This window comes from Oncorhynchus gorbuscha, unplaced genomic scaffold (genome assembly GCF_021184085.1).
Source record: "Oncorhynchus gorbuscha isolate QuinsamMale2020 ecotype Even-year unplaced genomic scaffold, OgorEven_v1.0 Un_scaffold_2499, whole genome shotgun sequence".
NCBI classification, from domain to species: domain Eukaryota; kingdom Metazoa; phylum Chordata; class Actinopteri; order Salmoniformes; family Salmonidae; genus Oncorhynchus; species Oncorhynchus gorbuscha.
In genome coordinates this window covers 2466-74554 of record NW_025746994.1, presented here as the reverse complement: position 1 = coordinate 74554, position 72089 = coordinate 2466, and the positions used below count along the sequence as shown (strand labels likewise).

At 42.5% G+C, this 72089-nt stretch overlaps 1 protein-coding gene across 1 annotated transcript; it reads right to left on the bottom strand.

Annotated features, from left to right (window-relative positions):
* Nucleotides 1-39936: 39936 nt before the first annotated feature.
* LOC124025872 (FYVE, RhoGEF and PH domain-containing protein 3-like) lies at nucleotides 39937-67800 on the bottom strand (the record flags this gene model as incomplete). Its single annotated transcript, XM_046339187.1, has 4 exons — nucleotides 39937-39995; nucleotides 47768-47906; nucleotides 67425-67580; nucleotides 67651-67800. Coding segments are annotated over 4 exons (504 nt in total), but the record flags the coding sequence as incomplete, so codon positions are not given.
* Between the last annotated feature and the right edge of the window lie 4289 nt (nucleotides 67801-72089).

Below are 72089 nucleotides of genomic sequence, written 5' to 3'. Positions count from 1 at the left end.
TCTTCTATAACATTAGACTACTGTTCTGGTCCTCTCTTCTATAACATTAAACTACTGTTCTGGTCCTCTCTTCTATAACATCAGACTACTGTTCTGGTCCTCTCTTCTATAACATTAGACTACTGTTCTGGTCCTCTCTTCTATAACAGACTACTGTTCTGGTCCTCTCTTCTATAACAGACTACTGTTCTGGTCCTCTCTTCTATAACATTAGACTACTGTTCTGGTCCTCTCTTCTATAACATCAGACTACTGTTCTGGTCCTCTCTTCTATAACATTAGACTACTGTTCTGGTCCTCTCTTCTATAACATTAAACTACTGTTCTGGTCCTCTCTTCTATAACATTAGACTACTGTTCTGGTCCTCTCTTCTATAACATTAAACTACTGTTCTGGTCCTCTCTTCTATAACATTAGACTACTGTTCTGGTCCTCTCTTCTATAACATTAGACTACTGTTCTGGTCCTCTCTTCTATAACAGACTACTGTTCTGGTCCTCTCTTCTATAACATACTACTGTTCTGGTCCTCTCTTCTATAACATTAGACTACTGTTCTGGTCCTCTCTTCTATAACATTAGACTACTGTTCTGGTCCTCTCTTCTATAACATTAGACTACTGTTCTGGTCCTCTCTTCTATAACATTAGACTACTGTTCTGGTCCTCTCTTCTATAACATTAGACTACTGTTCTGGTCCTCTCTTCTATAACATTAGACTACTGTTCTGGTCCTCTCTCCTATAACATTAGACTACTGTTCTGGTCCTCTCTTCTATAAGAGATTAGACTACTGTTCTGGTCCTCTCTTCTATAACATTAGACTACTGTTCTGGTCCTCTCTTCTCTACCAGACTACTGTTCTGGTCCTCTCTTCTATAACATTAGACTACTGTTCTGGTCCTCTCTTCTATAACATTAAACTACTGTTCTGGTCCTCTCTTCTATAACATCAGACTACTGTTCTGGTCCTCTCTTCTATAACATTAGACTACTGTTCTGGTCCTCTCTTCTATAACAGACTACTGTTCTGGTCCTCTCTTCTATAACAGACTACTGTTCTGGTCCTCTCTTCTATAACATTAGACTACTGTTCTGGTCCTCTCTTCTATAACATTAGACTACTGTTCTGGTCCTCTCTTCTATAACATTAGACTACTGTTCTGGTCCTCTCTTCTATAACATTAGACTACTGTTCCGGTCCTCTCTTCTATAACATTAGACTACTGTTCTGGTCCTCTCTTCTATAACATTAGACTACTGTTCTGGTCCTCTCTCCTATAACATTAGACTACTGTTCTGGTCCTCTCTTCTATAAGAGATTAGACTACTGTTCTGGTCCTCTCTTCTATAACATTAGACTACTGTTCTGGTCCTCTCTTCTATAACAGACTACTGTTCTGGTCCTCTCTTCTATAACATTAGACTACTGTTCTGGTCCTCTCTTCTATAACAGACTACTGTTCTGGTCCTCTCTTCTATAACAGACTACTGTTCTGGTCCTCTCTTCTATAACAGACTACTGTTCTGGTCCTCTCTTCTATAACAGACTACTGTTCTGGTCCTCTCTTCTGTAACATTAGACTACTGTTCTGGTCCTCTCTTCTATAACATTAGACTACTGTTCTGGTCCTCTCTTCTATAACATTAGACTACTGTTCTGGTCCTCTCTTCTATAACATTAGACTACTGTTCTGGTCCTCTCTTCTATAACATTAGACTACTGTTCTGGTCCTCTCTCCTATAACATTAGACTACTGTTCTGGTCCTCTCTTCTATAAGAGATTAGACTACTGTTCTGGTCCTCTCTTCTATAACATTAGACTACTGTTCTGGTCCTCTCTTCTATAACAGACTACTGTTCTGGTCCTCTCTTCTATAACATTAGACTACTGTTCTGGTCCTCTCTTCTATAACATTAGACTACTGTTCTGGTCCTCTCTTCTATAACAGACTACTGTTCTGGTCCTCTCTTCTATAACATTAGACTACTGTTCTGGTCCTCTCTTCTATAACATTAGACTACTGTTCTGGTCCTCTCTTCTATAACATTAGACTACTGTTCTGGTCCTCTCTTCTATAACATTAGACTACTGTTCTGGTACTCTCTTCTATAACATTAGACTACTGTTCTGGTCCTCTCTTCTATAACAGACTACTGTTCTGGTCCTCTCTTCTATAACATAGACTACTGTTCTGGTCCTCTCTTCTATAACATTAGACTACTGTTCTGGTCCTCTCTTCTATAACATCAGACTACTGTTCTGATCCTCTCTTCTATAACATCAGACTACTGTTCTGGTCCTCTCTTCTATAACATTAGACTACTGTTCTGGTCCTCTCTTCTATAACAGACTACTGTTCTGGTCCTCTCTTCTATAACAGACTACTGTTCTGGTCCTCTCTTCTATAACATTAGACTACTGTTCTGGTCCTCTCTTCTATAACATTAGACTACTGTTCTGGTCCTCTCTTCTATAACATTAGACTACTGTTCTGGTCCTCTCTTCTATAACATTAGACTACTGTTCTGGTCCTCTCTTCTATAACATTAGACTACTGTTCTGGTCCTCTCTCCTATAACATTAGACTACTGTTCTGGTCCTCTCTTCTATAAGAGATTAGACTACTGTTCTGGTCCTCTCTTCTATAACATTAGACTACTGTTCTGGTCCTCTCTTCTATAACAGACTACTGTTCTGGTCCTCTCTTCTATAACATTAGACTACTGTTCTGGTCCTCTCTTCTATAACATTAGACTACTGTTCTGGTCCTCTCTTCTATAACATTAGACTACTGTTCTGGTCCTCTCTTCTATAACATTAGACTACTGTTCTGGTCCTCTCTTCTATAACATTAGACTACTGTTCTGGTCCTCTCTTCTATAACATTAGACTACTGTTCTGGTCCTCTCTTCTATAACATTAGACTACTGTTCTGGTCCTCTCTTCTATAACATTAAACTACTGTTCTGGTCCTCTCTTCTATAACATAGACTACTGTTCTGGTCCTCTCTTCTATAACATTAGACTAGTGTTCTGTTCCTCTCTTCTATAACAGACTACTGTTCTAGTCCTCTCTTCTATAACAGACTACTGTTCTGGTCCTCTCTTCTATAACATTAGACTACTGTTCTGGTCCTCTCTTCTATAACATTAGACTACTGTTCTGGTCCTCTCTTCTATAACATTAGACTACTGTTCTGGTCCTCTCTTCTATAACAGACTACTGTTCTGGTCCTCTCTTCTATAACAGACTACTGTTCTGGTCCTCTCTTCTATAACATTAGACTACTGTTCTGGTCCTCTCTTCTATAACATTAGACTACTGTTCTGGTCCTCTCTTCTATAACATTAGACTACTGTTCTGGTCCTCTCTTCTATAACATTAGACTACTGTTCTGGTCCTCTCTTCTATAACATTAGACTACTGTTCTGGTCCTCTCTCCTATAACATTAGACTACTGTTCTGGTCCTCTCTTCTATAAGAGATTAGACTACTGTTCTGGTCCTCTCTTCTATAACATTAGACTACTGTTCTGGTCCTCTCTTCTATAACAGACTACTGTTCTGGTCCTCTCTTCTATAACATTAGACTACTGTTCTGGTCCTCTCTTCTATAACAGACTACTGTTCTGGTCCTCTCTTCTATAACAGACTACTGTTCTGGTCCTCTCTTCTATAACAGACTACTGTTCTGGTCCTCTCTTCTATAACAGACTACTGTTCTGGTCCTCTTCTATAACATTAGACTACTGTTCTGGTCCTCTCTTCTATAACATTAGACTACTGTTCTGGTCCTCTCTTCTATAACATTAGACTACTGTTCTGGTCCTCTCTTCTATAACATTAGACTACTGTTCTGGTCCTCTCTTCTATAACATTAGACTACTGTTCTGGTCCTCTCTCCTATAACATTAGACTACTGTTCTGGTCCTCTCTTCTATAACATTAGACTACTGTTCTGGTCCTCTCTTCTATAACATTAGACTACTGTTCTGGTCCTCTCTCCTATAACATTAGACTACTGTTCTGGTCCTCTCTTCTATAAGAGATTAGACTACTGTTCTGGTCCTCTCTTCTATAACATTAGACTACTGTTCTGGTCCTCTCTTCTATAACAGACTACTGTTCTGGTCCTCTCTTCTATAACATTAGACTACTGTTCTGGTCCTCTCTTCTATAACAGACTACTGTTCTGGTCCTCTCTTCTATAACAGACTACTGTTCTGGTCCTCTCTTCTATAACAGACTACTGTTCTGGTCCTCTCTTCTATAACAGACTACTGTTCTGGTCCTCTCTTCTGTAACATTAGACTACTGTTCTGGTCCTCTCTTCTATAACATTAGACTACTGTTCTGGTCCTCTCTTCTATAACATTAGACTACTGTTCTGGTCCTCTCTTCTATAACATTAGACTACTGTTCTGGTCCTCTCTTCTATAACATTAGACTACTGTTCTGGTCCTCTCTCCTATAACATTAGACTACTGTTCTGGTCCTCTCTTCTATAAGAGATTAGACTACTGTTCTGGTCCTCTCTTCTATAACATTAGACTACTGTTCTGGTCCTCTCTTCTATAACATTAGACTACTGTTCTGGTCCTCTCTTCTATAACAGACTACTGTTCTGGTCCTCTCTTCTATAACATTAGACTACTGTTCTGGTCCTCTCTTCTATAACATTAGACTACTGTTCTGGTCCTCTCTTCTATAACAGACTACTGTTCTGGTCCTCTCTTCTATAACATTAGACTACTGTTCTGGTCCTCTCTTCTATAACATTAGACTACTGTTCTGGTCCTCTCTTCTATAACATTAGACTACTGTTCTGGTCCTCTCTTCTATAACAGACTACTGTTCTGGTCCGCTCTTCTATAACATTAGACTACTGTTCTGGTCCTCTCTTCTATAACAGACTACTGTTCTGGTCCTCTCTTCTATAACAGACTACTGTTCTGGTCCTCTCTTCTATAACAGACTACTGTTCTGGTCCTCTCTTCTATAACAGACTACTGTTCTGGTCCTCTCTTCTGTAACATTAGACTACTGTTCTGGTCCTCTCTTCTATAACATTAGACTACTGTTCTGGTCCTCTCTTCTATAACATTAGACTACTGTTCTGGTCCTCTCTTCTATAACATTAGACTACTGTTCTGGTCCTCTCTTCTATAACATTAGACTACTGTTCTGGTCCTCTCTCCTATAACATTAGACTACTGTTCTGGTCCTCTCTTCTATAAGAGATTAGACTACTGTTCTGGTCCTCTCTTCTATAACATTAGACTACTGTTCTGGTCCTCTCTTCTATAACATTAGACTACTGTTCTGGTCCTCTCTTCTATAACAGACTACTGTTCTGGTCCTCTCTTCTATAACATTAGACTACTGTTCTGGTCCTCTCTTCTATAACATTAGACTACTGTTCTGGTCTCTCTTCTATAACAGACTACTGTTCTGGTCCTCTCTTCTATAACATTAGACTACTGTTCTGGTCCTCTCTTCTATAACATTAGACTACTGTTCTGGTCCTCTCTTCTATAACATTAGACTACTGTTCTGGTCCTCTCTTCTATAACATTAGACTACTGTTCTGGTCCTCTCTTCTATAACAGACTACTGTTCTGGTCCTCTCTTCTATAACAGACTACTGTTCTGGTCCTCTCTTCTATAACATTAGACTACTGTTCTGGTCCTCTCTTCTATAACATTAGACTACTGTTCTGGTCCTCTCTTCTATAACATTAGACTACTGTTCTGGTCCTCTCTTCTATAACATTAGACTACTGTTCTGGTCCTCTCTTCTATAACATTAGACTACTGTTCTGGTCCTCTCTCCTATAACATTAGACTACTGTTCTGGTCCTCTCTTCTATAAGAGATTAGACTACTGTTCTGGTCCTCTCTTCTATAACATTAGACTACTGTTCTGGTCCTCTCTTCTATAACAGACTACTGTTCTGGTCCTCTCTTCTATAACATTAGACTACTGTTCTGGTCCTCTCTTCTATAACATTAGACTACTGTTCTGGTCCTCTCTTCTATAACATTAGACTACTGTTCTGGTCCTCTCTTCTATAACATTAGACTACTGTTCTGGTCCTCTCTTCTATAACATTAGACTACTGTTCTGGTCCTCTCTTCTATAACAGACTACTGTTCTGGTCCTCTCTTCTATAACATAGACTACTGTTCTGGTCCTCTCTTCTATAACATTAGACTACTGTTCTGGTCCTCTTCTATAACAGACTACTGTTCTGGTCCTCTCTTCTATAACATTAGACTACTGTTCTGGTCCTCTCTTCTATAACATTAGACTACTGTTCTGGTCCTCTCTTCTATAACATTAGACTACTGTTCTGGTCCTCTCTCCTATAACATTAGACTACTGTTCTGGTCCTCTCTTCTATAAGAGATTAGACTACTGTTCTGGTCCTCTCTTCTATAACATTAGACTACTGTTCTGGTCCTCTCTTCTATAACAGACTACTGTTCTGGTCCTCTCTTCTATAACATTAGACTACTGTTCTGGTCCTCTCTTCTATAACATTAGACTACTGTTCTGGTCCTCTCTTCTATAACATTAGACTACTGTTCTGGTCCTCTCTTCTATAACATTAGACTACTGTTCTGGTCCTCTCTTCTCTACCAGACTACTGTTCTGGTCCTCTCTTCTATAACATTAGACTACTGTTCTGGTCCTCTCTTCTATAACAGACTACTGTTCTGGTACTCTCTTCTATAACAGACTACTGTTCTGGTCCTCTCTTCTATAACATTAGACTACTGTTCTGGTCCTCTCTTCTATAACATCAGACTACTGTTCTGGTCCTCTGTTCTATAACATTAGACTACTGTTCTGGTCCTCTCTTCTATAACATTAAACTACTGTTCTGGTCCTCTCTTCTATAACATTAGACTACTGTTCTGGTCCTCTCTTCTATAACATTAAACTACTGTTCTGGTCCTCTCTTCTATAACATTAGACTACTGTTCTGGTCCTCTCTTCTATAACATTAGACTACTGTTCTGGTCCTCTCTTCTATAACAGACTACTGTTCTGGTCCTCTCTTCTATAACAGACTACTGTTCTGGTCCTCTCTTCTATAACATTAGACTACTGTTCTGGTCCTCTCTTCTATAACATTAGACTACTGTTCTGGTCCTCTCTCCTATAACATTAGACTACTGTTCTGGTCCTCTCTTCTATAAGAGATTAGACTACTGTTCTGGTCCTCTCTTCTATAACATTAGACTACTGTTCTGGTCCTCTCTCCTATAACATTAGACTACTGTTCTGGTCCTCTCTTCTATAAGAGATTAGACTACTGTTCTGGTCCTCTCTTCTATAACATTAGACTACTGTTCTGGTCCTCTCTTCTATAACAGACTACTGTTCTGGTCCTCTCTTCTATAACATTAGACTACTGTTCTGGTCCTCTCTTCTATAACATTAGACTACTGTTCTGGTCCTCTTCTATAACAGACTACTGTTCTGGTCCTCTCTTCTATAACATTAGACTACTGTTCTGGTCCTCTCTTCTATAACATTAGACTACTGTTCTGGTCCTCTCTTCTATAACATTAGACTACTGTTCTGGTCCTCTCTTCTATAACATTAGACTACTGTTCTGGTCCTCTCTTCTATAACATTAGACTACTGTTCTGGTCCTCTCTTCTATAACAGACTACTGTTCTGGTCCTCTCTTCTATAACATAGACTACTGTTCTGGTCCTCTCTTCTATAACATTAGACTACTGTTCTGGTCCTCTTCTATAACAGACTACTGTTCTGGTCCTCTCTTCTATAACATTAGACTACTGTTCTGGTCCTCTCTTCTATAACATTAGACTACTGTTCTGGTCCTCTCTTCTATAACATTAGACTACTGTTCTGGTCCTCTCTCCTATAACATTAGACTACTGTTCTGGTCCTCTCTTCTATAAGAGATTAGACTACTGTTCTGGTCCTCTCTTCTATAACATTAGACTACTGTTCTGGTCCTCTCTTCTATAACAGACTACTGTTCTGGTCCTCTCTTCTATAACATTAGACTACTGTTCTGGTCCTCTCTTCTATAACATTAGACTACTGTTCTGGTCCTCTCTTCTATAACATTAGACTACTGTTCTGGTCCTCTCTTCTATAACATTAGACTACTGTTCTGGTCCTCTCTTCTCTACCAGACTACTGTTCTGGTCCTCTCTTCTATAACATTAGACTACTGTTCTGGTCCTCTCTTCTATAACAGACTACTGTTCTGGTACTCTCTTCTATAACAGACTACTGTTCTGGTCCTCTCTTCTATAACATTAGACTACTGTTCTGGTCCTCTCTTCTATAACATCAGACTACTGTTCTGGTCCTCTGTTCTATAACATTAGACTACTGTTCTGGTCCTCTCTTCTATAACATTAAACTACTGTTCTGGTCCTCTCTTCTATAACATTAGACTACTGTTCTGGTCCTCTCTTCTATAACATTAAACTACTGTTCTGGTCCTCTCTTCTATAACATTAGACTACTGTTCTGGTCCTCTCTTCTATAACATTAGACTACTGTTCTGGTCCTCTCTTCTATAACAGACTACTGTTCTGGTCCTCTCTTCTATAACAGACTACTGTTCTGGTCCTCTCTTCTATAACATTAGACTACTGTTCTGGTCCTCTCTTCTATAACATTAGACTACTGTTCTGGTCCTCTCTCCTATAACATTAGACTACTGTTCTGGTCCTCTCTTCTATAAGAGATTAGACTACTGTTCTGGTCCTCTCTTCTATAACATTAGACTACTGTTCTGGTCCTCTCTTCTCTACCAGACTACTGTTCTGGTCCTCTCTTCTATAACATTAGACTACTGTTCTGGTCCTCTCTTCTATAACATTAAACTACTGTTCTGGTCCTCTCTTCTATAACATCAGACTACTGTTCTGGTCCTCTCTTCTATAACATTAGACTACTGTTCTGGTCCTCTCTTCTATAACATTAAACTACTGTTCTGGTCCTCTCTTCTATAACATAGACTACTGTTCTGGTCCTCTCTTCTATAACATTAGACTAGTGTTCTGTTCCTCTCTTCTATAACAGACTACTGTTCTAGTCCTCTCTTCTATAACAGACTACTGTTCTGGTCCTCTCTTCTATAACATTAGACTACTGTTCTGGTCCTCTCTTCTATAACATTAGACTACTGTTCTGGTCCTCTCTTCTATAACATTAGACTACTGTTCTGGTCCTCTCTTCTATAACAGACTACTGTTCTGGTCCTCTCTTCTATAACAGACTACTGTTCTGGTCCTCTCTTCTATAACATTAGACTACTGTTCTGGTCCTCTCTTCTATAACATTAGACTACTGTTCTGGTCCTCTCTTCTATAACATTAGACTACTGTTCTGGTCCTCTCTTCTATAACATTAGACTACTGTTCTGGTCCTCTCTCCTATAACATTAGACTACTGTTCTGGTCCTCTCTTCTATAAGAGATTAGACTACTGTTCTGGTCCTCTCTTCTATAACATTAGACTACTGTTCTGGTCCTCTCTTCTATAACAGACTACTGTTCTGGTCCTCTCTTCTATAACATTAGACTACTGTTCTGGTCCTCTCTTCTATAACAGACTACTGTTCTGGTCCTCTCTTCTATAACAGACTACTGTTCTGGTCCTCTCTTCTATAACAGACTACTGTTCTGGTCCTCTCTTCTATAACAGACTACTGTTCTGGTCCTCTCTTCTGTAACATTAGACTACTGTTCTGGTCCTCTCTTCTATAACATTAGACTACTGTTCTGGTCCTCTCTTCTATAACATTAGACTACTGTTCTGGTCCTCTCTTCTATAACATTAGACTACTGTTCTGGTCCTCTCTTCTATAACATTAGACTACTGTTCTGGTCCTCTCTCCTATAACATTAGACTACTGTTCTGGTCCTCTCTTCTATAACATTAGACTACTGTTCTGGTCCTCTCTTCTATAACATTAGACTACTGTTCTGGTCCTCTCTCCTATAACATTAGACTACTGTTCTGGTCCTCTCTTCTATAAGAGATTAGACTACTGTTCTGGTCCTCTCTTCTATAACATTAGACTACTGTTCTGGTCCTCTCTTCTATAACAGACTACTGTTCTGGTCCTCTCTTCTATAACATTAGACTACTGTTCTGGTCCTCTCTTCTATAACAGACTACTGTTCTGGTCCTCTCTTCTATAACAGACTACTGTTCTGGTCCTCTCTTCTATAACAGACTACTGTTCTGGTCCTCTCTTCTATAACAGACTACTGTTCTGGTCCTCTCTTCTGTAACATTAGACTACTGTTCTGGTCCTCTCTTCTATAACATTAGACTACTGTTCTGGTCCTCTCTTCTATAACATTAGACTACTGTTCTGGTCCTCTCTTCTATAACATTAGACTACTGTTCTGGTCCTCTCTTCTATAACATTAGACTACTGTTCTGGTCCTCTCTCCTATAACATTAGACTACTGTTCTGGTCCTCTCTTCTATAAGAGATTAGACTACTGTTCTGGTCCTCTCTTCTATAACATTAGACTACTGTTCTGGTCCTCTCTTCTATAACATTAGACTACTGTTCTGGTCCTCTCTTCTATAACAGACTACTGTTCTGGTCCTCTCTTCTATAACATTAGACTACTGTTCTGGTCCTCTCTTCTATAACATTAGACTACTGTTCTGGTCCTCTCTTCTATAACAGACTACTGTTCTGGTCCTCTCTTCTATAACATTAGACTACTGTTCTGGTCCTCTCTTCTATAACATTAGACTACTGTTCTGGTCCTCTCTTCTATACCATTAGACTACTGTTCTGGTCCTCTTCTATAACATTAGACTACTGTTCTGGTCCTCTCTTCTATAACAGACTACTGTTCTGGTCCTCTCTTCTATAACAGACTACTGTTCTGGTCCTCTCTTCTATAACATTAGACTACTGTTCTGGTCCTCTCTTCTATAACATTAGACTACTGTTCTGGTCCTCTCTTCTATAACATTAGACTACTGTTCTGGTCCTCTCTTCTATAACATTAGACTACTGTTCTGGTCCTCTCTTCTATAACATTAGACTACTGTTCTGGTCCTCTCTCCTATAACATTAGACTACTGTTCTGGTCCTCTCTTCTATAAGAGATTAGACTACTGTTCTGGTCCTCTCTTCTATAACATTAGACTACTGTTCTGGTCCTCTCTTCTATAACAGACTACTGTTCTGGTCCTCTCTTCTATAACATTAGACTACTGTTCTGGTCCTCTCTTCTATAACATTAGACTACTGTTCTGGTCCTCTCTTCTATAACATTAGACTACTGTTCTGGTCCTCTCTTCTATAACATTAGACTACTGTTCTGGTCCTCTCTTCTATAACATTAGACTACTGTTCTGGTCCTCTCTTCTATAACAGACTACTGTTCTGGTCCTCTTCTATAACATAGACTACTGTTCTGGTCTCTCTTCTATAACATTAGACTACTGTTCTGGTCCTCTTCTATAACAGACTACTGTTCTGGTCCTCTCTTCTATAACATTAGACTACTGTTCTGGTCCTCTCTTCTATAACATTAGACTACTGTTCTGGTCCTCTCTTCTATAACATTAGACTACTGTTCTGGTCCTCTCTCCTATAACATTAGACTACTGTTCTGGTCCTCTCTTCTATAAGAGATTAGACTACTGTTCTGGTCCTCTCTTCTATAACATTAGACTACTGTTCTGGTCCTCTCTTCTATAACAGACTACTGTTCTGGTCCTCTCTTCTATAACATTAGACTACTGTTCTGGTCCTCTCTTCTATAACATTAGACTACTGTTCTGGTCCTCTCTTCTATAACATTAGACTACTGTTCTGGTCCTCTCTTCTATAACATTAGACTACTGTTCTGGTCCTCTCTTCTCTACCAGACTACTGTTCTGGTCCTCTCTTCTATAACATTAGACTACTGTTCTGGTCCTCTCTTCTATAACAGACTACTGTTCTGGTACTCTCTTCTATAACAGACTACTGTTCTGGTCCTCTCTTCTATAACATTAGACTACTGTTCTGGTCCTCTCTTCTATAACATCAGACTACTGTTCTGGTCCTCTGTTCTATAACATTAGACTACTGTTCTGGTCTCTCTTCTATAACATTAAACTACTGTTCTGGTCCTCTCTTCTATAACATTAGACTACTGTTCTGGTCCTCTCTTCTATAACATTAAACTACTGTTCTGGTCCTCTCTTCTATAACATTAGACTACTGTTCTGGTCCTCTCTTCTATAACATTAGACTACTGTTCTGGTCCTCTCTTCTATAACAGACTACTGTTCTGGTCCTCTCTTCTATAACAGACTACTGTTCTGGTCTCTCTTCTATAACATTAGACTACTGTTCTGGTCCTCTCTTCTATAACATTAGACTACTGTTCTGGTCCTCTCTCCTATAACATTAGACTACTGTTCTGGTCCTCTCTTCTATAAGAGATTAGACTACTGTTCTGGTCCTCTCTTCTATAACATTAGACTACTGTTCTGGTCCTCTCTCCTATAACATTAGACTACTGTTCTGGTCCTCTCTTCTATAAGAGATTAGACTACTGTTCTGGTCCTCTCTTCTATAACATTAGACTACTGTTCTGGTCCTCTCTTCTATAACAGACTACTGTTCTGGTCCTCTCTTCTATAACATTAGACTACTGTTCTGGTCCTCTCTTCTATAACATTAGACTACTGTTCTGGTCCTCTCTTCTATAACATTAGACTACTGTTCTGGTCCTCTCTTCTATAACATTAGACTACTGTTCTGGTCCTCTCTTCTATAACATTAGACTACTGTTCTGGTCCTCTCTTCTATAACAGACTACTGTTCTGGTCCTCTCTTCTATAACATAGACTACTGTTCTGGTCCTCTCTTCTATAACATTAGACTACTGTTCTGGTCCTCTTCTATAACAGACTACTGTTCTGGTCCTCTCTTCTATAACATTAGACTACTGTTCTGGTCCTCTCTTCTATAACATTAGACTACTGTTCTGGTCCTCTCTTCTATAACATTAGACTACTGTTCTGGTCCTCTCTCCTATAACATTAGACTACTGTTCTGGTCCTCTCTTCTATAAGAGATTAGACTACTGTTCTGGTCCTCTCTTCTATAACATTAGACTACTGTTCTGGTCCTCTCTTCTATAACAGACTACTGTTCTGGTCCTCTCTACATTAGACTACTGTTCTGGTCCTCTCTTCTATAACATTAGACTACTGTTCTGGTCCTCTCTTCTATAACATTAGACTACTGTTCTGGTCCTCTCTTCTATAACATTAGACTACTGTTCTGGTCCTCTCTTCTCTACCAGACTACTGTTCTGGTCCTCTCTACTATAACATTAGACTACTGTTCTGGTCCTCTCTTCTATAACAGACTACTGTTCTGGTACTCTATTCTATAACAGACTACTGTTCTGGTCCTCTACTAGAACATTAGACTATTGTTCTGGTCCTCTCTTCTATAACAGACTACTGTTCTGGTCTTCTCTTCTATAACATTAGACTACTGTTCTGGTCCTCTCTTCTATAACATTAAACTACTGTTCTGGTCCTCTCTTCTATAACATTAGACTACTGTTCTGGTCCTCTCTTCTATAACATTAAACTACTGTTCTGGTCCTCTCTTCTATAACATTAGACTACTGTTCTGGTCCTCTCTTCTATAACATTAGACTACTGTTCTGGTCCTCTCTTCTATAACAGACTACTGTTCTGGTCCTCTCTTCTATAACAGACTACTGTTCTGGTCCTCTTCTATAACATTAGACTACTGTTCTGGTCCTCTCTTCTATAACATTAGACTACTGTTCTGGTCCTCTCTCCTATAACATTAGACTACTGTTCTGGTCCTCTCTTCTATAAGAGATTAGACTACTGTTCTGGTCCTCTCTTCTATAACATTAGACTACTGTTCTGGTCCTCTCTTCTCTACCAGACTACTGTTCTGGTCCTCTCTTCTATAACATTAGACTACTGTTCTGGTCCTCTCTTCTATAACATTAAACTACTGTTCTGGTCCTCTCTTCTATAACATCAGACTACTGTTCTGGTCCTCTCTTCTATAACATTAGACTACTGTTCTGGTCCTCTCTTCTATAACAGACTACTGTTCTGGTCCTCTCTTCTATAACAGACTACTGTTCTGGTCCTCTCTTCTATAACATTAGACTACTGTTCTGGTCCTCTCTTCTATAACATTAGACTACTGTTCTGGTCCTCTCTTCTATAACATTAGACTACTGTTCTGGTCCTCTCTTCTATAACATTAGACTACTGTTCTGGTCCTCTCTTCTATAACATTAGACTACTGTTCTGGTCCTCTCTCCTATAACATTAGACTACTGTTCTGGTCCTCTCTTCTATAAGAGATTAGACTACTGTTCTGGTCCTCTCTTCTATAACATTAGACTACTGTTCTGGTCCTCTTCTATAACAGACTACTGTTCTGGTCCTCTCTTCTATAACATTAGACTACTGTTCTGGTCCTCTCTTCTATAACAGACTACTGTTCTGGTCCTCTCTTCTATAACAGACTACTGTTCTGGTCCTCTCTTCTATAACAGACTACTGTTCTGGTCTCTCTTCTATAACAGACTACTGTTCTGGTCCTCTCTTCTGTAACATTAGACTACTGTTCTGGTCCTCTCTTCTATAACATTAGACTACTGTTCTGGTCCTCTCTTCTATAACATTAGACTACTGTTCTGGTCCTCTCTTCTATAACATTAGACTACTGTTCTGGTCCTCTTCTATAACATTAGACTACTGATCTGGTCCTCTCTCCTATAACATTAGACTACTGTTCTGGTCCTCTCTTCTATAAGAGATTAGACTACTGTTCTGGTCCTCTCTTCTATAACATTAGACTACTGTTCTTGTCCTCTCTTCTATAACAGACTACTGTTCTGGTCCTCTCTTCTATAACATTAGACTACTGTTCTGGTCCTCTCTTCTATAACATTAGACTACTGTTCTGGTCCTCTCTTCTATAACAGACTACTGTTCTGGTCCTCTCTTCTATAACATTAGACTACTGTTCTGGTCCTCTCTTCTATAACATTAGACTACTGTTCTGGTCCTCTCTTCTATAACATTAGACTACTGTTCTGGTCCTCTCTTCTATAACATTAGACTACTGTTCTGGTCCTCTCTTCTATAACATTAGACTACTGTTCTGGTCCCTCTTCTATAACAGACTACTGTTCTGGTCCTCTCTTCTATAACATTAGACTACTGTTCTGGTCCTCTCTTCTATAACATCAGACTACTGTTCTGGTCCTCTCTTCTATAACATTAGACTACTCTTCTGGTCCTCTCTTCTATAACAGACTACTGTTCTGGTCTCTCTTCTATAACAGACTACTGTTCTGGTCCTCTCTTCTATAACATTAGACTACTGTTCTGGTCCTCTCTTCTATAACATTAGACTACTGTTCTGGTCCTCTCTTCTATAACATTAGACTACTGTTCTGGTCCTCTCTTCTATAACATTAGACTACTGTTCTGGTCCTCTCTTCTATAACATTAGACTACTGTTCTGGTCCTCTCTCCTATAACATTAGACTACTGTTCTGGTCCTCTCTTCTATAAGAGATTAGACTACTGTTCTGGTCCTCTCTTCTATAACATTAGACTACTGTTCTGGTCCTCTCTTCTATAACAGACTACTGTTCTGGTCCTCTCTTCTATAACATTAGACTACTGTTCTGGTCCTCTCTTCTATTACAGACTACTGTTCTGGTCCTCTCTTCTATAACATTAGACTACTGTTCTGGTACTCTCTTCTATAACATTAGACTACTGTTCTGGTCCTCTCTTCTATAACATTAGACTACTGTTCTGGTCCTCTCTTCTATAACATTAGACTAGTGTTCTGTTCCTCTCTTCTATAACAGACTACTGTTCTAGTCCTCTCTTCTATAACAGACTAGTGTTCTGGTCCTCTCTTCTTATAACATTAGACTACTGTTCTGGTCCTCTCTTCTATAACATTAGACTACTGTTCTGGTCCTCTCTTCTATAACATTAGACTACTGTTCTGGTCCTCTCTTCTATAACATTAGACTACTGTTCTGGTCCTCTCTTCTATAACATTAGACTACTGTTCTGGTCCTCTCTTCTATAACATTAAACTACTGTTCTGGTCCTCTCTTCTATAACATAGACTACTGTTCTGGTCCTCTCTTCTATAACATTAGACTAGTGTTCTGGTCCTCTCTTCTATAACATTAGACTACTGTTCTGGTCCTCTCTCCTATAACATTAGACTACTGTTCTGGTCCTCTCTTCTATAAAGATTAGACTACTGTTCTGGTCCTCTCTTCTATAACATTAGACTACTGTTCTGGTCCTCTCTTCTATAACAGACTACTGTTCTGGTCCTCTCTTCTATAACATTAGACTACTGTTCTGGTCCTCTCTTCTATAACATTAGACTACTGTTCTGGTCCTCTCTTCTATAACATTAGACTACTGTTCTGGTCCTCTCTCCTATAACATTAGACTACTGTTCTGGTCCTCTCTTCTATAAGAGATTAGACTACTGTTCTGGTCCTCTCTTCTATAACATTAGACTACTGTTCTGGTCCTCTCTTCTATAACAGACTACTGTTCTGGTCCTCTCTTCTATAACATTAGACTACTGTTCTGGTCCTCTCTTCTATAACATTAGACTACTGTTCTGGTCCTCTCTCCTATAACATTAGACTACTGTTCTGGTCCTCTCTTCTATAACATTAGACTACTGTTCTGGTCCTCTCTTCTCTACCAGACTACTGTTCTGGTCCTCTCTTCTATAACATTAGACTACTGTTCTGGTCCTCTCTTCTATAACAGACTACTGTTCTGGTACTCTCTTCTATAACAGACTACTGTTCTGGTCCTCTCTTCTATAACATTAGACTACTGTTCTGGTCCTCTCTTCTATAACATCAGACTACTGTTCTGGTCCTCTGTTCTATAACATTAGACTACTGTTCTGGTCCTCTCTTCTATAACATTAAACTACTGTTCTGGTCCTCTCTTCTATAACATTAGACTACTGTTCTGGTCCTCTCTTCTATAACATTAAACTACTGTTCTGGTCCTCTCTTCTATAACATTAGACTACTGTTCTGGTCCTCTCTTCTATAACATTAGACTACTGTTCTGGTCCTCTCTTCTATAACAGACTACTGTTCTGGTCCTCTCTTCTATAACAGACTACTGTTCTGGTCCTCTCTTCTATAACATTAGACTACTGTTCTGGTCCTCTCTTCTATAACATTAGACTACTGTTCTGGTCCTCTCTCCTATAACATTAGACTACTGTTCTGGTCCTCTCTTCTATAAGAGATTAGACTACTGTTCTGGTCCTCTCTTCTATAACATTAGACTACTGTTCTGGTCCTCTCTTCTCTACCAGACTACTGTTCTGGTCCTCTCTTCTATAACATTAGACTACTGTTCTGGTCCTCTCTTCTATAACATTAAACTACTGTTCTGGTCCTCTCTTCTATAACATCAGACTACTGTTCTGGTCCTCTCTTCTATAACATTAGACTACTGTTCTGGTCCTCTCTTCTATAACAGACTACTGTTCTGGTCCTCTCTTCTATAACAGACTACTGTTCTGGTCCTCTCTTCTATAACATTAGACTACTGTTCTGGTCCTCTCTTCTATAACATTAGACTACTGTTCTGGTCCTCTCTTCTATAACATTAGACTACTGTTCTGGTCCTCTCTTCTATAACATTAGACTACTGTTCTGGTCCTCTCTTCTATAACATTAGACTACTGTTCTGGTCCTCTCTCCTATAACATTAGACTACTGTTCTGGTCCTCTCTTCTATAAGAGATTAGACTACTGTTCTGGTCCTCTCTTCTATAACATTAGACTACTGTTCTGGTCCTCTCTTCTATAACAGACTACTGTTCTGGTCCTCTCTTCTATAACATTAGACTACTGTTCTGGTCCTCTCTTCTATAACATTAGACTACTGTTCTGGTCCTCTCTTCTATAACAGACTACTGTTCTGGTCCTCTCTTCTATAACAGACTACTGTTCTGGTCCTCTCTTCTATAACAGACTACTGTTCTGGTCCTCTCTTCTGTAACATTAGACTACTGTTCTGCTCCTCTCTTCTATAACATTAGACTACTGTTCTGGTCCTCTCTTCTATAACATTAGACTACTGTTCTGGTCCTCTCTTCTATAACATTAGACTACTGTTCTGGTCCTCTCTTCTATAACATTAGACTACTGATCTGGTCCTCTCTCCTATAACATTAGACTACTGTTCTGGTCCTCTCTTCTATAAGAGATTAGACTACTGTTCTGGTCCTCTCTTCTATAACATTAGACTACTGTTCTTGTCCTCTCTTCTATAACAGACTACTGTTCTGGTCCTCTCTTCTATAACATTAGACTACTGTTCTGGTCCTCTCTTCTATAACATTAGACTACTGTTCTGGTCCTCTCTTCTATAACAGACTACTGTTCTGGTCCTCTCTTCTATAACATTAGACTACTGTTCTGGTCCTCTCTTCTATAACATTAGACTACTGTTCTGGTCCTCTCTTCTATAACATTAGACTACTGTTCTGGTCCTCTCTTCTATAACATTAGACTACTGTTCTGGTCCTCTCTTCTATAACATTAGACTACTGTTCTGGTCCTCTCTTCTATAACAGACTACTGTTCTGGTCCTCTCTTCTATAACATTAGACTACTGTTCTGGTCCTCTCTTCTATAACATCAGACTACTGTTCTGGTCCTCTCTTCTATAACATTAGACTACTGTTCTGGTCCTCTCTTCTATAACAGACTACTGTTCTGGTCCTCTCTTCTATAACAGACTACTGTTCTGGTCCTCTCTTCTATAACATTAGACTACTGTTCTGGTCCTCTCTTCTATAACATTAGACTACTGTTCTGGTCCTCTCTTCTATAACATTAGACTACTGTTCTGGTCCTCTCTTCTATAACATTAGACTACTGTTCTGGTCCTCTCTTCTATAACATTAGACTACTGTTCTGGTCCTCTCCTATAACATTAGACTACTGTTCTGGTCCTCTCTTCTATAACAGACTACTGTTCTGGTCCTCTCTTCTATAAGATTAGACTACTGTTCTGGTCCTCTCTTCTATAACATTAGACTACTGTTCTGGTCCTCTCTTCTATAACAGACTACTGTTCTGGTCCTCTCTTCTATAACATTAGACTACTGTTCTGGTCCTCTCTTCTATAACATTAGACTACTGTTCTGGTCCTCTCTTCTATAACATTAGACTACTGTTCTGGTCTCTCTTCTATAACATTAGACTACTGTTCTGGTCCTCTCTTCTATACTACTGTTCTGGTCCTCTTCTATAACATAGACTACTGTTCTGGTCCTCTCTTCTATAACATTAGACTAGTGTTCTGTTCCTCTTCTATAACAGACTACTGTTCTGGTCCTCTCTTCTATAACATTAGACTACTGTTCTGGTCCTCTCTTCTATAACATTAGACTACTGTTCTGGTCCTCTCTTCTATAACATTAGACTACTGTTCTGGTCCTCTCTTCTATAACATTAGACTACTGTTCTGGTCCTCTCTTCTATAACAGACTATTAGACTACTGTTCTGGTCCCTCTTCTATAACATTAAACTACTGTTCTGGTCCTCTATAACATTGGACTACTGTTCTGGTCCTCTCTTCTATAACATTAGACTACTGTTCTGGTCCTCTCTTCTATAACATTAGACTACTGTTCTGGTCCTCTCTTCTATAACATTAGACTACTGTTCTGGTCCTCTCTTCTATAACATTAGACTACTGTTCTGGTCCTCTCTTCTATAAAGATTAGACTACTGTTCTGGTCCTCTCTTCTATAACATTAGACTACTGTTCTGGTCCTCTCTTCTAACAGACTACTGTTCTGGTCCTCTCTTCTATAACATTAGACTACTGTTCTGGTCCTCTCTTCTATAACAGACTACTGTTCTGGTCCTCTCTTCTATAACAGACTACTGTTCTGGTCCTCTCTTCTATAACAGACTACTGTTCTGGTCCTCTCTTCTATAACAGACTACTGTTCTGGTCCTCTCTTCTATAACATTAGACTACTGTTCTGGTCCTCTCTTCTATAACATTAGACTACTGTTCTGGTCCTCTCTTCTATAACATTAGACTACTGTTCTGGTCCTCTCTTCTATAACATTAGACTACTGTTCTGGTCCTCTCTTCTATAACATTAGACTACTGTTCTGGTCCTCTCTTCTATAGAACTGTTCTGGTCCTCTCTTCTATAACATTAGACTACTGTTCTGGTCCTCTCTTCTATAACATTAGACTACTGTTCTGGTCCTCTCTTCTATAACATTAGACTACTGTTCTGTCCTCTCTTCTATAAATTAGACTACTGTTCTGGTCCTCTCTTCTATAACATTAGACTACTGTTCTGGTCCTCTCTTCTATAACAGACTACTGTTCTGGTCCTCTCTTCTATAACATTAGACTACTGTTCTGGTCCTCTCTTCTATAACAGACTACTGTTCTGGTCCTCTCTTCTATAACAGACTACTGTTCTGGTCCTCTCTTCTATAACATTAGACTACTGTTCTGGTCCTCTCTTCTATAACATTAGACTACTGTTCTGGTCCTCTCTTCTATAACATTAGACTACTGTTCTGGTCCTCTCTTCTATAACATTAGACTACTGTTCTGGTCCTCTCTTCTATAACATTGTTCTGGTCCTCTCTTCTATAACATTAGACTACTGTTCTGGTCCTCTCTTCTATAAGATTAGACTACTGTTCTGGTCCTCTCTTCTATAACATTAGACTACTGTTCTGGTCCTCTCTTCTATAACAGACTACTGTTCTGGTCCTCTCTTCTATAACATTAGACTACTGTTCTGGTCCTCTCTTCTATAACAGACTACTGTTCTGGTCCTCTCTTCTATAACAGACTACTGTTCTGGTCCTCTCTTCTATAACATTAGACTACTGTTCTGGTCCTCTCTTCTATAACATTAGACTACTGTTCTGTCCTCTCTTCTATAACATTAGACTACTGTTCTGGTCCTCTCTTCTATAACATTAGACTACTGTTCTGGTCCTCTCTTCTATAACATTAGACTACTGTTCTGGTCCTCTCTTCTATAACATTAGACTACTGTTCTGGTCCTCTCTTCTATAAGAGATTAGACTACTGTTCTGGTCCTCTCTTCTATAACATTAGACTACTGTTCTGGTCCTCTCTTCTATAACATTAGACTACTGTTCTGGTCTCTCTTCTATAACAGACTACTGTTCTGGTCCTCTCTTCTATAACATTAGACTACTGTTCTGGTCCTCTCTTCTATAACATTAGACTACTGTTCTGGTCCTCTCTTCTATAACAGACTACTGTTCTGGTCCTCTCTTCTATAACATTAGACTACTGTTCTGGTCCTCTCTTCTATAACATTAGACTACTGTTCTGGTCCTCTCTTCTATAACATTAGACTACTGTTCTGGTCTCTCTTCTATAACATTAGACTACTGTTCTGGTCCTCTCTTCTATAACAGACTACTGTTCTGGTCCTCTCTTCTATAACATTAGACTACTGTTCTGGTCCTCTCTTCTATAACATTAGACTACTGTTCTGGTCCTCTCTTCTATAACATTAGACTACTGTTCTGGTCCTCTCTTCTATAACATTAGACTACTGTTCTGGTCCTCTCTTCTATAACATTAGACTACTGTTCTGTCTCTTCTATAACATTAGACTACTGTTCTGGTCCTCTCTTCTATAACATTAGACTACTGTTCTGGTCCTCTCTTCTATAAGAGATTAGACTACTGTTCTGGTCCTCTCTTCTATAACATTAGACTACTGTTCTGGTCCTCTCTTCTATAACAGACTACTGTTCTGGTCCTCTCTTCTATAACATTAGACTACTGTTCTGGTCCTCTCTTCTATAACATTAGACTACTGTTCTGGTCCTCTCTTCTATAACATTAGACTACTGTTCTGGTCCTCTCTTCTATAACATTAGACTACTGTTCTGGTCCTCTCTTCTATAACATTAGACTACTGTTCTGGTCCTCTCTTCTATAACAGACTACTGTTCTGGTCCTCTCTTCTATAACATTAGACTACTGTTCTGGTCCTCTCTTCTATAACATTAGACTACTGTTCTGGTCCTCTTCTATAACAGACTACTGTTCTGGTCCTCTCTTCTATAACATTAGACTACTGTTCTGGTCCTCTCTTCTATAACATTAGACTACTGTTCTGGTCCTCTCTTCTATAACATTAGACTACTGTTCTGGTCCTCTCTCTTCTATAACATTAGACTACTGTTCTGGTCCTCTCTTCTATAACATTAGACTACTGTTCTGGTCCTCTCTTCTATAACATTAGACTACTGTTCTGGTCCTCTCTTCTATAACAGACTACTGTTCTGGTCCTCTCTTCTATAACATTAGACTATTAGACTACTGTTCTGGTCCTCTCTTCTATAACATTAGACTACTGTTCTGGTCCTCTCTTCTATAGACTACTGTTCTGGTCCTCTCTTCTTAACAGACTACTGTTCTGGTCCTCTCTTCTATAACATTAGACTACTGTTCTGGTCCTCTCTTCTATAACAGACTAGACTACTGTTCTGGTCCTCTCTTCTATAACATTAGACTACTGTTCTGGTCCTCTCTTCTATAACATTAGACTACTGTTCTGGTCTCTCTTCTATAACATTAGACTACTGTTCTGGTCCTCTCTTCTATAACAGACTACTGTTCTGGTCTCTCTTCTATAACATTAGACTACTGTTCTGGTCCTCTCTTCTATAACATTAGACTACTGTTCTGGTCCTCTCTTCTATAACATTAGACTACTGTTCTGGTCCTCTCTTCTATAACATTAGACTACTGTTCTGGTCCTCTCTTCTATAACAGACTACTGTTCTGGTCCTCTCTTCTATAACAGACTACTGTTCTGGTCCTCTCTTCTATAACATTAGACTACTGTTCTGGTCCTCTCTTCTATAACATTAGACTACTGTTCTGGTCCTTCTTCTATAACATTAGACTACTGTTCTGGTCCTCTCTTCTATAACATTAGACTACTGTTCTGGTCCTCTCTTCTATAACATTAGACTACTGTTCTGGTCCTCTCTTCTATAACATTAGACTACTGTTCTGGTCCTCTCTTCTATAAGAGATTAGACTACTGTTCTGGTCCTCTCTTCTATAACATTAGACTACTGTTCTGGTCCTCTCTTCTATAACAGACTACTGTTCTGGTCCTCTCTTCTATAACATTAGACTACTGTTCTGGTCCTCTCTTCTATAACATTAGACTACTGTTCTGGTCCTCTCTTCTATAACATTAGACTACTGTTCTGGTCCTCTCTTCTATAACATTAGACTACTGTTCTGGTCCTCTCTTCTATAACATTAGACTACTGTTCTGGTCCTCTCTTCTATAGACTACTGTTCTGGTCCTCTCTTCTATAACATAGACTACTGTTCTGGTCTCTCTTCTATAACATTAACATTAACAGACTACTGTTCTGGTCCTCTCTTCTATAACATTAGACTACTGTTCTGGTCCTCTCTTCTATAACATTAGACTACTGTTCTGGTCCTCTCTTCTATAACATTAGACTACTGTTCTGGTCCTCTCTCCTATAACATTAGACTACTGTTCTGGTCCTCTCTTCTATAAGAGATTAGACTACTGTTCTGGTCCTCTCTTCTATAACATTAGACTACTGTTCTGGTCCTCTCTTCTATAACAGACTACTGTTCTGGTCCTCTTCTATAACATTAGACTACTGTTCTGGTCCTCTCTTCTATAACATTAGACTACTGTTCTGGTCCTCTCTTCTATAACATTAGACTACTGTTCTGGTCCTCTCTTCTATAACATTAGACTACTGTTCTGGTCCTCTCTTCTATAACATTAGACTACTGTTCTGGTCCTCTCTTCTATAACATTAGACTACTGTTCTGGTCCTCTCTTCTATAACAGACTACTGTTCTGGTCCTCTCTTCTATAACAGACTACTGTTCTGGTCCTCTCTTCTATAACATTAGACTACTGTTCTGGTCCTCTCTTCTATAACATCATACTACTGTTCTGGTCCTCTCTTCTATAACATTAGACTACTGTTCTGGTCCTCTCTTCTATAACATTAGACTACTGTTCTGGTCCTCTCTTCTATAACATTAGACTACTGTTCTGGTCCTCTCTTCTATAACATTAAACTACTGTTCTGGTCCTCTCTTCTATAACATTAGACTACTGTTCTGGTCCTCTCTTCTATAACATTAGACTACTGTTCTGGTCCTCTCTTCTATAACATTAGACTACTGTTCTGGTCCTCTCTTCTATAACAGACTACTGTTCTGGTCCTCTCTTCTATAACATTAGACTACTGTTCTGGTCCTCTCTTCTATAACATTAGACTACTGTTCTGGTCCTCTCTCCTATAACATTAGACTACTGTTCTGGTCCTCTCTTCTATAACATTAGACTACTGTTCTGGTCCTCTCTTCTATAACATTAGACTACTGTTCTGGTCCTCTCTTCTATACCAGACTACTGTTCTGGTCCTCTCTTCTATAACATGTTCTGTTCTGGTCCTCTCTTCTATAACATTAAACTACTGTTCTGGTCCTCTCTTCTATAACACAGACTACTGTTCTGGTCCTCTCTTCTATAACATTAGACTACTGTTCTGGTCCTCTCTTCTATAACAGACTACTGTTCTGGTCCTCTCTTCTATAACAGACTACTGTTCTGGTCCTCTCTTCTATAACATTAGACTACTGTTCTGGTCCTCTCTTCTATAACATTAGACTACTGTTCTGGTCCTCTCTTCTATAACATTAGACTACTGTTCTGGTCCTCTCTTCTATAACATTAGACTACTGTTCTGGTCCTCTCTTCTATAACATTAGACTACTGTTCTGGTCCTCTCTCCTATAACATTAGACTACTGTTCTGGTCCTCTCTTCTATAAGAGATTAGACTACTGTTCTGGTCCTCTCTTCTATAACATTAGACTACTGTTCTGGTCCTCTCTTCTATAACAGACTACTGTTCTGGTCCTCTCTTCTATAACATTAGACTACTGTTCTGGTCTCTCTTCTATAACAGACTACTGTTCTGGTCTCTCTTCTATAACAGACTACTGTTCTGGTCCTCTCTTCTATAACAGACTACTGTTCTGGTCCTCTCTTCTATAACAGACTACTGTTCTGGTCCTCTCTTCTATAACATTAGACTACTGTTCTGGTCCTCTCTTCTATAACATTAGACTACTGTTCTGGTCCTCTCTTCTATAACATTAGACTACTGTTCTGGTCCTCTCTTCTATAACATTAGACTACTGTTCTGGTCCTCTCTTCTATAACATTAGACTACTGTTCTGGTCCTCTCTCCTATAACATTAGACTACTGTTCTGGTCCTCTCTTCTATAAGAGATTAGACTACTGTTCTGGTCCTCTCTTCTATAACATTAGACTACTGTTCTGGTCCTCTCTTCTATAACAGACTACTGTTCTGGTCCTCTCTTCTATAACATTAGACTACTGTTCTGGTCCTCTCTTCTATAACATTAGACTACTGTTCTGGTCCTCTCTTCTATAACAGACTACTGTTCTGGTCCTCTCTTCTATAACAGACTACTGTTCTGGTCCTCTCTTCTATAACATTAGACTACTGTTCTGGTCCCTCTTCTATAACATTAGACTACTGTTCTGGTCCTCTCTTCTATAACATTAGACTACTGTTCTGGTCTTCTATAACATTAGACTACTGTTCTGGTCCTCTCTTCTATAACATTAGACTACTGTTCTGGTCCTCTCTTCTATAACATTAGACTACTGTTCTGGTCCTCTCTTCTATAACATTAGACTACTGTTCTGGTCCTCTCTTCTATAACATTAGACTACTGTTCTGGTCCTCTCTTCTATAACAGACTACTGTTCTGGTCCTCTCTTCTATAACAGACTACTGTTCTGGTCCTCTCTTCTATAACATTAGACTACTGTTCTGGTCCTCTCTTCTATAACATTAGACTACTGTTCTGGTCCTCTCTTCTATAACATTAGACTACTGTTCTGGTCCTCTCTTCTATAACATTAGACTACTGTTCTGGTCCTCTCTTCTATAACATTAGACTACTGTTCTGGTCCTCTCTTCTATAACATTAGACTACTGTTCTGGTCCTCTCTTCTATAAGAGATTAGACTACTGTTCTGGTCCTCTCTTCTATAACATTAGACTACTATAACAGACTACTGTTCTGGTCCTCTCTTCTATAACATTAGACTACTGTTCTGGTCCTCTCTTCTATAACAGACTACTGTTCTGGTCCTCTCTTCTATAACATTAGACTACTGTTCTGGTCCTCTCTTCTATAACATTAGACTACTGTTCTGGTCCTCTCTTCTATAACATTAGACTACTGTTCTGGTCCTCTCTTCTATAACATTAGACTACTGTTCTGGTCCTCTCTTCTATAACAGACTATAACAGACTACTGTTCTGGTCCTCTCTTCTATAACATTAGACTACTGTTCTGGTCCTCTCTTCTATAACATTAGACTACTGTTCTGGTCCTCTCTTCTATAACATTAGACTACTGTTCTGGTCCTCTCTTCTATAGACTACTGTTCTGGTCTCTCTTCTTATAACATTAGACTACTGTTCTGGTCCTCTCTTCTATAACATTAGACTACTGTTCTGGTCCTCTCTTCTATAACATTAGACTACTGTTCTGGTCCTCTCTTCTATAACATTAGACTACTGTTCTGGTCCTCTCTTCTATAACATTAGACTACTGTTCTGGTCCTCTCTCCTATAACATTAGACTACTGTTCTGGTCCTCTCTTCTATAACATTAGACTACTGTTCTGGTCCTCTCTTCTATAACATTAGACTACTGTTCTGGTCCTCTCTTCTATAACAGACTACTGTTCTGGTCCTCTCTTCTATAACATTAGACTACTGTTCTGGTCCTCTCTTCTATAACATTAGACTACTGTTCTGGTCCTCTCTTCTATAACATTAGACTACTGTTCTGGTCCTCTCTTCTATAACATTAGACTACTGTTCTGTCCTCTCTTTCTATAACATTAGACTACTGTTCTGGTCCTCTCTTCTATAACATTAGACTACTGTTCTGGTCCTCTCTTCTATAACAGACTACTGTTCTGGTACTCTCTTCTATAACAGACTACTGTTCTGGTCCTCTCTTCTATAACATTAGACTACTGTTCTGGTCCTCTCTTCTATAACATTAGACTACTGTTCTGGTCCTCTCTTCTATAGACATTAGACTACTGTTCTGGTCCTCTCTTCTATAACATTAGACTACTGTTCTGGTCCTCTCTTCTATAACATTAGACTACTGTTCTGGTCCTCTCTTCTATAACATTAGACTACTGTTCTGGTCCTCTCTTCTATAACAGACTACTGTTCTGGTCCTCTCTTCTATAACAGACTACTGTTCTGGTCTCTCTTCTATAACAGACTACTGTTCTGGTCCTCTCTTCTATAACAGACTACTGTTCTGGTCCTCTCTTCTATAACAGACTACTGTTCTGGTCCTCTTCTATAACATTAGACTACTGTTCTGGTCCTCTCTTCTATAACATTAGACTACTGTTCTGGTCCTCTCTTCTATAACATTAGACTACTGTTCTGGTCCTCTCTTCTATAACATTAGACTACTGTTCTGGTCCTTCTTCTATAACAGACTACTGTTCTGGTCCTCTCTTCTATAACATTAGACTACTGTTCTGGTCCTCTTCTATAACATTAGACTACTGTTCTGGTCCTCTCTTCTATAACATCAGACTACTGTTCTGGTCCTCTCTTCTATAACATTAGACTACTGTTCTGGTCCTCTCTTCTATAACAGACTACTGTTCTGGTCCTCTCTTCTATAACAGACTACTGTTCTGGTCCTCTCTTCTATAACATTAGACTACTGTTCTGGTCCTCTCTTCTATAACATTAGACTACTGTTCTGGTCCTCTCTTCTATAACATTAGACTACTGTTCTGGTCCTCTCTTCTATAACATTAGACTACTGTTCTGGTCCTCTCTTCTATAACATTAGACTACTGTTCTGGTCCTCTCTCCTATAACATTAGACTACTGTTCTGGTCCTCTCTTCTATAAGAGATTAGACTACTGTTCTGGTCCTCTCTTCTATAACATTAGACTACTGTTCTGGTCCTCTCTTCTATAACAGACTACTGTTCTGGTCCTCTCTTCTATAACATTAGACTACTGTTCTGGTCCTCTCTTCTATAACATTAGACTACTGTTCTGGTCTCTCTTCTATAACAGACTACTGTTCTGGTCCTCTCTTCTATAACATTAGACTACTGTTCTGGTCCTCTCTTCTATAACATTAGACTACTGTTCTGGTCCTCTCTTCTATAACATTAGACTACTGTTCTGGTCCTCTCTTCTATAACATTAGACTACTGTTCTGGTCCTCTCTTCTATAACATTAGACTACTGTTCTGGTCCTCTCTTCTATAACATTAGACTACTGTTCTGGTCCTCTCTTCTATAAGAGATTAGACTACTGTTCTGGTCCTCTCTTCTATAACATTAGACTACTGTTCTGGTCCTCTCTTCTATAACAGACTACTGTTCTGGTCCTCTTCTATAACATTAGACTACTGTTCTGGTCCTCTCTTCTATAACATTAGACTACTGTTCTGGTCCTCTCTTCTATAACAGACTACTGTTCTCCTCTCTTCTATAACATTAGACTACTGTTCTGGTCCTCTCTTCTATAACATTAGACTACTGTTCTGGTCTCTCTTCTATAACATTAGACTACTGTTCTGGTCCTCTCTTCTATAACATTAGACTACTGTTCTGGTCCTCTCTTCTATAACATTAGACTACTGTTCTGGTCCTCTCTTCTATAACATTAGACTACTGTTCTGGTCCTCTCTTCTATAACATTAGACTACTGTTCTGGTCCTCTCTTCTATAACATTAGACTACTGTTCTGGTCCTCTCTTCTATAACATTAGACTACTGTTCTGGTCCTCTCTTCTATAACATTAGACTACTGTTCTGGTCCTCTCTTCTATAACAGACTACTGTTCTGGTCCTCTCTTCTATAACATTAGACTACTGTTCTGGTCCTCTCTTCTATAACATTAGACTACTGTTCTGGTCCTCTCTTCTATAACATTAGACTACTGTTCTGGTCCTCTCTTCTATAACATTAGACTACTGTTCTGGTCCTCTCTTCTATAACATTAGACTACTGTTCTGGTCCTCTCTTCTATAACATTAGACTACTGTTCTGGTCCTCTCTTCTATAAGATTAGACTACTGTTCTGGTCCTCTCTTCTATAACATTAGACTACTGTTCTGGTCCTCTCTTCTATAACAGACTACTGTTCTGGTCCTCTCTTCTATAACATTAGACTACTGTTCTGGTCCTCTCTTCTATAACATTAGACTACTGTTCTGGTCCTCTCTTCTATAACATTAGACTACTGTTCTGGTCCTCTCTTCTATCTACTGTTCTGGTCCTCTCTTCTATAACATTAGACTACTGTTCTGGTCCTCTCTTCTATAACATTAGACTAGTGTTCTGGTCCTCTCTTCTATAACATTAGACTACTGTTCTAGTCCTCTCTTCTATAACAGACTGTTCTGGTCCTCTCTTCTATAACATTAGACTACTGTTCTGGTCCTCTCTTCTATAACATTAGACTACTGTTCTGGTCCTCTCTTCTATAACATTAGACTACTGTTCTGGTCCTCTCTTCTATAACATTAGACTACTGTTCTGGTCCTCTCTTCTATAACATTAGACTACTGTTCTGGTCCTCTCTTCTATAACATTAGACTACTGTTCTGGTCCTCTCTTCTATAACATAGACTACTGTTCTGGTCCTCTCTTCTATAACATTAGACTACTGTTCTGTTCCTCTCTTCTATAACAGACTACTGTTCTGGTCCTCTCTTCTATAACAGACTACTGTTCTGGTCCTCTCTTCTATAACATTAGACTACTGTTCTGGTCCTCTCTTCTATAACATTAGACTACTGTTCTGGTCTCTTCTATAACATTAGACTACTGTTCTGGTCCTCTCTTCTATAACATTAGACTACTGTTCTGGTCCTCTCTTCTATAACATTAGACTACTGTTCTGGTCCTCTCTTCTATAACAGATTACTGTTCTGGTCCTCTCTTCTATAACAGACTACTGTTCTGGTCCTCTCTTCTATAACATTAGACTACTGTTCTGGTCCTCTCTTCTATAACATTAGACTACTGTTCTGGTCCTCTCTTCTATAACATTAGACTACTGTTCTGGTCCTCTCTTCTATAACATTAGACTACTGTTCTGGTCCTCTCTTCTATAACATTAGACTACTGTTCTGGTCCTCTCTCCTATAACATTAGACTACTGTTCTGGTCCTCTCTTCTATAAGAGATTAGACTACTGTTCTGGTCCTCTCTTCTATAACATTAGACTACTGTTCTGGTCCTCTCTTCTATAACAGACTACTGTTCTGGTCCTCTCTTCTATAACATTAGACTACTGTTCTGGTCCTCTCTTCTATAACAGACTACTGTTCTGGTCCTCTCTTCTATAACAGACTACTGTTCTGGTCCTCTCTTCTATAACAGACTACTGTTCTGGTCCTCTCTTCTATAACAGACTACTGTTCTGGTCCTCTCTTCTATAACAGACTACTGTTCTGGTCCTCTCTTCTGTAACATTAGACTACTGTTCTGGTCCTCTCTTCTATAACATTAGACTACTGTTCTGGTCCTCTCTTCTATAACAGACTACTGTTCTGGTCCTCTCTTCTATAACATAGACTACTGTTCTGGTCCTCTCTTCTATAACATTAGACTACTGTTCTGGTCCTCTCTTCTATAACATTAGACTACTGTTCTGGTCCTCTCTTCTATAACATTAGACTACTGTTCTGGTCCTCTCTTCTATAACAGACTACTGTTCTGGTCCTCTCTTCTATAACAGACTACTGTTCTGGTCCTCTCTTCTATAACATTAGACTACTGTTCTGGTCCTCTCTTCTATAACATTAGACTACTGTTCTGGTCCTCTCTTCTATAACATTAGACTACTGTTCTGGTCCTCTCTTCTATAACATTAGACTACTGTTCTGGTCCTCTCTTCTATAACATTAGACTACTGTTCTGGTCCTCTCTCCTATAACATTAGACTACTGTTCTGGTCCTCTCTTCTATAAGAGATTAGACTACTGTTCTGGTCCTCTCTTCTATAACATTAGACTACTGTTCTGGTCCTCTCTTCTATAACAGACTACTGTTCTGGTCCTCTCTTCTATAACATTAGACTACTGTTCTGGTCCTCTCTTCTATAACATTAGACTACTGTTCTGGTCCTCTCTTCTATAACATTAGACTACTGTTCTGGTCCTCTCTTCTATAACATTAGACTACTGTTCTGGTCCTCTCTTCTATAACATTAGACTACTGTTCTGGTCCTCTCTTCTATAACAGACTACTGTTCTGGTCCTCTCTTCTATAACATAGACTACTGTTCTGGTCCTCTCTTCTATAACATTAGACTACTGTTCTGGTCCTCTTCTATAACAGACTACTGTTCTGGTCCTCTCTTCTATAACATTAGACTACTGTTCTGGTCCTCTCTTCTATAACATTAGACTACTGTTCTGGTCCTCTCTTCTATAACATTAGACTACTGTTCTGGTCCTCTCTCCTATAACATTAGACTACTGTTCTGGTCCTCTCTTCTATAAGAGATTAGACTACTGTTCTGGTCCTCTCTTCTATAACATTAGACTACTGTTCTGGTCCTCTCTTCTATAACAGACTACTGTTCTGGTCCTCTCTTCTATAACATTAGACTACTGTTCTGGTCCTCTCTTCTATAACATTAGACTACTGTTCTGGTCCTCTCTTCTATAACATTAGACTACTGTTCTGGTCCTCTCTTCTATAACATTAGACTACTGTTCTGGTCCTCTCTTCTATAACATTAGACTACTGTTCTGGTCCTCTCTTCTATAACATTAGACTACTGTTCTGGTCCTCTCTTCTATAACAGACTACTGTTCTGGTCCTCTCTTCTATAACATAGACTACTGTTCTGGTCCTCTCTTCTATAACATTAGACTACTGTTCTGGTCCTCTCTTCTATAACATTAGACTACTGTTCTGGTCCTCTCTTCTATAACATTAGACTACTGTTCTGGTCCTCTCTTCTATAACATTAGACTACTGTTCTGGTCCTCTCTTCTATAACATTAGACTACTGTTCTGGTCCTCTCTTCTATAACATAGACTACTGTTCTGGTCCTCTCTTCTAGAACATTAGACTACTGTTCTGGTCCTCTCTTCTATAACATTAGACTACTGTTCTGGTCCTCTCTTCTATAACATTAGACTACTGTTCTGGTCCTCTCTTCTATAACATTAGACTACTGTTCTGGTCCTCTCTTCTATAAGAGATTAGACTACTGTTCTGGTCCTCTCTTCTATAACATAGACTACTGTTCTGGTCCTCTCTTCTATAACATTAGACTACTGTTCTGGTCCTCTCTTCTATTACAGACTACTGTTCTGGTCCTCTCTTCTATAACATTAGACTACTGTTCTGGTCCTCTCTTCTATAACATTAAACTACTGTTCTGGTCCTCTCTTCTATAACATAGACTACTGTTCTGGTCCTCTCTTCTATAACATTAGACTAGTGTTCTGTTCCTCTCTTCTATAACAGACTACTGTTCTAGTCCTCTCTTCTATAACAGACTAGTGTTCTGGTCCTCTCTTCTTATAACATTAGACTACTGTTCTGGTCCTCTCTTCTATAACATTAGACTACTGTTCTGGTCCTCTCTTCTATAACATTAGACTACTGTTCTGGTCCTCTCTTCTATAACATTAGACTACTGTTCTGGTCCTCTCTTCTATAACATTAGACTACTGTTCTGGTCCTCTCTTCTATAACATTAGACTACTGTTCTGGTCCTCTCTTCTATAACATTAGACTACTGTTCTGGTCCTCTCTTCTATAACATTAGACTACTGTTCTGGTCCTCTCTTCTATAACAGACTACTGTTCTGGTCCTCTCTTCTATAACATAGACTACTGTTCTGGTCCTCTCTTCTATAACATTAGACTACTGTTCTGGTCCTCTTCTATAACAGACTACTGTTCTGGTCCTCTCTTCTATAACATTAGACTACTGTTCTGGTCCTCTCTTCTATAACATTAGACTACTGTTCTGGTCCTCTCTTCTATAACATTAGACTACTGTTCTGGTCCTCTCTCCTATAACATTAGACTACTGTTCTGGTCCTCTCTTCTATAACATTAGACTACTGTTCTGGTCCTCTCTTTTCTATAACATTAGACTACTGTTCTGGTCCTCTCTTCTATAACATTAGACTACTGTTTTGGTCCTCTCTTCTATAACATTAGACTACTGTTCTGGTCCTCTCTTCTATAACATTAGACTACTGTTCTGGTCCTCTCTTCTATAAGAGATTAGACTACTGTTCTGGTCCTCTCATCTATAACATAGACTACTGTTCTGGTCCTCTCTTCTATAACATTAGACTACTGTTCTGGTCCTCTCTTCTATTACAGACTACTGTTCTGGTCCTCTCTTCTATAACATTAGACTACTGTTCTGGTCCTCTCTTCTATAACATTAGACTACTGTTCTGGTCCTCTCTTCTATAACATTAGACTACTGTTCTGGTCCTCTCTTCTATAACATTAGACTAGTGTTCTGTTCCTCTCTTCTATAACAGACTACTGTTCTAGTCCTCTCTTCTATAACAGACTAGTGTTCTGGTCCTCTCTTCTTATAACATTAGACTACTGTTCTGGTCCTCTCTTCTATAACATTAGACTACTGTTCTGGTCCTCTCTTCTATAACATTAGACTACTGTTCTGGTCCTCTCTTCTATAACATTAGACTACTGTTCTGGTCCTCTCTTCTATAACATTAGACTAGTGTTCTGTTCCTCTCTTCTATAACAGACTACTGTTCTAGTCCTCTCTTCTATAACAGACTACTGTTCTGGTCCTCTCTTCTATAACATTAGACTACTGTTCTGGTCCTCTCTTCTATAACATTAGACTACTGTTCTGGTCCTCTCTTCTATAACATTAGACTACTGTTCTGGTCCTCTCTTCTATAACAGACTACTGTTCTGGTCCTCTCTTCTATAACAGACTACTGTTCTGGTCCTCTCTTCTATAACATTAGACTACTGTTCTGGTCCTCTCTTCTATAACATTAGACTACTGTTCTGGTCCTCTCTTCTATAACATTAGACTACTGTTCTGGTCCTCTCTTCTATAACATTAGACTACTGTTCTGGTCCTCTCTTCTATAACATTAGACTACTGTTCTGGTCCTCTCTCCTATAACATTAGACTACTGTTCTGGTCCTCTCTTCTATAAGAGATTAGACTACTGTTCTGGTCCTCTCTTCTATAACATTAGACTACTGTTCTGGTCCTCTCTTCTATAACAGACTACTGTTCTGGTCCTCTCTTCTATAACATTAGACTACTGTTCTGGTCCTCTCTTCTATAACAGACTACTGTTCTGGTCCTCTCTTCTATAACAGACTACTGTTCTGGTCCTCTCTTCTATAACAGACTACTGTTCTGGTCCTCTCTTCTATAACAGACTACTGTTCTGGTCCTCTCTTCTGTAACATTAGACTACTGTTCTGGTCCTCTCTTCTATAACATTAGACTACTGTTCTGGTCCTCTCTTCTATAACATTAGACTACTGTTCTGGTCCTCTCTTCTATAACATTAGACTACTGTTCTGGTCCTCTCTTCTATAACATTAGACTACTGTTCTGGTCCTCTCTTCTATAACATTAGACTACTGTTCTGGTCCTCTTCTATAACAGACTACTGTTCTGGTCCTCTCTTCTATAACATTAGACTACTGTTCTGGTCCTCTCTTCTATAACATTAGACTACTGTTCTGGTCCTCTCTTCTATAACATTAGACTACTGTTCTGGTCCTCTCTTCTATAACATTAGACTACTGTTCTGGTCCTCTCTTCTATAACATTAGACTACTGTTCTGGTCCTCTCTTCTATAACATTAGACTACTGTTCTGGTCCTCTCTTCTATAACATTAGACTACTGTTCTGGTCCTCTCTTCTATAACAGACTACTGTTCTGGTCCTCTCTTCTATAACATTAGACTACTGTTCTGGTCCTCTCTTCTATAACATTAGACTACTGTTCTGGTCCTCTCTTCTATAACATTAGACTACTGTTCTGGTCCTCTCTTCTATAACATTAGACTACTGTTCTGGTCCTCTCTTCTATAACATTAGACTACTGTTCTGGTCCTCTCTTCTATAACATTAGACTACTGTTCTGGTCCTCTCTTCTATAACATTAGACTACTGTTCTGGTCCTCTCTTCTATAACATTAGACTACTGTTCTGGTCCTCTCTTCTATAACAGACTACTGTTCTGGTCCTCTCTTCTATAACATTAGACTACTGTTCTGGTCCTCTCTTCTATAACATTAGACTACTGTTCTGGTCCTCTCTTCTATAACATTAGACTACTGTTCTGGTCCTCTCTTCTATAACATTAGACTACTGTTCTGGTCCTCTCTTCTATAACATTAGACTACTGTTCTGGTCCTCTCTTCTATAACATTAGACTACTGTTCTGGTCCTCTCTTCTATAACATTAGACTACTGTTCTGGTCCTCTCTTCTATAACATTAGACTACTGTTCTGGTCCTCTATTCTATAACAGACTACTGTTCTGGTCCTCTCTTCTATAACATTAGACTACTGTTCTGGTCCTCTCTTCTATAACATTAGACTACTGTTCTGGTCCTCTCTTCTATAACAGACTACTGTTCTGGTCCTCTCTTCTATAACATAGACTACTGTTCTGGTCCTCTCTTCTATAACATTAGACTACTGTTCTGGTCCTCTCTTCTATAACAGACTACTGTTCTGGTCCTCTCTTCTATAACAGACTACTGTTCTGGTCCTCTCTTCTATTTCTTTTCAGCTCTCCAGCTGGTCTCTTATTCAATTCAGCTCCCACATTGTCCTTTTTGCCTCATTGGATCGATGTAAACTGTTTCTGCTCAAGTTTCTTAGAGCATTTGACGATTGGCGTGTATTGAGAGAGTTACAGTTAAGCCCCAAAGCTTATAGGCTTCAGCATTAACGCTATATAAACATAATGAACGAACAACCTCACATCATTTACGTATCAATAATCTATAGATTTTTAACACGTTGTTTTCCACCCAGACATGTCAGAGGGGATTGTGGGTTATGAGCAGTGGCGACCCGTCATTTGAGCCTTGCCTATGAAGTTAAAAATATAAAAAATCATATAATATAATAATAATATATATATATATATATATTTTTTTTGCCTGTTTCGCATGTTATTTTGGCATTAATACGTGTCACGTTCAGTTTACCAGTCTGTGGCACAGTTGGTAGAGCATGGCGCTTGTAATGCCAGGGTAGTGGGTTAGATTCCCGGGACCACCCATATGTAGAATGTATGCACACATGACTGTAAGTCGCTTTGGATAAAAGAGTCTGCTAAATGGCATATATTATGCTTTATTATTAGTTTGCAAACATTGTAAAAAAAAAGAAAGATCTTAGCTAGCAAGTTTGCAGTCATCATCATGAATCAAGTTGACAATCTACTGGCAAATCCTTTTCAATCCTTGTCATATGAAGAGAAACAATGAAGAGAAATTATAGATAAAATGTATTGGTGCTCATCGGCCATTGGACAAAAACATTACACAACAAGTTGGAAATCGCAAATTCAACAATGAGTGGTTTGGAAGGAATCAGTGACTAACTGCAAGCATTGCAAAGCAATCACTAGCCTGCTATTTAGTGGAGTGGGTGTGTGGGACAAGTCTGTATTTAAGGGTCTCTTTTCCAAACTTCAAAGGATAAACATTCAACATTGGCCATGGTGTCCATCCAGCATGACTTCTGCCGCGTTCAAAACAACTGGAAACTCGGAACTGGGTAATGTCAGACTTCAGTGAGTTCAAGACAACTGGGAACGCTGAGAAAAACGAGCTCCGACTGGGAAAATACGCTTTGAAAGGTCATCCAACTCTGAATTCCAAGTTGGGAACTCGGGCCTCTTTCTCAAGCTCCAACTTGAAGATCACTGATGTCATGATTTGAACTAGTTTGTACATCTCAATTGTCAGTAAAAAGCACATTTGTTTAAGCAAGTCAGCTATGTTTTTTAAAAGGTGGTAAATGAGGCTGAAATAACTGTTTCGCTGCCAGACAAGGCTCTGCTGAAAACCAGGTGTAGCAGTGGTAAGTTGTTGGGACTCTGCTGTTGGGACAGCTTTATGTAGGCCCTAACAGTTTGTGGGCACCGTTTGTCACCATTATAGTGCAATTGTTTACTTTTGTGTAGTGTTGTGTTGTGTTGTGTTGTGTAGTGTTGTGTTGTGTAGTGTAGTGTAGTGTTGTGTAGTGTTGTGTTGTGTAGTGTTGTGTTGTGTAGTGTAGTGTAGTGTAGTGTTGTGTTGTGTTGTGTTGTGTAGTGTTGTGTTGTCTAGTGTAGTGTTGTGTAGTGTAGTGTTGTGTTGTCTAGTGTAGTGTTGTGTTGTGTAGCGTAGTGTTGTGTTGTGTAGTGTTGTGTAGTGTTGTGTTGTGTTGTGTAGTGTTGTGTTGTGTAGTGTTGTGTAGTGTTGTGTAGTGTTGTGTAGTGTAGTGTTGTGTAGTGTAGTGTAGTGTAGTGTAGTGTAGTGTAGTGTAGTGTTGTGTTGTGTTGTGTAGTGTAGTGTTGTGTAGTGTTGTGTAGTGTTGTGTTGTGTAGTGTTGTGTTGTGTTGTGTGTTGTAGTGTTGTGTTGTGTTGTGTTGTGTTGTGTTGTGTTGTGTAGTGTTGTGTAGTGTTGTGTTGTGTTGTGTAGTGTTGTGTTGTGTTGTGTAGTGTTGTGTTGTGTTGTGTTGTGTTGTGTAGTGTTGTGTAGTGTTGTGTTGTGTTGTGTAGTGTTGTGTTGTGTAGTGTAGTGTTGTGTTGTGTAGTGTTGTGTAGTGTAGTGTTGTGTTGTGTTGTGTAGTGTTGTGTAGTGTTGTGCCTTTGTGTAGTGGTGTAGTGTTGTGTAGTGTTGTGTTGTGTTGTGTAGTGTTGTGTTGTGTAGTGTTGTGTAGTGTTGTGTTGTGTTGTGTTGTGTAGTGTTGTGTAGTGTTGTGTAGTGTAGTGTTGTGTAGTGTTGTGTTGTGTTGTGTAGTGTTGTGTAGTGTTGTGTAGTGTTGTGTTGTGTAGTGTAGTGTAGTGTAGTGTAGTGTAGTGTTGTGTAGTGTTGTGTAGTGTTGTGTTGTGTTGTGTTGTGTTGTGTAGTGTAGTGTAGTGTTGTGTAGTGTTGTGTAGTGTAGTGTTGTGTAGTGTAGTGTTGTGTTGTGTTGTGTTGTGGTGTTGTGTTGTGTAATGTTGTGCCTTTGTGTAGTGGTGTTGTGTAGTGTTGTGTTGTGTAGTGTTGTGTAGTGTAGTGTTGTGTAGTGTTGTGTAGTGTAGTGTTGTGTTGTGTAGTGTAGTGTTGTGTAGTGTTGTGTTGTGTTGTGTAGTGTATTGCATTGATAATGCATTGATTGTTGTTGTTATTGAGTTTGCCTCACCAAGATTTACATGTTAAAATCTTCATTGGTTATGAATCAACATTCAGATCACTGGTGAGGGCGTGTTCTGCAGTGTGGAAGGACTCACCATCTTTCTAATGGCTGTGTTGGAGTGCTCTGCAGTGTGAAAGGACTCACCATCTTTCTAATGGCTGTGTTGGAGTGTTCTGCAGTGTGAAAGGACTCACCATCTTTCTAATGGCTGTGTTGGAGTGTTCTGCAGTGTGGAAGGACTCACCATCTTTCTAATGGCTGTGTTGGAGTGTTCTGCAGTGTGGAAGGACTCACCATCATTCTAATGGCTGTGTTGGAGTGCTCTGCAGTGTGAAAGGACTCACCATCTTTCTAATGGCTGTGTTGGAGTGTTCTGCAGTGTGGAAGGACTCACCATCATTCTAATGGCTGTGTTGGAGTGTTCTGCAGTGTGGAAGGACTCACCATCATTCTAATGGCTGTGTTGGAGTGTTCTGCAGTGTGAAAGGACTCACAATCTTTCTAATGGCTGTGTTGGAGTGCTCTGCAGTGTGAAAGGACTCACCATCTTTCTAATGGCTGTGTTGGAGTGTTCTGCAGTGTGGAAGGACTCACCATCATTCTAATGGCTGTGTTGGAGTGTTCTGCAGTGTGGAAGGACTCACCATCTTTCTGATGGCTGTGTTGGAGTGCTCTGCAGTGTGAAAGGACTCACCATCTTTCTAATGGCTGTGTTGGAGTGCTCTGCAGTGTGGAAGGACTCACCATCTTTCTAATGGCTGTGTTGGAGTGTTCTGCAGTGTGGAAGGACTCACCATCATTCTAATGGCTGTGTTGGAGTGTTCTGCAGTGTGAAAGGACTCACCATCTTTCTAATGGCTGTGTTGGAGTGTTCTGCAGTGTGGAAGGACTCACCATCATTCTAATGGCTGTGTTGGAGTGTTCTGCAGTGTGAAAGGACTCACCATCTTTCTAATGGCTGTGTTGGAGTGCTCTGCAGTGTGAAAGGACTCACCATCTTTCTAATGGCTGTGTTGGAGTGTTCTGCAGTGTGGAAGGACTCACCATCATTCTAATGGCTGTGTTGGAGTGTTCTGCAGTGTGGAAGGACTCACCATCTTTCTGATGGCTGTGTTGGAGTGCTCTGCAGTGTGAAAGGACTCACCATCTTTCTAATGGCTGTGTTGGAGTGCTCTGCAGTGTGGAAGGACTCACCATCTTTCTGATGGCTGTGTTGGAGTGCTCTACAGTGTGAAAGGACTCACCATCTTTCTAATGGCTGTGTTGGAGTGCTCTGCCGCTGTGGCGATCAACTCCAGAGATTCTGAAAAGACACAAGAGACTTTGTTACGACAACAAAAATATTCCTGCATTTCCCTCGAATGAATTGAAAGTAATAATATATATATATATATATTTGTATAATAATATATTTTATTTGTATAATAATATATTTTATTTGTATAATAATATATTTTATTTGCATAATAATATATTTTATTTGCATAATAACATATTTTATTTGCATAATAATATATTTTATTTGCATAATAATATATTTTATTTGCATAATAATATATTTTATTTGCATAATAATATATTTTATTTGTATAGCTCTTTTCATATCATAGAGCACTCAAACTCAACTCTGGACCTCGAAGCCACTTCCACTTCATTTTTTTAATTAGCCCAGTGACACCACTAATTAGACCAGTGACACCACTAATTAGACCAGTGACACCACTAATTAGACCAGTGACACCACTAATTAGACCAGTGAAACCACTAATTAGACCAGTGACACCACTAATTAGACCAGTGACACCACTAATTAGACCAGTGACACCAGGCGTGTGGAATTAATTATCAGGTAAAACAGAAAACCAACAAGCTCCGGACCTCATAGGGTAAGAGTTGAATACTCCTGTCATTGCGAGTCTCAGACTGGTTCACAATTTAACGAAAACATAGAGATAGTAAGAGAGCCCGTCAAGCCAAATAGTGTCCACCTGCCAAAAAGTATCTCCCCTTGCATTATAATGGGATTCAATTAACTCTATCTTTCGTTGCTCGGAATGTTGCTGGAACTCTTAAAAGTCTGACCGGATTACGTAATGAACCAAAGCACCTGATGCTATGTTGGTTGCTTGGGCTCTATTTTTTTTGCCCTGTAGCGGTCGCGGAGGACGGAGGATGCGGGCAGTTCTAGTTCACCTCATAAAAGCTTGATTGGTTAATGCGCAAATTTATTACCTCAGAATCGCTCTCCAAGGACAGTGTTTTTGACGGTGACTACCTGCTGACTACTTACTGACTACACACTGACTACCTGCTGACTACCTACTGACTACTTACTGACTACTTACTGACTACCTTCTGACTACTTACTGACTACTTACTGACTACTTACTGACTACTTACTGACTACCTACTGACTACCTGCTGACTACCTACTGACTACCTGCTGACTACCTACTGACTACCTGCTGACTACCTACTGACTACCTACTGACTACCTGCTGACTACCTGCTGACTACACACTGACTACCTGCTGACTACCTGCTGACTACCTGCTGACTACCTGCTGACTACCTACTGACTACCTGCTGACTACCTGCCGACTACCTACTGACTACCTGCTGACTACCTACTGACTACCTGCTGACTACCTACTGACTACTTACTGACTACTTACTGACTACCTGCTGACTACTTACTGACTACTTACTGACTACCTGCTGACTACTTACTGACTACCTGCCGACTACCTGCTGACTACCTGCTGACTACCTACTGACTACCTGCTGACTACCTACTGACTACCTGCTGACTACCTGCTGACTACCTACTGACTACCTGCTGACTACCTGCTGACTACCTACTGACTACCTGCTGACTACTTACTGACTACCTGCTGACTACCTGCTGACTACCTGCTGACTACCTACTGACTACCTGCTGACTACCTGCTGACTACCTGCTGACTACCTGCTGACTACCTACTGACTACCTGCTGACTACCTGCTGACTACCTACTGACTACCTGCTGACTACTTACTGACTACCTGCTGACTACCTGCTGACTACCTGCTGACTACCTACTGACTACCTGCTGACTACCTGCTGACTACCTGCTGACTACCTGCTGACAACACACTGACAACACACTGACAACACACTGACTACCTACTGACTACCTGCTGACTACCTGCTGACTACACACTGACTACCTGCTGACTACCTGCTGACTACCTGCTGACTACTTACTGACTACCTGCTGACTACCTGCTGACTACCTGCTGACTACCTACTGACTACCTGCTGACTACCTGCTGACTACCTACTGACTACCTGCTGACTACCTACTGACTACCTACTGACTACCTGATGACTACCTGCTGACTACCTACTGACTACCTGATGACTACCTGCTGACTACCTGCTGACTACACACTGACTACCTGCTGACTACTTACTGACTACCTGCTGACTACCTGCTGACTACCTACTGACTACCTGCTGACTACCTACTGACTACCTACTGACTACCTACTGACTACCTACTGACTACCTGATGACTACCTGCTGACTACCTACTACCTACTGACTACCTACTGACTACCTGCTGACTACCTACTGACTACCTACTGACTACCTGCTGACTACCTACTAACTACCTGCTGACTACACACTGACTACCTGCTGACTACCTGCTGACTACTTACTGACTACCTGCTGACTACCTACTGACTACCTACTGACTACCTGCTGACTACCTGCTGACTACCTACTGACTACCTGCTGACTACCTGCTGACTACCTACTGACTACCTGCTGACTACCTGCTGACTGACTACATACTACCTACTGACTACCTGCTGACTACCTACTGACTACCTGCTGACTACCTACTGACTACCTGCTGACTACCTGCTGACTACCTGCTGACTACCTGCTGACTGATTACAGACACCTGTGTCTTTTGACACTATATAAACGAGTCATCCCGCAGTGTTTGTGATTATACCCTGATGAAGACAGCTTGGCTGTCCAAATGTTGGTATTCAATTTTTTGCATCTGAGCTCCAAGAGTGTGCGGCTCTCTTTTATTTTCAAGACTACCTGCTGACTACTTACTGACTGAAAAGACTGAAAAGAGAGCACTCTTTCTTTAACCTATATTTGTCTTTATATAAGACAATGCTGTTAAATAGGAAGAAGTAATTTAATCTGTTTTTAGATTTTAGATTGACATTGCTAGCCTTTACATAAATGAATTGCAAACTCCCTGCAGGTTTGTGACAAATTCTCTGTAAACTACATAGTGTACCACAAAATATTTGCCAGAAGTTTGCAAATGTTGTTACTAGTGTTGAATCTGCTGCCAACCTTTGGCAACAATAATTTGTATTGCCACTAGTGTCACGCCTTGGTCTTAGTATTTTGTGTTTTCGTTATATATTTGGTCAGACCAGGGTGTGACATGGGGTTTTGTTGTTGTATTTCGTATTGGGGTTTTTGTATTATTGGGATTGCGGCTGAGTAGGGGTGTTGTATGGGCTTGGCTGCCTGAGGCGGTTCTCAATCAGAGTCAGGTGATTCTCGTTGTCTCTGATTGGGAACCGTATTTAGGTAGACTGGTTTCGCTTTGTATTCTGTGGGTGTTTGTTCCTGTCTCTGTGTAGTTTCACCAGATAGGCTGTAATGGGTTTCACGTTCCGTTTGTGTTTTTTTTGTATAATTCTAAGTTATTTCATGTATCGCGATCTCTTTATTAAAGACATGAGTAACCACTACGCTGCATGGTGGTCCTTCTGTAGCTCAGTTGGTAGAGCATGGCGCTTGTAACGCCAGGGTAGTGGGTTCGATCCCCGGGACCACCCATACGTAGAATGTATGCACACATGACTGTAAGTCGCTTTGGATAAAAGCGTCCGCTAAATGGCATATATTATTATATTATTATTATATTATTTCGGTCCGACTCTCTTTCTACAAACGAAGAACGCCGTTACAGCTAGTGGCAAACTGTTCACCAGAGGGGGTTTTTCTCTCAAGATTTGATTCGGTGGAAAACCTGTGGAAACAAGTTCCAACCAATCAGGGGGTTTAGAAACTTTACCAAATGGAAACCATGCTATTTCCTCATGCCACCAGTGTGTGAAGTCCATCAGAATAATTGCAGGTATTCTAGTGCGACTGAGTGACTGACGAGTTTGAAACTGCATGTTTTATTTAAGACAGATTAAGTAGCAAATGTTATGAATTTTGAATTTGATGGTCATTCAGGGTAAAAATAGGTTGTCCTATCATAATTAGGTAGCTGGCTAACGTTAGCTCGGCATTTAACACCATAGTGCCCTCCAAGTTCTTCATCAAGCTCGAGACCCTGGGTCTCGACCCCGCCCTGTGCAACTGGGTACTGGACTTCCTGACGGGCCGCCCCCAGGTGGTGAGGGTAGACAACAACATCTCCACCCCGCTGATCCTCAACACTGGGGCCCCACAAGGGTGCGTTCTGAGCCCTCTCCTGTACTCCCTGTTCACCCATGACTGCGTGGCCACGTTTGCGGACGACACAACAGTGGTAGGCTTGATTACCAACAACGACGAGACGGCCTACAGGGAGGAGGTGAGGGCCCTCGGAGTGTGGTGTCAGGAAAATAACCTCACACTCAACGTCAACAAAACTAAGGAGATGATTGTGGACTTCAGGAAACAGCAGAGGGAACACCCCCCTATCCACATCGATGGAACAGTAGTGGAGAGGGTAGTAAGTTTTAAGTTCCTCGGCGTACACATCACAGACAAAACTGAATTGATCCACCCACACAGACAGCATCGTGAAGAAGGCGCAGCAGCGCCTCTTCAACCTCAGGAGGCTTAAGAAATTTGGCTTGTCACCAAAAGCACTCACAAACTTCTACAGATGCACAATCGAGAGCATCCTGTCGGGCTGTATCACCGCCTGGTACGGCAACTGCTCCGCCCTCAACCGTAAGGCTCTGCAGAGGGTAGTGAGGTCTGCACAACGCATCACCGGGGGCAAACTACCTGCTCTCCAGGACACCTACACCACCCGATGTCACAGGAAGGCCATAAAGATCATCAAGGACAACAACCACCCGAGCCACTGCCTGTTCACCCCGCTATCATCCAGAAGGCGAGGTCAGTACAGGTGCATCAAAGCTGGGACCGAGAGACTGAAAAACAGCTTCTATCTCAAGGCCATCAGACTGTTAAACAGCCACCACTAACATTGAGTGGCTGCTGCCAACACACTGACTCAACTCCAGCCACTTTAATAATGAGAATTGATGGGAAATTATGTAAAATATATCACTAGCCACTTTAAACAATGCTACCTAATATAATGTTTACATATCCTACATTATTCATCTCATACGTATACGTTTATACTGTACTCTATATCATCTACTGCATCCTTATGTAATACATGTATCACTAGCCACTTTGACTATGCCACTTTGTTTACATACTCATCTCATATGTATATACTGTACACTATATCATCGACTGCATCTTGCCTATGCCGCTCTGTACCATCACTCATTCATATATCTTTATGTACATATTCTTTATCCCCTTACACTTGTGTCTATAAGGTAGTAGTTTTGGAATTGTTAGCTAGATTACTTGTTGGTTATTACTGCATTGTCGGAACTAGAAGCACAAGCATTTCGCTACACTCGCACTAACATCTGCTAACCATGTGTATGTGACAAATACAATTTGATTTGATTTGATTTCCTGTTCTCCAGGACCTAGGGATGCTGCCCAACACCCAGACCTGCATCCAACTGATGTCCTCCATTTCCAACCACCCTCCAACTTTTCATTTATATCATCTACAGCTACTGTTATTGTCATGTTGTCATTATCTGATAAGAAAGTTTTCTTGCTCTGTCATACTGGGCACATAATATGTAAGATAAACAGATGAACTAAAATCACGAGCACTGCCAACACTCAGAACAAAGAGAGCAGCAGTGCCTGGACTTCACCGTCTCCCTCTTCAAGTCCCCCTTCTGAGACTAGCTGCCTGTTGAGAACTAATGACAGGCAGAGTCTCCCACCTGCACAGCATCCTCCTCTCCTCTCTATTCTACACACCAGAATGCACTATTTCAGTCTGTGATTGCCATGTGAGTGTACAAAAAATGTGTGAAAATAAATTAATGACACACCTGCACCACAAAAATCTTCAATATTGCCAGTTTGATATTCACATCTGTTTCACAAGGAGCTCATTATTGTAAATTGTAACATATCCCTTGATGGTATTTGTTAGTTCAACATTGTTCATTATTGTATCCTAGGACCTACAATAGGTAGATATCTATTCCACCACAAGGGGGTGCTAACGAGCTACGGGAGATAGATAAAAAATATATATAAAAAAATCATAACATTTACATTTACATTAAGGGTGTTTTGGCTGATGAAAACAGTAAGTAGCAAATGTTATGAATTTTGAAGACAAGAGGAGGGATGTATTTTTTAATTTTTAATTTAACTTTTATTTAACTAGGCTGCACAAAATAAAAAACATGACAGCCTGACTAGTATATCAAATGGATTTGCAGATGAATGTAAATTAATGTAAATTAGCTGACTTTCTGATCTGTAAGTAACTTTAACGTGTTGAGCCTTACACGCCTTCTTTTTGCTATTTACAAAACGTAGCAACGTTTAACACATGGATTTCATGTTGTTGAAATGTTAAAGGTGCAATATGCAGAAATTGCTCTGTCATTTCCTGGTTGCTAAAATTTCTAATCATTTTTGTTTATGTGACAAAAACAAGCAATTCATAGTGTAGAGAATTATTGTACAGTCTAAACGGCTGTAAAATATATTTTCAATAACCGTAAATTTTGTATTTACAGCTGTTTGAAGCAAAACCAAAAGTCGTTAGACGGAAAACAAAAACTTAAAGAACGGGAAGCATAGAAATAGCCCACCTAGAACAGATCCTCCCCTTCTTAGACTTGCTTTCAGCGAGAATGACAGATCTATAACTCACTTTTCTATGTGAATTCAGTCGGGTCGCCCCAAACAAGTTACAAATTAGCAAGGGACCCAAAAGTACTGTAGTTTGAAGTAAATGTTTTAATCTTCTTCGCTAATCAAATCTCAATAAAACAGAGACATTGTAGTGGAAAGCTTGGTTTTACAAGGGGTTGAAAATAAAGTCATTTTAGCTGTAATGATCTCCAAAATTCGCCCCATTAGGTCATCACACCGTTGATATACTGTTGTGATGCAGGGGGACATATTAATGGGCTTTCTCTATTTTAAAGGGCGTTCCATTTCTTCTTCTACTACTTCTATGAGTAGGTAAACAAACTGAAATGGTGCCATACTGCCCCTGGAGGGTGATGTCTGAACAGGTTTAAAGACAAGGATGGTGATTTTACTGCCCCTGGAGGGTGTAATCTGAACAGGTATTTTAATTTAACCTTTATTTAACCAGGCAAGTCAGTTAAGAACACATTCTTATTTTCAATGACGGCCTGGGAACAGTGGGTTAACTGCCTGTTCAGGGGCAGAACGACAGATTTGTACCTTGTCAGCTCGGGGTTTGAACTTGCAAACTTCCGGTTACTAGTCCAACGCTCTAACCACTACGTTGATGTTTTACTGCCCCCCTGGAGTTATGGAATGTTTGAAGAGTAGTTTAATTCATTGGCTGACCCTTTCTGCTGACCTGGATGAAATGTTGTGATTCCTCATGAACTCCCACCCAGTTGCCCTCAATGGAGTTGCATCCAGAGCTGGCTTTCTAACAGTTTGCAGCAGCACAAACTGCACAAACAACACTGAAATGAGACAATGTGAAGAGCGTGTGTGTGTGTGTGTGTGTGTGTGTGTGTGTGTGTGTGTGTGTGTGTGTGTGTGTGTGTGTGTGTGTGTGTGTGAGCGTGTGTGTGTGTGTGTGTGTGTGTGTGTGTGTGTGTGTGTGTGTGTGTGTGTGTGTGTGTGTGTGTGTGTGTGTGTGTGTGTGTGTGTGTGTGTGTGTGTGTGTGTATAGCAGTGCATGACGCAGGACCGGGATGGGTTCAAACACTCACTCTGGGCATCCTTAAAGTCATCATGGTCGCCAGGGAGACGGTGCAGGTAGTCTTTCAACAGCAGCTCGTAGCGAGGGATCCTCTGAACCGGCTCCAACATGTGGTGCTGTAGGGTCAGGTTACCACAGCGCTCCTCTCTCTGAGGACACACACACAGAGACACACAGGTTACCACAGCGCTCCTCTCTCTGAGGACACACACACAGAGACACACAGGTTACCACAGCGCTCCTCTCTCTGAGGACACACATACAGAGACACACAGGTTACCACAGCGCTCCTCTCTCTGAGGACACACACACAGAGACACACAGGTTACCACAGCGCTCCTCTCTCTGAGGACACACACAGAGACACACAGGTTACCACAGCGCTCCTCTCTCTGAGGACACACACAGAGACACACACACCACACAGGAAGCTGTTGAGCGTGAAAAACCCAGCAGCGTTGCAGTTCTTAACACAAACCGGTGCGTCTGGCACCTACTACCATACCCTACTACCACCTACTACCATACCATACTACCACCTACTACCATACCCTACTACCATACCCTACTACCACCTACTACCACCTACTACCATACCCTACTACCATACCCTACTACCACCTACTACCATACCATACTACCACCTACTACCATACCCTACTACCACCTACTACCATACCCTACTACCACCTACTACCATACCCTACTACCACCTACTACCATACCCTACTACCACCTACTACCACCTACTACCATACCATACTACCACCTACTACCACCTACTACCATACCATACTACCACCTACTAGCATACCATACTACCACCTACTACCATACCCTACTACCACCTACTACCATACCATACTACCACCTACTACCATACCCTACTACCACCTACTACCACCTACTACCACCTACTAGCATACCATACTACCACCTACTACCATACCACACTACCACCTACTACCACACCATACTACCACCTACTACCATACTACCACCTACTACCATACCATACTACCACCTACTACCATACCATACTACCACCTACTACCATACCCTACTACCATACCCTACTACCACCTACTACCACCTACTAGCATACCATACTACCACCTACTACCATACCCTACTACCACCAACTACCATACCATACTACCACCACCTACTACCATACTACCACCTACTACCATACCATACTACCACCTACTACCATACCCTACTACCACCTACTACCACCTACTACCACCTACTACCACCTACTACCATACCATACTACCACCTACTACCATACCATACTACCACCTACTACCATACCCTACTACCACCTACTACCATACCATACCACCACCTACTACCATACCCTACTACCACCTACTACCATACCATACTACCACCTACTACCATACCATACTACCACCTAAGTGACTGTTCCACTGGATGTCATAAGGTGAATGCACCAATTTGTAAGTCGCTCTGGATAAGAGCGTCTGCTAAATGACTTAAATGTAAATGTAATACCCTACTACCACCTACTACCATACCCTACTACCACCTACTACCATACCATACTACCACCTACTACCATACCCTACTACCACCTACTACCATACCCTACTACCACCTACTACCATACCATAACACCACCTACTACCATACCCTACTACCACCTACTACCATACCCTACTACCACCTACTACCATACCATACTACCACCTACTACCACCTACTACCATACCATACTACCACCTACTACCATACCCTACTACCACCTACTACCATACCCTACTACCACCTACTACCATACCATACCACCACCTACTACCATACCCTACTACCACCTACTACCATACCCTAGTACCACCTACTACCATACCCTACCACCACCTACTACCATACCCTACTACCACCTACTACCATACCCTACTACCACCTACTACCATACCCTACTACCACCTACTACCATACCATACTACCACCTACTACCATATCCTACTACCACCTACTACCATACCATACTACCACCTAATACCATACCCTACTACCACCTACTACCATACCATACTACCACCTACTACCATACCATACTACCACCTACTACCATACCATACTACCACCTACTACCATACCCTACTACCACCTACTACCATACCATACTACCACCTACTACCATACCATACTACCACCTACTACCATACCATACTACCACCTACTACCATACCATACTACCACCTACTACCATACCATACTACCACCTACTACCATAACCTGTCAAAAGGCATTTTAATATTCTGTCTTGCCCATTCACCCTCTGTATGGCACACAATCAATGTCTCAATTGTCTCAAGACACAACAAAAAATCCCTCTTTAACCTGGGTACGTACTCCTCTTCATCTGCACCCCAACTGGCAGCCTGGGGTTTTATATGGACCCAGAAAGGTTTCAGACCCCTTGACTTTTTCCACATTTCGTTACGTTACAGCCTCATTCTAAAATTGATTCCATTAAGTGGATATTAGAGCAAAAAAAACAAGCCATGAAGTTGAAAGGAATTGTCTGTAGAGCTCCGAGACAGGATTGTGTCGAGGCACAGATCTGGGGAAAGGGTACCAAAATATTTTTTCAGCATTGAAGGTCCCCGAGAACACAGTGGCCTCCATCATTCTTAATTGGAAAAGTTTGGAACCACCAAGACTCATCCTAGAGCTGCCATCTAGCCAAACTGAGAAATTGGGGGAGAAGGGCCTTGGTCAAGGAGGTGACCTACCCCTACCCCGGTCAACAGCACTGCACCCCCCACAGCAACTCGCCCAAGCCTTCCCCATTTCTCCTTCTCCCAAATCCAGTCAGCTGATGTCCTGAAAGAGCTGCAAAAACTGGACCCCTACAAATCAGCCGGGCTAGACAATCTGGACCATTTCTTTCTAAAATGATCTGCCGAAATTGTTGCAACCCCTATTACTAGCCTGTTCAACCTCTCTTTCATGTCGTCTGAGATTGGAACGCAGCTGCTGTCATCCCCCTTCTTCAAAGGGGGGGACACTCTTGACCCAAACTGCTACAGACCTATATCTATACGACCCTGCCTTTCTATGGTCTTCGAAAGCCAAGTCAACAAACAGATTACCGACCATTTAGAATCCCACCGTACCTTCTCCGTTATACAATCTGGTTTCAGAGCTGGTCATGGCTGCACCTCAGCAACGTGGTAACTACAAAAATCTCTGAAACTGGAAACACTAATCTCCCTCACTACCTTTAAGCACCAGCTGTCAGAGCAGTTCACAGATTACTGCACCTGTACATAGCCCATCTATAATTTAGCCCAAACAACTACCTCTTCCCCTACTGTATTTATTTATTTTGCTGTTATTCTCGCTGAACCATAGTCAATATATCATCTTATCTATCTATGGGATCCACACGTTCCGACAGACAGCAGGGTACAGTACAAGGCTGCTGGTGGTTCTAATCAGATTGATCAAGTCTGTAACCATGTTAGTATTCAGTAAGAGTAAGCTATGAGCAGAGTGTTTGAAGAAGGGGAGATCCTCTGTCTGATAGGTCATTAGTATTCTACTGGCTGCTCTTTTTCCAACAACATGACTGGCTCCCAGCCCCACCACCTAGTTACCAGTCATATTAACCTGACTGTCTCTAACTACCTAGCTACCAGTCATAATAACCTGACTGGCTCCCACTACCTAGTTACCAGTCATATTAACATGACTGGCTCCCACCACCTAGTTACCAGTCATATTAACCTGACTGGCTCCCACCACCTAGTTACCAGTCATATTAACCTGACTGGCTCCCACCACCTAGTTACCAGTCATATTAACCTGACTGGCTCCCACCACCTAGTTACCAGTCATATTAACCTGACTGGCTCCCACCACCTAGTTACCAGTCATATTAACCTGACTGGCTCCCACCACCTAGTTACCAGTCATATTAACCTGACTGGCTCCCACCACCTAGTTACCAGTCATATTAACATGACTGGCTCCCACCACCTAGTTACTAGTCATATTAACCTGACTGGCTCCAACCACCTAGTTACCAGTCATATTAACCTGACTGGCTCCCAGTCCCACCACCTAGTTACTAGTCATATTAACCTGACTGGTTCCAACCACCTAGTTACCAGTCATATTAACCTGACTGGCTCCCACCACCTAGTTACTAGTCATCATATTAACCTGACTGGCTCCCAGTCCCACCACCCTAGTTACCAGTCATATTAACATGACTGGCTCCCACCACCTAGTTACCAGTCATACTAACCTGACTGGCTCCCAGTCCCACCACCTAGTTACTAGTCATATTAACCTGACTGGCTCCCACCACCTAGTTACCAGTCATATTAACCTGACTGGCTCCCCACCACCTAGTTACCAGTCATATTAACCTGACTGGCTCCCACCACCTAGTTACCAGTCATAATAACCTGACTGGTTCCAACCACCTAGTTACCAGTCATATTAACCTGACTGGCTCCCACCACCTAGTTACCAGTCATATTAACCTGACTGGCTCCCACCACCTAGTTACTAGTCATCATATTAACCTGACTGGCTCCCACCACCTAGTTACCAGTCATATTAACCTGACTGGCTCCAACCACCTAGTTACCAGTCATATTAACCTGACTGGATCCCACCACCTAGTTACCAGTCATATTAACCTGACTGGCTCCCAGTCCCACCACCTAGTTACCAGTCATATTAACCTGACTGGCTCCCAGTCCCACCACCTAGTTACCAGTCATATTAACCTGACTGGCTCCCACCACCTAGTTGTCATGCAGGTGATAGAGGACCCAAAAGCGACTTAACAGAAACAGAGTTTATTCAAGTCCAAACAGGGAATAACAGAAATCCTCTAGTCTGTAGAGGGGAATGACAAGAGAAGCGGCCACAGACTGCAGGTCGCTTCGGGTAGGCGCAGGCCGTAGTAGACAGAGACACCTGCTCACACGCAGCATCTGATGAAGGCAAAAAACACGACAGGACAGGGCGAAACACAATCACAGCATGGTGAATACAAAACAAGGAACCGACGGGACAGGAACGGAACACAAAGGAATAAATAGGGACTCTAATCAGGGGAAAGGATCGGGAACAGGTGTGGGAAGACTAAATGATGATTAGGGGAATAGGAACAGCTGGGAGCAGGAACGGAACGATAGAGAGAAGAGAGAGCGAGAGAGTGAGAGGGGAGGGGAGAGAGAGGGATAGAAGGAGGGAAAGAACCAAATAAGACCAGCAGAGGGAAACGAATAGAATGGGGAGCACAGGGACAAGACATGATAATAAATGACAAACATGACAGTACCCCCCCACTCACCGAGCGCCTCCTGGCGCACTCGAGGAGGAATCCTGGCGGCAACGGAGGAAATCATCGATGAGTGAACGGTCCAGCACGTCCCGAGACGGAACCCAACTCCTCTCCTCAGGACCGTAACCCTCCCAATCCACTAAGTATTGGTGACCCCGTCCCCGAGAACGCATGTCCATGATCTTATGTACCTTGTAAATAGGTGCGCTCGACAAGGACGGGAGGGGGAGGGAAGACGAACGGGGTGCGAAGAAAGGGCTTAACACAGGAGACATGGAAGACAGGATGGACGCGACGAAGATGTCGCGGAAGAAGCAGTCGCACAGCGACAGGATTGACGACCTGGGAGACACGGAACGGACCAATGAACCGCGGAGTCAACTTACGAGAAGCTGTCGTAAGAGGAAGGTTGCGAGTGGAAAGCCACACTCTCTGGCCGCAACAATACCTTGGACTCTTAATCCTGCGTTTATTGGCGGCTCTCACCGTCTGTGCCCTGTAACGGCAAAGTGCAGACCTCACCCTCCTCCAGGTGCGCTCACAACGTTGGACAAACGCTTGAGCGGAGGGAACGCTGGACTCGGCAAGCTGGGATGAGAACAGAGGAGGCTGGTAACCCAGACTACTCTGAAACGGAGATAACCCGGTAGCAGACGAAGGGAAGCGAATTGTGAGCGTATTCTGCCCAGGGGAGCTGTTCTGCCCAAGACGCAGGGTTTCTGAAAGAAAGGCTGCGTAGTATGCGACCAATCGTCTGATTGGCCCTCTCTGCTTGACCGTTAGACTGGGGATGAAACCCGGAAAGAGACTGACGGACGCACCAATCAAACGACAGAACTCCCTCCAAAACTGTGACGTGAATTGCGGGCCTCTGTCTGAAACGGCGTCTAACGGGAGGCCATGAATTCTGAATACATTCTCAATAATGATTTGTGCCGTCTCCTTAGCGGAAGGAAGTTTAGCGAGGGAATGAAATGTGCCGCCTTAGAGAACCTATCGACAACCGTCAGAATCACAGTCTTCCCGCAGACAAAGGCAGACCGGTAATGAAGTCTAAGGCAATGTGAGACCATGGTCGAGAAGGAATGGGGAGCGGTCTGAGACGACCGGCAGGAGGAGAGTTACCCGACTTAGTCTGCGCGCAGTCCGAACAAGCAGCCACGAAACGGCGCGTGTCACGCTCCTGAGTCGGCCACCAAAAGCGCTGGCGAATAGAAGCAAGAGTGCCTCGAACACCGGGATGACCAGCTAACTTGGCAGAGTGAGCCCACTGAAGAACAGCCAGACGAGTGGAAACAGGAACGAAAAGGAGGTTACTAGGACAGCGCGCGGCGACGCAGTGTGCGTGAGTGCTTGCTTAACCTGTCTTTCATTCCCCAGACTGTTAACCCGACAACACGCCCATAAGGAAGAATCCCCTCGGGATCAGTAGAAGCCACAGAAGAACTAAACAGACGGGATAAGGCATCAGGCTTGGTGTTCTTGCTACCCGGACGGTAAGAAATCACAAACTCGAAACGAGCGAAAAACAACGCCCAACGAGCTTGACGGGCATTAAGTCGTTTGGCAGAACGGATGTACTCAAGGTTCTTATGGTCTGTCCAAACGACAAAAGGAACGGTCGCCCCCTCCAACCACTGTCGCCATTCGCCTAGGGCTAAGCGGATGGCGAGCAGTTCACGGTTACCCACATCATAGTTGCGCTCAGATGGCGACAGGCGATGAGAAAAATAAGCGCAAGGATGAACCTTATCGTCAGACTGGAAGCGCTGGGATAGAATGGCTCCCACGCCTACCTCTGAAGGCCAACCTCGACAATGAATTGTCTAGTGACGTCAGGAGTAACGAGGATAGGAGCGGACGTAAAAACGTTCTTTTAGAAGATCAAAAGCTCCCTGGGCGGAACCGGACCACTTAAAACACGTCTTGACAGAAGTAAGAGCTGTGAGAGGGGCAGCAACTTGACCGAAATTACGAATGAAACGCCGATAGAAATTAGCGAAACCTAAAAAGCGCTGCAACTCGACACGTGACCTTGGAACGGGCCAATCACTGACAGCTTGGACCTTAGCGGAATCCATCTGAATGCCTTCAGCGGAAATAACGGAACCGAGAAAAGTAACGGAGGAGACATGAAAAGAGCACTTCTCAGCCTTTACGTAGAGACAATTCTCTAAAAGGCGCTGTAGAACACGTCGAACGTGCTGAACATGAATCTCGAGTGACGGAGAAAAAATCAGGATATCGTCAAGATAGACAAAAACAAAAATGTTCAGCATGTCTCTCAGAACATCATTAACTAATGCCTGAAAAACAGCTGGCGCATTGGCGAGACCGAACGGCAGAACCCGGTACTCAAAATGCCCTAACGGAGTGTTAAACGCCGTTTTCCACTCGTCCCCCTCTCTGATGCGCACGAGATGGTAAGCGTTATGAAGGTCCAACTTAGTAAAGCACCTGGCTCCCTGCAGAATCTCGAAGGCTGATGACATAAGGGGAAGCGGATAACGATTCTTAACCGTTATGTCATTCAGCTCGATAATCACGCAGGGGCGCAGAGTACCGTCCTTCTTCTTAACAAAAAGAACCCCGCCCCGGCCGGAGAAGAAGAAGGCACTATGGTACCGCGTCAAGAGACACAGACAAATAATCCTCGAGAGCCTTACGTTCGGGAGCCGACAGAGAGTATAGTCTACCTCGAGGAGGAGTGGTCCCCGGAAGGAGATCAATACTACAATCATACGACCGGTGAGGAGGAAGGGAGTTGGCTCGGGACCGACTGAAGACCGTGCGCAGATCATGATATTCCTCCGGCACTCCTGTCAAATCGCCAGGTTCCTCCTGAGAAGTAGGGACAGAAGAAACGGGAGGGATGGCAGACATTAAACACTTCACATGACAAGAAACGTTCCAGGATAGGATAGAATTACTAGACCAATTAATAGAAGGATTATGACATACTAGCCAGGGATGACCCAAAACAACAGGTGTAAACGGTGAACGGAAAATCAAAAAAGAAATAGTCTCACTGTGGTTACCAGATACTGTGAGAGTTAAAGGTAGTGTCTCAAATTTGATACTGGGAAGATGACTACCATCTAAGGCAAACATGGGCGTAGGCCTGTCTAACGGTCTGAAAGGAATGTTATGTTTCCGAACCCATGCTTCGTCCATGAAACAACCCTCAGCCCCAGAGTCAATCAAGGCACTGCATGTAGCACCCGAACCGGTCCAGCGTAGATGGACCGACATAGTAGTACAAGATCTAGATGAAGGGACCTGAGTAGTAGCGCTCACCAGTAGCCCTCCGCTTACTGATGGGCTCTGGCCTCCTACTGGACATGAATTAACAAAATGTCCAGCAACTCCGCAATAGAGGCACAGGCGGTTGGTGATCCTCCGTTCCCTCTCCTTAGTCGAGATGCGAATCCTCCCAGCTGCATGGGCTCAGTCTCAAAGCCAGAGGAGGGAGATGGTTGCGATGCGGAGCAGGGAAACACCGTTGATGCGAGCTCTCTTCCACGAGCCCGGTGACGAAGATCTACCCGTCGTTCTATGCGGATGGCGAGAGCAATCAAAGAGTCCACATCTGATGGAACCTCCGGGAGAGAATCTCATCCTTAACCACTGCGTGGAGTCCTCCAGAAAACGAGCGAGCAGCGCCGGCTCGTTCCACTCACTAGAGGCAGCAAGAGTGCGAAACTCACAGAATAATCCGTTATGGACCGTTCACCTTGGCATAAGGAAGCCAGGGCCCTAGAAGCCTCCCTACCAAAACTGAACGGTCAAAAACCCGAATCATCTCCTCTTTAAAGTTCTGGAACTTGTTAGAGCAATCAGCCCTTGCCTCCCAGATAGCTGTGCCCCATTCTCGAGCCCGGCCAGTAAGGAGTGAAATGACGTAAGCAACCCGAGCTCTCTCTCTAGAGTATGTGTTGGGTTGGAGAGAGAACACAATCTCACACTGCGTGAGAAAGGAGCGGCACTCAGTGGGCTGCCCGGAGTAGCAAGGTGGGTTATTAACCCTAGGTTCTGGAGGCTCGGCAGGCCAGGAAGTAACAGGTGGCACGAGACGTAGACTCTGGAACTGTCCAGAGAGGTCGGAAACCTGAGCGGCCAGGTTCTCCACGGCATGGCGAGCAGCAGACAATTCCTGCTCGTGTCTGCCGAGCATGGCTCCTTGGATCTCGACGGCAGTGTAACGAGCGTCTGAAGTCGCTGGGTCCATTCCTTGGTCGGTTCCTTCTGTCATGCAGGTGATAGAGGACCCAAAAGCGACTTAACAGAAACAGAGTTTATTCAAGTCCAAACAGGGAATAACAGAAATCCTCTAGTCTGTAGAGGGGAATGACAAGAGAAGCGGCCACAGACTGCAGGTCGCCTGGGGTAGGCGCAGGCCGTAGTAGACAGAGACACCTGCTCACACGCAGCATCTGATGAAGGCAAAAACACGACAGGACAGGGCGAAACACAATCACAGCATGGTGAATACAAAACAAGGAACCGACGGGACAGGAACGGAACACAAAGGAATAAATAGGGACTCTAATCAGGGGAAAGGATCGGGAACAGGTGTGGGAAGACTAAATGATGATTAGGGGAATAGGAACAGCTGGGAGCAGGAACGGAACGATAGAGAGAAGAGAGAGCGAGAGAGTGAGAGGGGGAGGGGGAGAGAGAGGGATAGAAGGAGGGAAAGAACCAAATAAGACCAGCAGAGGGAAACGAATAGAATGGGGAGCACAGGGACAAGACATGATAATAAATGACAAACATGACACTAGTTACCAGTCATATTAACCGGACTGGCTCCCAGTCCCACCACCTAGTTACTAGTCATATTAACCTGACTGGTTCCAACCACCTAGTTACCAGTCATATTAACCTGACTGGCTCCCACCACCTAGTTACCAGTCATATTAACCGGACTGGCTCCCAGTCCCACCACCTAGTTACTAGTCATATTAACCTGACTGGTTCCAACCACCTAGTTACCAGTCATATTAACCTGACTGGTTCCAACCACCTAGTTACCAGTCATATTAACCTGACTGGCTCCCACCACCTAGTTACTAGTCATCATATTAACCTGACTGGCTCCCAGTCCCACCACCTAGTTACTAGTCATATTAACCTGACTGGTTCCAACCACCTAGTTACCAGTCATATTAACCTGACTGGCTCCCACCACCTAGTTACCAGTCATATTAACCTGACTGGTTCCAACCACCTAGTTACCAGTCATATTAACCTGACTGGCTCCCACCACCTAGTTACCAGTCATATTAACCTGACTGGCTCCCACCACCTAGTTACCAGTCATATTAACCTGACTGGCTCCCACCACCTAGTTACCAGTCATATTAACCTGACTGGCTCCCAGTCCCACCACCTAGTTACCAGTCATATTAACCTGACTGGCTCCAAGTCCCACCACCTAGTTACTAGTCATATTAACCTGACTGGTTCCAACCACCTAGTTACCAGTCATATTAACCTGACTGGCTCCCACCACCTAGTTACCAGTCATATTAACCTGACTGGCTCCCACCACCTAGTTACCAGTCATATTAACCTGACTGGCTCCCACCACCTAGTTACCAGTCATATTAACCTGACTGGCTCCAACCACCTAGTTACCAGTCATATTAACCTGACTGGCTCCCAGTCCCACCACCTAGTTACCAGTCATATTAACCTGACTGGCTCCCACCACCTAGTTACCAGTCATATTAACCTGACTGGCTCCCAGTCCCACCACCTAGTTACCAGTCATATTAACCTGACTGGCTCCCACCACCTAGTTACCAGTCATATTAACCGGACTGGCTCCCAGTCCCACCACCTAGTTACCAGTCATATTAACCTGACTGGCTCCCACCACCTAGTTACTAGTCATATTAACCTGACTGGCTCCCAGTCCCACCACCTATTTACCAGTCATATTAACCTGACTGGCTCCCAGTCCCACCACCTATTTACCAGTCATATTAACCTGACTGGCTCCCAGTCCCACCACCTATTTACCAGTCATATTAACCTGACTGGCTCCCAGTCCCACCACCTAGTTACCAGTCATATTAACCTGACTGGCTCCCAGTCCCACCACCTAGTTACCAGTCATATTAACCTGACTGGCTCCCAGTCCCACCACCTAGTTACTAGTCATCATATTAACCTGACTGGCTCCAACCACCTAGTTACTAGTCATATTAACCTGACTGGTTCCAACCACCTAGTTACCAGTCATATTAACCTGACTGGCTCCCACCACCTGACTGGCTCCCACCACCTAGTTACCAGTCATGTTAACCTGACTGGCTCCCAGTCCCACCACCTAGTTACCAGTCATATTAACCTGACTGGCTCCCAGTCCCACCACCTAGTTACTAGTCATATTAACCTGACTGGTTCCAACCACCTAGTTACCAGTCATATTAACCTGACTGGCTCCCACCACCTAGTTACTAGTCATCATATTAACCTGACTGGCTCCCACCACCTAGTTACCAGTCATATTAACCTGACTGGCTCCAACCACCTAGTTACCAGTCATATTAACCTGACTGGCTCCCACCACCTAGTTACCAGTCATATTAACCTGACTGGCTCCAACCACCTAGTTACCAGTCATATTAACCTGACTGGCTCCCACCACCTAGTTACCAGTCATATTAACCTGACTGGTTCCCAGTCCCACCACCTAGTTACCAGTCATATTAACCTGACTGGCTCCCACCACCTAGTTACCAGTCATATTAACCTGACTGGCTCCAACCACCTAGTTACCAGTCATATTAACCTGACTGGCTCCCACCACCTAGTTACCAGTCATATTAACCTGACTGGCTCCCAGTCCCACCACCTAGTTACCAGTCATATTAACCTGACTGGCTCCCACCACCTAGTTACCAGTCATATTAACCTGACTGGTTCCCACCACCTAGTTACCAGTCATATTAACCTGACTGGCTCCCAGTCCCACCACCTAGTTACCAGTCATATTAACCTGACTGGCTCCCAGTCCCACCACCTAGTTACCAGTCATATTAACCTGACTGGCTCCCACCACCTAGTTACCAGTCATATTAACCTGACTGGTTCCCAGTCCCACCACCTAGTTACCAGTCATATTAACCTGACTGGCTCCCAGTCCCACCACCTAGTTACCAGTCATATTAACCTGACTGGCTCCCAGTCCCACCACCTAGTTACCAGTCATATTAACCTGACTGGTTCCCACCACCTAGTTACCAGTCATATTAACCTGACTGGCTCCCACCACCTAGTTACCAGTCATATTAACCTGACTGACTCCCACCACCTAGTTACCAGTCATATTAACCTGACTGGCTCCCACCACCTATTTACCAGTCATATTAACCTGACTGGCTCCCAGTCCCACCACCTAGTTACCAGTCATATTAACCTGACTGGCTCCCAGTCCCACCACCTAGTTACCAGTCATATTAACCTGACTGGCTCCCAGTCCCACCACCTATTTACCAGTCATATTAACCTGACTGGCTCCCAGTCCCACCACCTATTTACCAGTCATATTAACCTGACTTGCTCCCAGTCCCACCACCTAGTTACCAGTCATATTAACCTGACTGGCTCCCAGTCCCACCACCTAGTTACCAGTCATATTAACCTGACTGGCTCCCAGTCCCACCACCTAGTTACCAGTCATATTAACCTGACTGGCTCCCACCATCTAGTTACCAGTCATATTAACCTGACTGGCTCCCAGTCCCACCACCTAGTTACCAGTCATATTAAGCTGACTGGCTCCCAGTCCCACCACCTATTTCATATTAACCTGACTGGCTCCCAGTCCCACCACCTATTTACCAGTCATATTAACCTGACTGGCTCCCAGTCCCACCACCTAGTTACCAGTCATATTAACCTGACTGGCTCCCAGTCCCACCACCTAGTTACCAGTCATATTAACCTGACTGGCTCCCAGTCCCACCACCTAGTTACCAGTCATATTAACCTGACTGGCTCCCAGTCCCACCACCTAGTTACCAGTCATATTAACCTGACTGGCTCCCAGTCCCACCACCTAGTTACCAGTCATATTAACCTGACTGGCTCCCAGTCCCACCACCTAGTTACCAGTCATATTAACCTGACTGGCTCCCACCACCTATTTACCAGTCATATTAACCTGACTGGCTCCCAGTCCCACCACCTATTTACCAGTCATATTAACCTGACTTGCTCCCAGTCCCACCACCTAGTTACCAGTCATATTAACCTGACTGGCTCCCAGTCCCACCACCTAGTTACCAGTCATATTAACCTGACTGGCTCCCAGTCCCACCACCTAGTTACCAGTCATATTAACCTGACTGGCTCCCACCACCTAGTTACCAGTCATATTAACCTGACTGGCTCCCAGTCCCACCACCTAGTTACCAGTCATATTAACCTGACTGGCTCCCAGTCCCACCACCTAGTTACCAGTCATATTAACCTGACTGGCTCCCAGTCCCACCACCTAGTTACCAGTCATATTAACCTGACTGGCTCCCAGTCCCACCACCTAGTTACCAGTCATATTAACCTGACTGGCTCCCAGTCCCACCACCTAGTTACCAGTCATATTAACCTGACTGGCTCCCAGTCCCACCACCTAGTTACCAGTCATATTAACCTGACTGGCTCCCAGTCCCACCACCTAGTTACCAGTCATATTAACCTGACTGGCTCCCAGTCCCACCACCTAGTTACCAGTCATATTAACCTGACTGGCTCCCCACCACCTATTTACCAGTCATATTAACCTGACTGGCTCCCAGTCCCACCACCTATTTACCAGTCATATTAACCTGACTTGCTCCCAGTCCCACCACCTAGTTACCAGTCATATTAACCTGACTGGCTCCCAGTCCCACCACCTAGTTACCAGTCATATTAACCTGACTGGCTCCCAGTCCCACCACCTAGTTACCAGTCATATTAACCTGACTGGCTCCCACCACCTAGTTACCAGTCATATTAACCTGACTGGCTCCCAGTCCCACCACCTAGTTACCAGTCATATTAACCTGACTGGCTCCCAGTCCCACCACCTAGTTACCAGTCATATTAACCTGACTGGCTCCCAGTCCCACCACCTAGTTACCAGTCATATTAACCTGACTGGCTCCCAGTCCCACCACCTAGTTACCAGTCATATTAACCTGACTGGCTCCCACCACCTAGTTACCAGTCATATTAACCTGACTGGCTCCCAGTCCCACCACCTATTTACCAGTCATATTAACCTGACTGGCTCCCAGTCCCACCACCTAGTTACCAGTCATATTAACCTGACTGGCTCCCAGTCCCACCACCTAGTTACCAGTCATATTAACCTGACTGGCTCCCACCACCTAGTTACCAGTCATATTAACCTGACTGGCTCCCCACCACCTAGTTACCAGTCATATTAACCTGACTGGCTCCCAGTCCCACCACCTATTTACCAGTCATATTAACCTGACTGGCTCCCAGTCCCACCACCTAGTTACCAGTCATATTAACCTGACTGGCTCCCAGTCCCACCACCTAGTTACCAGTCATATTAACCTGACTGGCTCCCAGTCCCACCACCTATTTACCAGTCATATTAACCTGACTGGCTCCCAGTCCCACCACCTAGTTACCAGTCATATTAACCTGACTGGCTCCCACCACCTAGTTACCAGTCATATTAACCTGACTGGCTCCCAGTCCCACCACCTATTTACCAGTCATATTAACCTGACTGGCTCCCAGTCCCACCACCTAGTTACCAGTCATATTAACCTGACTGGCTCCCAGTCCCACCACCTAGTTACCAGTCATATTAACCTGACTGGCTCCCACCACACCTAGTTACCAGTCATATTAACCTGACTGGCTCCCAGTCCCACCACCTAGTTACCAGTCATATTAACCTGACTGGCTCCCAGTCCCACCACCTAGTTACCAGTCATATTAACCTGACTGGCTCCCACCACCTAGTTACCAGTCATATTAACCTGACTGGCTCCCAGTCCCACCACCTAGTTACCAGTCATATTAACCTGACTGGCTCCCAGTCCCACCACCTAGTTACCAGTCATATTAACCTGACTGGCTCCAACCACCTAGTTACCAGTCATATTAACCTGACTGGCTCCCACCACCTAGTTACCAGTCATATTAACCTGACTGGCTCCCAGTCCCACCACCTAGTTACCAGTCATATTAACCTGACTGGCTCCCAGTCCCACCACCTAGTTACCAGTCATATTAACCTGACTGGCTCCCAGTCCCACCACCTAGTTACCAGTCATATTAACCTGACTGGCTCCCAGTCCCACCACCTAGTTACCAGTCATATTAACCTGACTGGCTCCCAGTCCCACCACCTAGTTACCAGTCATATTAACCTGACTGGCTCCCACCACCTAGTTACCAGTCATATTAACCTGACTGGCTCCCACCACCTAGTTACCAGTCATATTAACCTGACTGGCTCCCAGTCCCACCACCTATTTACCAGTCATATTAACCTGACTGGCTCCCACCACCTAGTTACCAGTCATATTAACCTGACTGGCTCCCAGTCCCACCACCTAGTTACCAGTCATATTAACCTGACTGGCTCCCAGTCCCACCACCTAGTTACCAGTCATATTAACCTGACTGGCTCCCAGTCCCACCACCTAGTTACCAGTCATATTAACCTGACTATCTCCTAGCTACTCATCATATCAGGGAAAATATTATAGAACCTCATGTATAATTTAATCAATTCAGAAAGACTGATATTCAATATTCTTTACACATCACACGTGTAATGAACATTGTCTAAGGACATCCTGTTCACACCAGGAGACACAGGCTGCCAGATCCAGAGTGTGGTATTGAATATTACCCAACATCCCCTGGAAAGGAAATCTGTTCATGCTATTTACACTGCCAGGTATAAAAACATATCGCATTTAATTATATTTCAAAAAATATTTAACTAGGCAAGTCAGTTTTTATAATGACGGCCTACACCAGGCCAAAACTAGACAATTGCTGGGCCAATTGTGCGCCGCCCTATGGGACTACCAATCACGACCGGTTGTGATACATGCCTGGATTCGAACCAGGGTGTCTGCAGTTCCTTAGACAGCTCCACTCGTGAGCCCCATGTCCTTTGACTTCAGCATAAATATATTTTAACCATGTAATATAATAATAATATATGCCATTTAGCAGACGCTTTTATCCAAAGCGACTTACAGTCATGTGTGCATACATTCTACGTATGGGTGGTCCCGGGGATCGAACCCACTACCCTGGCGTTACAAGCGCCATGCTCTACCAACTGAGCTACAGAAGGACCACATGACTGTATCATGACACAGCACATCTGCTCAATTCCCTTAATACATCCCAATACTGCAACAATGTTCTGGATACATACAGGACATTATGCTGAAGGACATTAGGCTTTAGTCAACATTATGCTGAAGGACATTAGGCTTTAGTCAACATTATGCTGAAGGACATTAGGCTTTAGTCAACATTATGCTGAAGGACATTAGGCTTTAGTCAACATTATGCTGAAGGACATTAGGCTTTAGTCAACATTATGCTGAAGGACATTAGGCTTTAGTCAACATTATGCTGAAGGACATTAGGCTTTAGTCAACATTATACTCAAGGACATTAGGCTTTAGTCAACATTATACTGAAGGACATTAGGCTTTAGTCAACACTATACTCAAGGACATTAGGCTTTAGTCAACATTATACTGAAGGACATTAGGATTTAGTCAACATTATACTGAAGGACATTAGGCTTTAGTCAACATTATACTGAAGGACATTAGGCTTTAGTCAACATTATACTGAAGGACATTAGGCTTTAGTCAACATTATACTGAAGGACATTAGGCTTTAGTCAACATTATACTGAAGGACATTAGGCTTTAGTCAACATTATGCTGAAGGACATTAGGCTTTGAGTTTGTACAGAAAAGAGTAGGAGATGTTACGGGAAAGAAAGAGAGAGAACATGTATAGCTTTGCTTGTTCCAGGACAGACAGGACAGACAGGACAGACACACAGCCAGGACAGACACACAGCCAGGACAGACACACAGCCAGGACAGACAGGACAGACACACAGCCAGGACAGACACACAGCCAGGACAGACAGGACAGACACACAGCCAGGACAGACACACAGCCAGAACAGACAGGACAGACACACAGCCAGGACAGACACACAGCCAGGACAGACACACAGCCAGGACAGACACACAGCCAGGACAGACACACAGCCAGAACAGACACACACAGCCAGGACAGACAGGACAGACACACAGCCAGAACAGACAGGACAGACACACAGCCAGAACAGACAGGACAGACACACAGCCAGAACAGACAGGACAGACACACAGCCAGAACAGACAGGACAGACACACAGCCAGAACAGCCAGAACAGACAGGACAGACACACAGCCAGGACAGACACACAGCCAGAACAGACAGGACAGACACACAGCCAGGACAGACACACAGCCAGGACAGACACACAGCCAGGACAGACACACACAGCCAGGACAGACAGGACAGACACACAGCCAGAACAGACAGGACAGACACACAGCCAGAACAGACAGGACAGACACACAGCCAGAACAGACAGAACAGACAGGACAGACACACAGCCAGAACAGACAGGACAGACACACAGCCAGGACAGACACACAGCCAGGACAGACACACAGCCAGGACAGCCAGGACATACACACAGCCAGGACAGACACACAGCCAGGACAGACAGGACAGACACACAGCCAGGACAGACAGGACAGACACACAGCCAGGACAGACACACAGCCAGGACAGACACACAGCCAGGACAGACACACAGCCAGGACAGACACACAGCCAGGACAAGGTCATCAGCAAACTAACATGGTCCAAGTACACCAAGAGAGCCATGAAGATGGCACGACAAAACCTCTTCCCCATCAGGAGACTGAAAAGATTTGACATGGGTCCTCAGATCCTCAATAGGTTCTACAGCTGCACCATCGAGAGCATCCTGACTGGTTGCATCACGGCCTGGTACGGCAACTGCTCGGCCTCCGACCACAAGGCACTGGGGCCAAGTTTCCTGCCATCCAGGACCTCTATACCAGGCGGTGTCGGAGGAAGGACCTAAAAATTGTCAAAGACTCCAACCACCCTAGTCATAGACTGTTCTCTCTGCTACTGGCAAGCGGTACCGGAGCACCAAGTCAAGGTCCTGAACAGCTAATACAATGGCTACCCAGACCCAGACATTACCATTACATTACCATTACATTACCCCCTATTTTACGCTGCTGCTAATCTCTGTTTATTATCTGTGCATAGCCACTTTAATAAATCTACCGACATGTACATACTACCTCAACTAACCGGGGCCCTCGCACATTGACTCTGTACCCTCTGTATATCGTCTCGCTATTGTTATATTACTGCTGCTCTTTAATTATTTATTTATTTTTTCTTAAAACTGCATTGTTGGTTAATTAAGTAAGTAAACATTTCACTGTAAGGTGTTGTATTCGGAGCATGTGACAAATACAATTTGATTAGATTTTTACACACAGCCAGCTGGGACTCTTTATTGAGGAAGCTGAGAGTGTGAAAGAGCTGCTAGAGACAGGTTTAGGGCCTGGGTTACGGACAGTGTTTTCTATATCCATAACCCCTGACCCAAGGCTAGAACCTGGATGTCCTTTAAAGGAAAGGGGGATACATAGTCAGTTGTACAACTGAATGGATTCAACTGGGTCGGGTTAAAAGTCTTCCGCATTTACCCCTCTGAAACAGAGAGGTTCGGGTGGCTACCTAAATCGACATCCACATCATCGGAGCCCGGGAAACAGTGGGTTAATGCCTTGCTCAGGGGCAGAAAAACAGATCTTTACCTTATCAGCTCAGGGATTCGATCCAGCAACCTTTCGGTTATTGTTCCAACACTCATATCCACCAGGCTACTTAACCCTGAACAGGTGTTACAGGCCACCTATCTGAATGTCCCTTTAACCCCTTAACCCTGGACCTGAATGTCCGTTTAACCCCTTAACCCTGGACCTGAATGTCCCTTTAACCCCTTAACCCTGGACCTGAATGTCCGTTTAACCCCTTAACCCTGGACCTGAATGTCCCTTTAACCCCTTAACCCTGGACCTGAATGTCCCTTTAACCCCTTAACCCTGGACCTGAATGTCCCTTTAACCCCTTAACCCTGGACCTGAATGTCCCTTTAAAACCCCTTAACCCTGGACAGGTGTTACAGGCCACCTACCTGGATTTGGTGGACGATGGCTTTGAACTGGGACGACCTCTCCATCCAGGTGTTGACCAGCTCCATGGCCCGGTCAAAGTTCTTCACGTACTCTCCGTACATCTTCAGGAAGGGGCTAGCTTCTGCAGGATGTCCCCGATGCGTGGGTTCACATCCCTGGGGGGAGAGAGAGGAGAGGTCAGGAAGGGGACTAGCTTCTGCAGGATGTCCCGATGCGTGGGTTCACATCCCTGGGGGGGGAGAGAGGAGAGGTCAGGAAGGGGACTAGCTTCTGCAGGATGTCCCCGATGCGTGGGTTCACATCCCTGGGGGAGAGAGGAGAGGTCAGGAAGGGGCTAGCTTCTGCAGGATGTCCCCGATGCGTGGGTTCACATCCCTGGGGGGGAGAGAGGAGAGGTCAGGAAGGGGACTAGCTTCTGCAGGATGTCCCCGATGCGTGGGTTCACATCCCTGGGGGAGAGAGAGGAGAGGTCAGGAAGGGGCTAGCTTCTGCAGGATGTCCCCGATGCGTGGGTTCACATCCCTGGGGGGGGAGAGAGGAGAGGTCAGGAAGGGGACTAGCTTCTGCAGGATGTCCCGATGCGTGGGTTCACATCCCTAGGAGTGTGTGTGTGTGTGTGTGTGTGTGTGTGTGTGTGTGTGTGTGTGTGTGTGTGTGTGTGTGTGTGTGTGTGTGTGTGTGTGTGTGTGTGTGTGTGTGTGTGTGTGTGTGTGTGTGTGTGTGTGTGTGTGTGTGTGTGTGTGTGTGTGTACTTGTATTACTATTATGACCCACATGAATAATTACTATAGTATACTATGGTATAGTTACTATAATATACTATGGTATAGTTACTATAGTATACTATGGTATAATTACTATAATATACTATGGTATAGTTACTATAATATACTATGGTATAGTTACTATAGTATACTATGGTATAATTACTATAGTATACTATGGTATAGTTACTATAATATACTATGGTATAATTACTATAGTATACTATGGTATAGTTACTATAATATACTATGGTATAGTTACTATAATATACTATGGTATAATTACTATAATATACTATGGTATAGTTACTATAATATACTATGGTATAATTACTATAATATACTATGGTATAGTTACTATAATATACTATGGAATAGTTACTATAGTATACTATGGTATAATTACTATAATATACTATGGTATAGTTACTATAATATACTATGGAATAGTTACTATAATATACTATGGTATAGTTACTATAATATACTATGGTATAATTACTATAATATACTATGGTATAGTTAATATAATATACTATGGTATAGTTACTATAATATACTATGGTATAGTTACTATAATATACTATGGTATAATTAATATAATATACTATGGTATAATTACTATAATATACTATGGTATAATTAATATAATATACTATGGTATAATTACTATAGTATACTATGGTATAATTACTATAATATACTATGGTATAATTAATATAATATACTATGGTATAGTTACTATAATATACTATGGTATAATTAATATAATATACTATGGTATAATTAATATAATATACTATGGTATAATTAATATAATATACTATGGTATAATTAATATAATATACTATGGTATAATTACTATAATATACTATGGTATAATTACTATAGTATACTATGGTATAATTACTATAATTAATATAATATACTATGGTATAATTAATATAATATACTATGGTATAATTACTATAGTATACTATGGTATAATTACTATAATATACTATGGTATAATTACTATAGTATACTATGGTATAGTTACTATAATATACTATGGTATAATTAATATAATATACTATGGTATAATTAATATAATATACTATGGTATAATTACTATAATATACTATGGTATAATTACTATAATATACTATGGTATAGTTACTATAATATACTATGGTATAATTACTATAATATACTATGGAATAAATCATGTAGTATTCTATGGTATAATTAATATAATATACTATGGAATAAATCATGTAGTATACTATGGTATAATTAATTTAATATACTATGGTATAATTAATATAATATACTATGGTATAGTTACTATAGTGTACTATGGAATAAATCATGTTGTCATGTTTTGTCATTTATTATCTTGTCTTGTCCCTGTGCTTCCCATTCTATTCGTTTCCTCTGCTGGTCTTATTAGGTTCTTTCCCTCTTTCTATCCCTCTCTCTCCCCTCCCTCTCTCACTCTCTCGCTCTCTCTTCTCTCTATCGTTCCGTTCCTGCTCCCAGCTGTTCCTATTCCCTAATCAATCATTTAGTCTTCCCACACCTGTTCCCGATCCTTTCCCCTGATTAGAGTCCCTATTTCTTCCTTTGTGTTCCGTTCCTGTCCTGTCGGTTCCTTGTCTAGAATTCACCGTGCTGTGTTTGTGTATCGCCCTGTCGTGTCGTGTTTTCCTCAGATGCTGCGTGGTGAGCAGGTGTCTGAGTCTGTCTGGTTCAAGTGCCTTCCCGAGGCAACCTGCTGTTCACCTGCTGTTCAAGATCGAGTCTCCAGTTTGTCCTCGTCATTTCGAGTGAAAGTTGTGTTTTTTTTGTTTGTATTTACTTTACTGGATTAAAGACTCTGTTTTCGCCAAGTCGCTTTTGGGTCCTCTTTCACCTGCATGACAGAAGGAACCGACCAAGGAATGGACCCAGCGACTTCAGACGCTCGTTACACTGCCGCCGAGATCCAAGGAGCCATGCTCGGCAGACACGAGCAGGAATTGTCTGCTGCTCGCCATGCCGTGGAGAACCTGGCCGCTCAGGTTTCCGACCTCTCTGGACAGTTCCAGAGTCTACGTCTCGTGCCACCTGTTACTTCCTGGCCTGCCGAGCCTCCAGAACCTAGGTTAATAACCCACCTTGCTACTCCGGGCAGCCCACTGAGTGCCGCTCCTTTCTCACGCAGTGTGAGATTGTGTTCTCTCTCCAACCCAACACATACTCTAGAGAGAGAGCTCGGGTTGCTTACGTCATTTCACTCCTTACTGGCCGGGCTCGAGAATGGGGCACAGCTATCTGGGAGGCAAGGGCTGATTGCTCTAACAAGTTCCAGAACTTTAAAGAGGAGATGATTCGGGTTTTTGACCGTTCAGTTTTTGGTAGGGAGGCTTCTAGGGCCCTGGCTTCCTTATGCCAAGGTGAACGGTCCATAACGGATTATTCTATTGAGTTTCGCACTCTTGCTGCCTCTAGTGAGTGGAACGAGCCAGCGCTGCTCGCTCGTTTTCTGGAGGACTCCACGCAGTGGTTAAGGATGAGATTCTCTCCCGGAGGTTCCTTCAGATGTGGACTCTTTGATTGCTCTCGCCATCCGCATAGAACGACGGGTAGATCTTCGTCACCGGGCTCGTGGAAGAGAGCTCGCATCAACGGTGTTTCCCTGCTCCGCATCGCAACCATCTCCCTCCTCTGGCTCAGAGTCTGAGCCCATGCAGCTGGGAGGGATTCGCATCTCGACTAAGGAGAGGGAACGGAGGATCACCAACCGCCTGTGCCTCTATTATGGAGTTGCTGGACATTTTGTTAATTCATGTCCAGTAAAGCCAGAGCTCATCTGTAAGCGGAGGGCTACAGGTGAGCGCAACTACTCAAGTCTCTCCATCAAGATCCTGTACTACTTTGTCGGTCCATCTACGCTGACCGGTTCGGTGCTACATGTAGTGCCTTGATAGACTCTGGGGCTGAGGGTTGTTTCATGGACGAAGCATGGGTTCGGAAACATGACATTCCTTTCAGAGAGTTAGAGAAGCCTACGCCATGTTCGCCTTAGATGGTAGTCATCTTCCCAGTATCAGATTTGAGACACTACCTTTAACCCTCACAGTATCTGGTAACCACAGTGAGACTATTTCTTTTTTGATTTTTCGTTCACCGTTTACACCTGTTGTTTTGGGTCATCCCTGGCTAGTATGTCATAATCCTTCTATTAATTGGTCTAGTAATTCTATCCTATCCTGGAACGTTTCTTGTCATGTGAAGTGTTTAATGTCTGCCATCCCTCCCGTTTCTTCTGTCCCTACTTCTCAGGAGGAACCTGGCGATTTGACAGGAGTGCCGGAGGAATATCATGATCTGCGCACGGTCTTCAGTCGGTCCCGAGCCAACTCCCTTCCTCCTCACCGGTCGTATGATTGTAGTATTGATCTCCTTCCGGGGACCACTCCTCCTCGGGGTAGACTATACTCTCTGTCGGCTCCCGAACGTAAGGCTCTCGAGGATTATTTGTCTGTGTCTCTTGACGCCGGTACCATAGTGCCTTCTTCCTCTCCGGCCGGGGCGGGGTTCTTTTTGTTAAGAAGAAGGACGGTACTCTGCGCCCCTGCGTGGATTATCGAGGGCTGAATGACATAACGGTTAAGAATCGTTATCCGCTTCCCCTTATGTCATCAGCCTTCGAGATTCTGCAGGGAGCCAGGTGCTTTACTAAGTTGGACCTTCGTAACGCTTACCATCTCGTGCGCATCAGAGAGGGGGACGAGTGGAAAACGGCGTTTAACACTCCGTTAGGGCATTTTGAGTACCGGGTTCTGCCGTTTGGTCTCGCCAATGCGCCAGCTGTTTTTCAGGCATTAGTTAATGATGTTCTGAGAGACATGCTGAACATCTTTGTTTTTGTCTATC